This window comes from Cebidichthys violaceus, unplaced genomic scaffold, assembly GCF_023349555.1.
Source record: "Cebidichthys violaceus isolate CVI_PGR_0920_01 unplaced genomic scaffold, fCebVio1.0.p SCAF_13, whole genome shotgun sequence".
NCBI classification, from domain to species: domain Eukaryota; kingdom Metazoa; phylum Chordata; class Actinopteri; order Perciformes; family Stichaeidae; genus Cebidichthys; species Cebidichthys violaceus.
In genome coordinates this window covers 11777947-11839019 of record NW_027176296.1, presented here as the reverse complement: position 1 = coordinate 11839019, position 61073 = coordinate 11777947, and the positions used below count along the sequence as shown (strand labels likewise).

At 41.9% G+C, this 61073-nt stretch overlaps 1 protein-coding gene across 1 annotated transcript; it reads left to right on the top strand.

Annotated features, from left to right (window-relative positions):
- The first annotated feature begins 689 nt into the window (after positions 1-689).
- LOC137870453 (protein ECT2-like) lies at positions 690-35460 on the top strand. Its single transcript, XM_068707746.1, has 22 exons — positions 690-782; positions 2366-2548; positions 3974-4063; positions 5432-5539; positions 6096-6169; positions 7206-7336; positions 7691-7803; positions 8268-8330; positions 9410-9635; positions 11344-11468; positions 14072-14191; positions 14294-14362; positions 14946-15056; positions 17086-17182; positions 17422-17503; positions 18505-18583; positions 20463-20582; positions 22076-22214; positions 23155-23309; positions 24894-25001; positions 26591-26725; positions 34159-35460. The coding sequence occupies exons 1-22, from the start codon at positions 702-704 to the stop codon at positions 34246-34248; spliced, it is 2499 nt and encodes an 832-aa protein (XP_068563847.1). The 5' UTR covers positions 690-701; the 3' UTR covers positions 34249-35460.
- The last annotated feature ends 25613 nt before the right edge of the window (positions 35461-61073 follow it).

Sequence of the window (61073 nt, the reverse complement as noted above, 5' to 3'; positions counted from 1 at the left end):
GATGTTTAAGTGTCTAGCGGTGTGTGTTTTGTGTGCGCTCCAGTAAACAGTGTGGTTGTCTGTCTGTGAGTAGCGCCGTGTGAAGGTGATTTGGAGGCGTGGCGGCAGACTAAGTGCTGTGAGAATGACTTCCTTCCCAGGTCTCCTGAGCCCTGTCACTTGTGAAGGCTTCCTGCTTAAATCATCTATTTCTCGCTGCCAATCTGCAGCGCGGCCACATCCAAAGACATCTGCCAACAGCTCCATCAGAGTTCTCCCGATTGCCTGCCTGACCGCCCGCCGCCATCGCTCATGCAACACACAGAAAAAGAGTCCCCCCCCCCATTTCTTCACGTCCCCTTCCCCTTCTGTCCCTGTCTTTTCCTGCCTCCATCCTCCCCGAGGGCTTTGAACTTTTATATTAATTTTTAAGAGAAATGTGTCCTCCTCCCAGCCTACCCCCTGTGACGCTTGATATTTGTTTGAAGTTACTGTCTTTAGACTTTGCAAGGACACGGACCCCGCCCCATCTCCTCCTCTCCATCCTCTATTTTGTCCTCGTGGGGCATATTTGTATGAATTTGTCTCCAAATATCTTTTTCTTTGTTTCTCATTCTCTCTCGACCCTCTGTCCTTCCCGTCTTTTATGTCCCCTCCTCCTCTCAAATGCCAGTGTTTGACATCTGCTTCCTGCTGGTTGGTTTTTACAGGCCATCAGAGTAATGGAGGTACCGGTGGTAAAGATAAGAGAAGGCGAGGCTGGTGCCGAGGAGAAAATGATGATAAAATCTATAGTCAATATGGTACAGTACAGCGTCTGCCTCTCTGTGTGACTGTGTGACACTCTGATGGGGACTGGGGGAAGTGGCGCATGAGTCTTCATTCACACCGGGTACTCACTCAATCATTGTGCATGGCCAACTCACTGATGGGGAATTGATTTGTGGGTGCATATTTAAATGTATGTGATGTCATACTTGATAACTTGATCACTCTAACAGAGATGGATTGCACTCAAATGTCAATGCAGGTTTCTGGGCTGAGGAGTCTCTTAATAGGCTTTCTATTTAGCTTCATGGCATTTGGAAATGGGCAGCTTCCAGCTGTTAAAAGTTGCAAGCAGTCCCGTGAAAATCTATTTGCGCACAAAAGTGTCCATTAGATAGGTCTTGGACGGTGATCAAAATAATGCACCTGAAGCTTTGAGTTTTGAGTGTCCTCTCCTGTTAAAGAAATGCTTTAGCATTTTGCAGAACATGCCAATTAGCTTTCTCTCTGGAGAGTGAGATGGGAAGGTAACCGCAACGTGTCTTTACACAGCCACAGTCAGGATGTGGCTGGACTTTTATGTAGTGTCTAAGGTGTGTTGCCAGATATGGTGAAGTATTGGTCTGTGCACAGCCATGAAGGTATCAAATCTGACTGCAGCAACCTTACAGATACGCTAGCATGGCTGTGGACTATTAGTCTTATACATTTTGTAGATACATTTTTCTTCATGTGCAGATAACAAGACATAACGTGTTCACTTGTGAGCTGTAGGAGTATTTTTGAACACTGGACAGAGCCAGGCTCGCCGTTTCACCTTCAGGTCTAATGCTAAGCTAGAGTGTAATATTGGTATTAATCTGCTCATCTCAGCTTTTAGAGAGAAAGCTAATAAGTGCCTTTCCTAAAATGTTAAACTACTCACACAGGTGTCTGAACCAATGTGGATCCTAACATTAACAAATGCCATTCTAATTATGTGTGTCTGTATGTCGCTTCACTTTGTCCTGTGTCATTTGTTTTATGGGCTGGTTTACAAGCGGCACGAGTCATTTCACCCCTCCAGCGCTGCCAACTCGGCCCATGAGCCCGACAGTTTGCTCTGTTATTGAGAGAGTAACACATTGTCTCTTCTGAGAGGGCAGCGCTGATTGTTTTCATGCAGCACTGAGCATGCTCTCTGTGTGGAACAGGGAGAGAATGCTGTCTACTGTATGGGTAGAATGATGGGGTGGGCAGCCTTTTCTACTCCTCAATCTGTTTGGCACATTGGCAGGAAAAAAATGTTTCATAACAATGAAAATCTTAATTGAAACCCTTTAAAAAGCTTACTGTCACTACATTTCTCATGGTTTGATTCTTGTGACAGTGTACAGTGTTCCTTACATTTCAGTGAGGAACCAGGTCAGCATTCAAACAATGCAAATGTTTGGTCTCTAAATAGTTTTGAAGGTCATGAACATTTAGTGTTTCCATATTTTTCTTAATCATTAGTAAAACCTGACCAACAGCTCTACTAACGAGGCTAACAAACCTTTCATTGCTGATTAATTGTTCCATTTCCTTTACCGGTCCATGTACTGCTCCGTTACTCCGTCTCGTTGCTCCTCCTCTTCAGGACATCAGCACCCCGTGCATACTGACGGACGACGTCCAGGAGTTGGGAGATGGAGAGAACACTGATTTCGAGACGGTGTTCATCCTCACAGACTTCGATTCTCCCGACTACAACTACCTCTACAAACGCGAAAACCGCATTGTTGGGCCTCCCGTCGTTCTGCACTGTGCTGCCAAGGGGGAAGTAAGTGATTCATCTTTTTCTCTCTGGGGCATGAAATGTGTCACGGACTGGATTCACCGACAGGATGTAATTCAATTAATTTGAATAACTTCCCCACTTTGGTCTCAAGCATGGCTTCTCAAACCTTTTCAACTTGGAATTCAAACCAAGAATTTACAGCTTCTCTCTGAAGTGCTCGCTCAGAGAAATATGTTGCCTGTTTGTCATGTGGGACCCACCGAGAGAGGCCTGAGATGATCCTTGATTTGAAGAATCAGAATGCAAAAAAAATACATCCTGGATGATGAACGGGAGCTGCCTCCGCCTGCTGTGCTGTCTGCCTGACAGAGACTTCACACAGGATGCTAATGTGGAACATGAACAATATGCATGCAGGGTTAGACTGCATTGCAGAGCATCATAGAGATGTGAATCTCTTGATAACAGGAGAACTGGTCTCAGGCCATGTCCAAAGGCATTTATCTGACCTCAAGACTAGTATGTGTTGGAATCAATATTTATGTTGACCTCTGTGGAGCATATAGTTTAAAAAGTCATTTTCCATGACCTTTTTAAGGGAACTAAAATAGGGATTATATATAATATTATTATTATTATTATTTAGACACATAACATGGCCGTGGGTAGGAAGGGTGCCTAAAACCAGGTATTATAAAGACTATCGATTGATAAAGAAGGGTTAATCTTTGTGTAAAAACAGCATTGTTTATCCCTATTTTAGTTAGATATGGGCTACATATGAAATATGCAAGTATTTGTTGTGGCAAAGAGGAATTGCTTTTAAGGGTACTGACTGAATTACGTAGGTACTACAAAGTACCCATTCATGTTTAATCAATCGCTGCCAAAAATGTGTTGCCTAGGTAAAATGAACCCATTGGATGTCGGTCTGCAGATGGAAAGACTTCAGGTGGAGGAGGCCTATATTTTGGGCTTCTGGTAGCCAGTGGATGTTCTGACCAAGACTCCCTTTATTCCTACTCTGTTTGTTGGTTACAGTCCGATTACCAATTTGAGACTAGAGTTGGATTGAGTGACGTCTACCAGCAAATTAAAGTAGCCAGTTTAGAAGTTCATTTTAATCCAATACAAAGCATTGTGAGACTGTAGCTGGTGAGTTCCCAGAATGCATTTCGGCCAATGCGTTCCACCTCTTTTGCTCTCCATACGGACTGTTTACCAGTGTTCAACCAAAGAATGCTTGGATGTGATTGGTCAATACGGACACCAGAACGATGCCAAAATCTTGTCTTGTTGCTGATAGATTTGACATGTGAATGCAGAATTTGTTCAAAGGTGTTACACTGTACAGTCCTTAAAGCTGGTGCTGTAGTCTTTAGTCTTGGTAGTCCTCATATTGTTCAAAGGTGAAATGACACTAACACTGTGTTATTTTGTACTTGGCTTTCTTTTCCCTCCTCGCAGCCTCTCCAGTTTTCATGTCGTCCTCTCTACTGCACCACAATGCTGAACCTGTCGCTGTGTTTCACCGGCTTCAGGAACAAAGAGGAAATGGTGAGTATATTAACTTAACATTATGCAAGTTAAACTAGTCTTATGGAGGGATGATCATTTAGGCCCTTTCTTTGTTCTTGATCCTTCTGTGAAGAAAGAGCCCATCTTTTCTAAGCAACAGACTAGTCCTTTGGGGAACATCATTCCAGATGCATTGCCATGACCTTTCATTTAGTATGCATGTTGTACTGGAACACTTACTAATAGGGGTTTTCCGTGGTGGAGTGGAGGTCGCGCTGAGTCTTGCTGTGAACAGCCTCTTAGAGACAAGCATGATGTGTGTGTTTTTCCACAGCACAGCGGGGAAAAGTTGTTTGCCTTGATGACGGGCTGAAAGTGTGCTGGTTTGCAGTAAATCCAGCAGGATCCGCCAACATCTCACAGTGGCTGTTTCTGCCCGTACTAGAAATGGGACGATATGGGATTATATCATAAAAAAAACACAATAAATTGATAGTGGTGAATTTCCATCATCCGGATGTTCGTAAACATCATCACGAGTGACTTGAATAGTTATACATTGATTCCAGTATGTTTTATTTTATATGATGGATCATCTAATATTAATATTAATTCATATTTATTTTTTCTAATTAAAACAGAACATATTTTGACTGTCAATTCAAGGAAGGGGATGATGTAAGAAGAAGTCTTAAAAATCAGTGTTCATGTCACACTGCTGCTTAGAAAAGTCTCAATCCTTAAATAGATGAGTGCAAGCATTACTTAATGCTATGTTGTTGAGATGCCTCTTTGTCGTATCAGTGCAACACTAAATACAGTACAGTTCAACAGCACTGCAACATACAACCATCAAAATATCTATAAAACACTTAAATATACCAGATTGTTAAAACCTTCATGAAGGTTTAATTAACTTCAGGATTGTTGTATTCCTAGACTGCATTAGTTTTACGTTATCAGGGAGCATTAACACATTAGTATGTTGTTGACCCCCTTCCCCCCAAAAAAACAATGGGCCATCCATATTAAGTTGTGCGTTTATGTAAAAAAAAAAAGATTTAAGGCCAATATTTCATTTTTTACTCCCAAAGATCTATTGAAGTATGTACCTGAAATCGAGTTTCATTTGGACTCGAGTCGTAATGCAAACAATTTGGCTTCATTGTAAGTCATGTTGTCCCTGCTTATTAGTGTACAATGTTACTGTTACACATTTCCACCCAATTCCTCTTCAAATGCAAATCGGATGTTTCAGGTATACAGAGTGACTAATCAACTATGTGGGAAAAAGATGAACAGCAATAGAGAAAGTCATTGGCAGAGCAAACTGTTCAGCATAAACCACCGCGGCATTTAATTGCCTCTTTGTGCTAAACTTGTGCTTGCTGTTTTGTTTCCATGTAGAAGAACTTGGTGAATCTGGTTCATCACATGGGTGGAACCATCCGGAAAGACTTCAGCACCAAGGTTACTCATCTCGTCGCTTACTCCACTCATGGAGAGAAGTACAGGGTTTGTACAGGCTTACTTTTTCAATCTTTTTACTCTGTGTATCTGACATTAATACCACTGTGCAATATTGTTAAACATGTATATCTATGTTTAAACTTGGCAATATACAAACCAGGTTTTAACAAATACCATCATTTACGTAATTTTGAATTGTTAAAATTCCAAGAATGTTAAGCCAAATTAAGAAAATAAGACAAAAAAGTGACCTGTAACCTTGTACCCTTCTCAAATGTTTTACTTTGATTTAATCACATTTTTCGCCTCCTGCTTCAGCGAGACTCTTTTTCTTTTGCCACACTTTATGAATTACACAGTAATAGTAATTACTCTGGTTGTTCCACCATCCATTAGTTCCGCTACCTGAGGATAGCTACCGTGGGAAACAGAAGCGCTATCCTCTTTGCTTGTGCAATAGTTGAGGCGCTTCTTTTGTGTCGTAAATGCAGCTTGTACTGAGAGCACTGACAGTGGAATTACATGGAGTTTTATTTACTTACTCATTTGTGTTTTCTTTTCCTCCTCTCTTCACTATGTCTTCCTGCGTCCCATCTCTCAGCTGGCAGTGTGCATGGGGACGCCCATTCTGACTCCATCATGGATTCATAAGGCCTGGGAGAGAAGAGATGAAGTGTAAGTAGAAGGAAGGAAGGAAGGAAAGAAGCAAGCTTATGTATCATTCAAAGCTGCTCTCCTTTATGACAGTCGAGCTCTACAATGCAAGCTTTTCCCTGCATGTGAGAATGAAAAATCTCTGAGTGTGAAAAGTTATTTTGTCTCACTGTTGTGAGGAAAGCTGCGTCCAGGTTGGCAATGAAATACATGCTTCAGGTTGCAGCTTTTCATTTTTAGCCACTGACTTTATCGTTCACTGGTCAAAATGACACGTGGCGGCTGGTCCCATCTGCTGTTGATGGCAGGCTGAAGTCAAACTGTGTCCTCTCTGCCAGCCGGCATTTCTTCTCAGGGTTGGATTATTTGTGAGGGAAGAAACTCCACTCTCTAATATCAATGTACAACTAAGTAAATTCTGCCTCTCTGTAATCATACTGGCAGTATTGGACTTGGTATCAACAACTTCTAATTAAAGTGGATTTGTTTCGGGTACTTTCAAGGGTAGCTGCAGTGCTGAACAAGTACAGTAACTACCATTTGACTCATTTCTTTTTCCAGCAAAGACAACCGATTCAAAGAGAAAAGGACACATGAAATTGTCAGCCACCCCCTGGCGTGCTCTAGATTCACTGTTGTCTTTTAAACATCTCATGTTCAAGAAAACAAACATCTGCACCACACTAAACATTGTTATCTGTCCCACAGCTGCATACCAAACTCAGCGAGGAAATATACAAAGTGACGGTCATTTCCGCTTTGAAGTGTTTGTGAATAATAGTGGAAACACAAGACAAAGCTAGTACCTAAGCCCCATTCAGGTTCAGGTTGTGTGAAGTTCCTCCAGTGCAGATTTGATCAGAATTCATAAAAACATGGCAAATATTTTCTTTCTAAGTGAATGCATTTTGCTTGCGTAGATCTACACACGGATCATATTCAAATATAACTGGAACAGTCCAAAAAACATGTTTACGGTAAACCGGAACCCAGCCACAGGAATGATGTCATGGTAGTGTTGATGGTAACCTTGTTCCTCTCACCTTCTTGTGTTAAGGCACTTTTACGCAGGAGAAGAGGAGTTTCGAACGGAGTTCAAAGTGCCTCCGTTCCAGGACTGCATCCTCAGTTTTTTGGGTTTTTCAGATGAAGAGAAGGCCAACATGGAGGAGAGGACTCTGAAACACGGTCAGTGCTGCAGCACACGGGGATCTGTCATGGCAGACAGTCACACTAATTTACAGTGCTTAGACTTTTTTTGTACATTTGTTCACTTGTATTTGGGCTTTTTGAAAACTCTTTGGATAATGACTATGTTCTTACTAGAGCCCAATGCAGACTCATCATGTTGGGAAATCCAAAGTGTTAGGCCTGCTGCCCCCAGTTACAATCTTTAAGCTATAATTGGATAACTGCTGTTTGAGAAAAGGGGTTAGTTCTGATTGAAGACGCATATATATATATATATATATATATATATATATATATATATATATATATATATATTCATCATCATCATCCCCCTGGTTTTCTGTGTCTAAGGTGGCAGTTCCCTTGAGGTTGGAGATGAGAGGTGTACACACATGGTGGTGGAGGAAAACTCAGTAAAGGAGCTGCCATTTTCTCCCAAGAAACTCTATGTGGTCAAACAGGAGGTAGGTAGGGTTTCTTTTTTTGAGTTTGTTTCAGTGCTACCAAAGAAAAGAACGCTTGACACCTCTGGTACTGGTCGAGCACCATCTTGTCATAACAGGATAACTGTTTTGCTACAGGAAGATACAGACACAAGGGGGACAAGAGGAAAATAACGAATCCTCCTACACAGAATGCCAAATGATCAATTGCACAGGATTCCTTTTTAGAGGCAACCTCAATGGATACAGTCTCTACTCCCCTCTCTGTCTGTGCTGTCAGAGAGAGGGATCAATAATAGATTTCCCCATTCCAGTGGATGAACAATTTGAGCAAAGGTAGTTTAGGCATAGTTATAACCCTGCAATCAATATGGCCTTTTCTTTACTCCTTCACTTTTATTGGTTTTCAAAGGAAAGTCTGTCATTGTAGTTTCAGAAATCTTTTTTCAGAGACAGTAAAAACGTTTTTCTCTCTTCTGTGGTAGTGGTTCTGGGGCAGCATTCAGATGGACGCTCGGGCCGGAGAGTCCATGTACTTCTACGAGAAGGTGAGTGTATTATGGTTCATGTTAATGTACATGTGTGTAGTAATTCAAGCCAAATTCATGTACACTCACCTAAAGGATACTTCACACACGCAAGACATTTGAATGTAGTAGAGCACCATCCATAGAACAAGGTCACAAAGGGCTTAACTAGAATCAATTATTTTAGAAATTAGACCATCAAATTTGAACAACAGTAAAACAATCCATAAAACAGAATTACAAAAACACTAGACAGCACAAGGTGTCCCACAGGCTAGTTTAAATAAGTGAGTCTTCAGCTCATTTTTAAAGGCGTCAACAGAGACCGTACATCTAATGTCTACAGGAAAAGCATTCCACAGTGTCAAGCTACCACTCCAATGGCACGAGGGACAACCAATGAGGGACCTACTCGCGATATAGGGATGGAGCAGGCCACACATGTACGCAGAGCTCTATATATGAAAACTAAAACCTGAAAGGGATTTCTGAACTGGATGGGAAGCCAGTGTAAAGGAAATAAGATGGGTGTGATGTGTGTCTTCCTACCGGACCTGGTCAACAGCCTTGCAGCAGATGTTCTGGACCGTTTGTAGACAGTTCAGAGACAACGTGCTTAGACAAGTGCAAAGGGAATTCCAGTAGTCAACCTAGGATGATATAAAAGAGTGAACCATCTCTAGTCTCTGGGTTTGGCAACGATTTGAAGATTCAAGAAACATGTACGGGTCAATGATTTGATGTGTACTTCAAAGTCTATAGACTGGTCAAACATAACGCCAAGACTTCTAAGATTACACTATCCAGCTGAAGAAAGAGACCAATGCGAGTTACCCCATCTTTAAAGCAAGAATTCACCATTTGACGTCAAGATCCATTTTAGCTAAAGCGACAGCATTTTACAATCGGGAATCAAGAGTTACGCATAAAAGATAATTTGTCTATGTGGCTACCTCACTGTTCAACAGATAATTGTATTAGTTGCAAAATGTTTTTGCTTCAAGGTGTTTTACAAGACATGCAGCTTGTTTTCATTTTGTTCACTTATCCTGTATTGGTCTTGTCCTTATATATTTGATACCTCTGTCCCACTACTTCAGAACGACAGCCCCGCCATGAAGAAGGCCGTGTCCCTCCTGTCCCTCACCACCCCCAACAGTAACCGCAAGCGACGGCGTCTCAGGGACACGCTGGCTCAGTTCATCAACGAGACGGAGATCTCCCCCTTCCCTCCGCCACGCAAAAGGCCGTCAGCAGAGCATTCCCTGTCCATCGGGTCTCTGCTGGACATCTCTAATACCCCGGAGACATGCAAGGCCTTGGCAGGTAAGAAAGCATGATGGAGGACTGGAAAACAAGTGCTCGATCCAACCCTAAAACCTTTTTTCAGTCCTTTGGACTGTACTTGTATAGTCTTTTCTAGTCTTTCCGACCACTCAAAGTGCTTTCACCCTACTTATCATCATTCACCCATTCATGGATCAGGACTAACTAACATTTATACAACATTCACACACTGTAGGCACAGTTAGGTGTCTTGCCCAAGGACACATTGACATGCGACTAGCGGAACCGAGGATCAAACCGCCGATCCTCTGATTGTAGGACGACCCTGCTCTACTACTTAGCCACATATGTATATATGAAAAAATGCAGTAACTTAGATGATATTCTCCTCTGTTACTATTGTTGGTTCTTCTTTTAAGATTACAATAACCAGACAATTCCCTCTTAATTTCAGAAGACAGAGTAGGGAAGAGTTCAGAGAGCAAAGGAGACAGTACTGTTACCAGGGATAGGATGAGAGGAAGGAGAACCAGGGGAAGGAAGAGGACAGACAGGGAAGACAGGAGGAGGAGGTCCTACCTGGGTACAAGTACTCTTCAACAACCAGAGGAGGAGCAGCCAGGAACTTCTACAGGTCAGGTTCTGCTTCAAGAGTACCACAGTAATTGGGCCAACTCAAGGCCGGTATAAAATAGTATGAGAGAACTCTGCGGTAACGATAAATAAGCCATTGATCAGTTTTGTCAGTTGCCAGCTGACTGTTATGGAGTACAAACCAGAGCATGGACCCCTGAGCTGACACAACAAGTGTTGTACTCAGTGTTCTGAGCATACAGCACCTTCTGAGGAGCTTGCAGACCTTTTTGTTCTCTCATCCAACAGGTGGCGTAGCACCTTTTTACAGGTATAAAACAAAGCATAACAAAAGTCTTCAGTTCCACATTGGAACATTCATTATATTGTTAAATTTCTTCTTGAATTTGACTTTCAAATTGTTTACTTAGTCAAATAAATAGTAGCGCTAGCATGAATTAGTGTTGGTCTATGATGCTGAATGTGAGTTATATTGCTTGGACTGGTTGAGATGACAAACCTTAATTGTCATCAGACTGTAACAGACGTAGCTTATTTATTACTTTATGTAGTAAAGCTTGTATTAGACATGTGGCTGTTGATTGGTTAATGTGCTCTCTGCAAACTGCTCTCTGTACCAGCTGCTGGTATCTGCTTATGGTTTGTGGTTTCTTAATGACTTCATGATGTAACTGATCATGTCAAATAAAAGTCATGTAGTAAAAATAAATGCTCATATCATCAATATATCAAATTCATCATTTTCTTAATGACATATAACTGTAGTTACTTTTAAATGATCAGAGCTTATCCTCATTGGATTCCATGAGGGATACAAAATGATTAGAATCTTGAAGCAGATTTCACACCGGAAACGGATTAGATAGAATCCTATTGATCACTAACCCTACTGCATGGCTGTACTATATATAATATATAAGTTGCAGACATCCCCTCAAACACCGACCATGTCTTGGAGTCAGCGTTCCAGAACAGCAGCAATGCTGTCATCTTTACTCCCCAGGTCGAGAATATTCAGTCAAATGTTCTACTTTGATTCAGCCCTAATTTCATTGGATCAGTGGACTGACACGTGGCGGTGTCTGTGCTTGCTTCAGTGCTCTATTAACAACTGTCTCTCCTCCCTGCCTGTCTTCTGTCTTCTCTCCTCCAGAGAGTTCAAAGCCATCCAAGAGCTCGACTCCGGTTCTGTCCAAGCAGTCAGCCAGGTGGCAGGTCTCCAAGGAGCTCTACCAGACTGAGAGCAACTATGTGGACATTTTGAGCACCATCATACAGGTACTGTCTGTGTGTCTGTGGACAATTAACACTCCCTCACAGGTTGGCCAGCTGGTTGCCCCTGACAACAGTTTTAGGCTAAGCTACAGTCATTTAAGGTGTGTCTTATCAGTTGGTCCCAGCAGAGAGTCGGTCAGCTGACCGGTGAGGGAGAAAATTACCTGCCTGACCATTTCACTTTTTGTCTTCCTCCCGTTCAAAATCTTTTCCTCTTTCTGCTTTTTCCTTTATCTTTTTTCGATTTCCTCCATTTTGACGTCCTTTTCATTCACTCTTTCTCCTTCTGCCTCAAGTTTTGCCATCTCCCTCTTGTAATCTGTCTTCTCTATTGTATACTCCTGGGTTTAACTGTTCTCTGTCCTCACAAAAAGCTTTGAAATAAATATAGGAATAAAAGCTTCTCTTCTGTCTTGAATCTTAAAAACGAACCCCAAGCATGCAGTCGCAGCTTCATTACTGTGCCACAGTTGAATAATCACTGCACCCTCGTCATGAGTCGTAGCGCTGTTGATTACTTCAGTTAAAACAGAAGGCAAAATAAGCATGATGTAACCATCCTCCTAACATCATGATAAATCAGCTTATTTCATCCTGTTTCTATCCGTTCTTCTATATTTGTGATATTATGGAGTCCTTATGATCACTTATTTTATCACAAGAACTTTGAAGCAAATACAGAAGACCAAATGCTCTAAAGAGGTGCATGACTACAGCAGTCTGTTATTCCATGTTTCACAGATTCCAGCTCCAAAACTATCCAATGAATGAGCAGTCTGTCTCTATGGTGTCTTTACCAGTCTGTCTCTATGGTGTCTTTGCCCGTCTGTCTCTATGGTGTCTTTGCCCGTCTGTCTCTATGGTGTCTTTACCCGTCTGTCTCTATGGTGTCTTTACCCGTCTGTCTCTATGGTGTCTTTACCCGTCTGTCTTTATGGTGTCTTTGCCCGTCTGTCTCTGTGGTGTCTTTACTGACCTCACCGTCTCCAACTAGCTAGCTATCATCATGGAGATGGACATCCCCATCCCAGAACCCAAACTCACAGACACCGTCACTCTCCGTAATATCAAGCCTGTCAGCTCCTCATCCTTGTCAGCTTGTCTCACTGACAAATTCTCTACACTCACCTCCTCCTTTAGCTCCTCCCCCTCAGACCTGGTCAACCTCTACAGTAACACACTATCCTCCTGCCTTGATCAGCTTGCCCTTCTCAAAACCAGAACTGTCTCTTCGCCCCACACTGCTCCCTGGTTCACCCCTGAACTCCGCCTCATGAAATCCTGGAAACGCAGACTAGAGCGACTCTCCAACAAAACCGGCCTCACAGTACACACCCTGGCTTACTCTCAAACTCCTCACACCTATGGACAATCTCTCCCACTCTTCCACAGCAGAGAAATGTAACTCCTTGTCATTCTACAAAGCAAAAATTTAAACCATCTACAACCAACTGGCCACTTCCACCCACTCCACCATCACCAACTACCTCACAGATATAAAAACCTGGATGCAAGCCAACTTCCTCAAACTCAACATCGACAAATCTGAAATCCTCATCATCGGCCCCAAATCACTAAACAAATACCACCACAACTTCTCCTTCTGCATTGATGGCACCACTGTTCCTGCTTCCACACATAAGCTTGGTATCATTGTTGATCAAACCCTCTCCTTTGAACGCTACATCAATCTCATCACAAAAAACGCCTTCTTTCATCTCAAAAGCATCGCCCGTCTCTGCCCCTCCCTCTCCTCCACAGCCGCTGAAACACTCATCCTCGCCTTCATCACCTCTCGACTGGACTGCTGCAATAACATCCTGTACGGCTCATCCACCAAAATCATCAACAAACTACAATACATCCAGAACTCAGCTGCCCGTCTGCTCTCCCACTCCTGTTCCAGAGACCACATCACCCCAGCCCTTCAGAACCTCCATTGGCTCCCCTTACAGCAAATAGTCCACTTCAAGATTCTCCACATCAAATACAAAGCCCTTCACAACCCTAAACCACTTCATACCTTTCTGACCTCCTGCATCGACACACTCCCACCCACAACTTCAGACCCGCCGACGCCAACCTCCTTACCCCCCCTACTCTGTCCAAACATCGGACCTGGGGGGACAGGGCCTTCTCCATTGCTGCCCCCCCCTCCCTCTGGAACTCTCTCCCCCAGCCTTTTAGACATTCTTCGTGCCTCAACACTTTCAAAACTGCTCTTAACTCATCTATTCAAATCTGCTTTTAACCTGTGAAGCTAGTTGCGTATGTTTTTGTGTTGTTCCTTACTGTTATGTCATCTCTTTTGTTTCTATTGTAATTGCTTCTATTGTTTCTGTTTTTACCATGTAAAGTGCATTTAAGTACCTTTTTTAAAGCGCTATACAACTAAAATGTATTATTATGTAAACTGAAGGAATCCACATATATGGCTAGTATGTCTTATAAAGACACTGTATAGCATCATCAATATTTTCTTTAGGGACAGTGAAAATACACATCTAACTTGTTTACACACTAATTATTGCTCATTGATGTAATGCGTTTTATGCAATTTTGTGGAACATTTTAATGTTTCTATTTTTTCTTTCTTTTTTTTTAAGCTTTTCAAGCTTCCATTGGAGAAAGAAGGGCAGTTGGGTGGACCCATCCTGGCTCAAGAAGAAATGAAGACAATATTTGGCAGCATCCCAGAAATCTACGATGTTCACACTAGAATAAAGGTAGAGTCCTCTGCTGTTTGACCAAAGGACTGGTGGTGTGGTCTTTGAGGAGGCATTGTCGCCGTGTTCCTGTCGGTGTGTGATGGTTGCTTTGTTCTTCAGGGTCACCTTGAGGAGCTGCTGACGGACTGGTCAGAGGACAGGAGTGTAGGAGATATCATTCTCAAATATGTGAGTACAGACAAATCTCTCCTCGTATGACGGACACATGTTGTCCCATGTTTATAGAACAAAGTACTAAAGATGACCTGATTGCAATTTGCTTGACTGATCTGGGTTTTTTAAAACACCTATTCCATTTTTGATTCTTTCTGAGAACTAAAAGTGACTTATTTATTTAATTGAAATAAAATTGTAGGTTCATAACTACTTTTTAGTTACTTATTAAGAGGCCACAGTTGACAGTGACAGGCAGGTATGGGGTAACTACTGACGAGGGTCTTCTACAAGTCTTAAGGCTCAGGAGGTAGAGCATGTCGTCCTTTAATCACAACATTGGTGTATGAATGTATGTGTCAATAATAATAATAATAATAAAGCGTTTTGTCCAGTAAGGTAGACTGCCATGTGATTGCAGTTCAGTTTCCATTCATTATGGGGTGGCCTTTGACATTATTTCATGGGACTAGATTAAAAACCAGTTTCTGTCTCTCCTCTCTGTGGAACCTCATTGGTGTGTGTGTGTGTGTGTGTGTGTGTGTGTGTGTGTGTGTGTGTTATCGCTCTGACCTGTCCTTCTCTTCTCTCTCTCCAGTCTAACGAGCTGGTGAAGGCCTACCCACCCTTCGTCAACTTCTTTGAAATGAGCAAGGAGACAATTGTTCGTTGTGAGAAACTAAAGCCACGCTTCCATGCTTTTCTCAAGGTATGGCCTTTGTACTTACACCGTGTTTTCATGACCGGTGGATGGGGCGTAAAGGTGGATTTTGCACTAGAGAAGTTGCAAGAAAAAATACGAAACAAGAAACCCAATGTATAAGACACTGCTTCATAGAAACAAAGATTATAAAGTATCGATGTATTGATACATATCAATACTGAACATTTGAAACGGTTTCAATACTCATTTTCCAAAATAGCGATACACAGGTAGGAGCTGAGCATTGTGCTTTCTCTTCTCACAGACGGCGAGTTGACACACGCCATTATCTTTTGATAAAAATTTAAAATGACTCGCTGTCAAATAAATAAAAGACAATTGCAATTTACAGTATTGTCAGTTTTTGCACATTTCACTGGAGGATTATACATAATAAATACCATAACAATAAATAACTGTTCTTTTATCATTTTAAGTAAAATAATAAAGTGTTTCATTTTAGAAAAAGTATCTTTTTTATACTTTTTGTTAGCTTGAGTTCACATTCACAATGTATTATTTATAATACCTCCAGTTCAATGTGAAATCCTGGTAGGACGAGCTCACCTCTCCCTGAACAAGAGGCCGTGGTGCAGTGGGATGGAAGAGAAAAGAAGCTGTTCAGTTGTTAAGATGTGAAAGGGAGTTAACAAAAAGAAACTCGTGCACACTTTTTATTTTATGTTTCTAAGATTAAGCACTTAACTTTAAGATGCCTATTTTTCTTAGTTATGTATTTTATTTTTAAATGAAGTACTCATTTTACTTGGCTTGAGAAAACATTTTTATTATTGGATGATTAATTATTTATAATCCCTCCAGTTCAGTGTGAAAACTGACAGTAAATATTGCAGAAATCGTATTGAATTGTACTTTATTTAATTTCTCTAACTGGATTTAACTGAATAGCCCTGCTCTATATGAATCATTATCTTGGTTCTTCTTGGTGTGCTGCTATTGGAAAGCGCAGTGCCTTTACAGGCACCACAGGGTAAGAGATTTCTTGAATGTTAAGTGAATGAGAAAGCGGGTTTCCATGATCAGGATTGGGTATTAGAGAAACCTCTCTGCTCAGTAGGTAGATTAGGTCCTCCTCACACCACGAGGCGTTCGATCTGTCCTTGTGTTCATGTGTGCTTTAGCGACGCACTGAGCCCCAAGTGGCTCCCGGGCGATTCACAGCATCCCTAATGCTGAGGATGGGTTAAATGCAGATGTCAAATGTCATGTATGCATTTGTTTGCATGTGACGATAGAAATAAAGTTCCTCAGCATATGATCTATCCATATCTTTGGCTACAGATGCCGTCCAGCAGAGAGCACACAGACCTGCCGTCAAGTTACAAGCGGAAATCACCTTAAGTAGAGATTTACGCCACCAACATTTGACATTTCAACCAGTGAAAGCGACAGTAGTAGCACTATTATTAATTCTTAATTTCTTTATTAAAATATCGTCCTCTGGGAAAGAAAGGACTTGGGCCTTGGCACTGTGACAGCAGAACGATGGGATGGAAGGAGAGATCATTACACAGAGCCATAAATCCTCCTCTTTAGAACGTTGCCACTCAATCCACACTAAGAAGGGCTCAGAAGTCTAAATATGTGGATTTCAACCACTGAGTATTTGACAGTTGGACACTTTGCTGGAGAAACTGAAGCAGTATTTTGTATCACTACTACAGTTCAAATATGTTTGTAATGTATAAAATGAAGGTTACTGACCTGCTGCAGGTTTACAGTAATAAATGTATCATGAATCATAGACTGCCTTTTTTTTTTAATGTGTGTTACAGATTTAAAAGTGCACAAAGTAGTATCACTTTTTGTTTTAAAAAAAATACCGATGGATTTGAGCGAATCCACCTTCGTTTTGTTGGTGGTTGACATGCAGTGCAAACCTTTGTGTCCAAATCAGTGTTTGTGTTAGCGACACGCTAACACAAACACACACGCTAACACAAACACACACACACACACACACACACACACACACACACACACACACACACACACTAATGCTTGCATTCTGCAGATCAACCAGAGTAAGCCAGAGTGTGGCAGGCAGACGCTGGTGGAGCTGCTCATCAGACCTGTTCAGAGACTGCCCAGTGTGGCCCTTCTCCTTAACGGTATCTCTCACACACACACACACACACACCTGTGTTAAGAGTTGAGAAAAATAAAGTATGCTAATTACGTGGTTGATTGTCTTTGGCTCCTTATCTTTCCCCTTTCATACCTGTCTCCTTCCTCTATTATCTCCTGTTGATACCCGTCTGTAATTTCTCCTTTCTACTCCTTTCTCCACATCTCATCCTGTCCGTCTACTTTTTTACCAAACATTCCATTTCTTCCACCGTTTCATCAGACATAAAGAAGCATACGTCGGAGGACAACCCAGACAAGATAACGCTGGAGAAAGCAATTGAGTCTCTGAAAGAAGTCATGACGTGAGTTGGCGTGACCTCTTCTTTTGTGATGATGTTTGATCATTTCCAACACCTCATGTGAACTCTCTCCACTCCAGCGTTATGTGGGTTCAATGTGTAATAACTGACTGTTGTTAAGCCAAGATCTAGCGAGAAACAAGTGACTTTGATGGAAGATTCATGACATACCTGACTGCTTGGTATTTCAGTGCAAAATTTGCAATTATAGTCTATAATAAAATAGTTCTACAGTAAATAATTGTATCACCTAAATGATTTACATTTTCCAAATTGAATGCATGGTTCCCTGTATATCAGGGAGGTGATACCTGCTGCTCTACTTTGCATTCACTCTATATAGAAATATATCCTGCTTAGAGAACTAACCCCCCTCCAGCTCCCGACAAAACTCTGTTAGAAAATAGTGTGTTCCATGGAGACAAACGCATCAGTTGGTGGATTTTTGTAATTCAGCGGCAATGTGGTGGTGCTGCTTCCATCATGCTTCCAATATCAATCATAAACATGGAGAGAGGACCTGCCGTTCCATGTTTTAATATAGTTTTTAATCACCAGCTGGCGTTTATGATCATGTGTGCCTGAACGCCACCTTACGCCTCTCTGCGTCTGTTTACTCCAGTGAAATGTTTATCTATTTTAATTTTTGTTCTGTTTTCAATACAAAATTAAAAACAGACATATGTTGAACATGATAAAAATAAATCATTTTAATTAGTAAGCAAATCCAAAATATTAAGTGTGAGGGTGACTTAAAATACAGACAGAGATCAACCTTTGTGTGAATAATATTTTGTCTGTTAATCCCATTGTTTTAATAACCAGAAGTAGAGCTGCATCTAATGATTATTTTCCTTGTCGACAATGTTTAAGTAAACATCCGTGGTGAATTTTGAGTGATTGGCGTTTTTCTGTTGGTCAACTAATGGATTTCTTGGTTCATAGTTTCAGTACCAGATGAGATGAAACATAACATCCTTTGCTTCTCCCTTTGCTCCCACTAGTCACATCAACGAGGACAAGAGGAGGACCGAAGGCCAGAAGCAGATCTTTGATGTTGTTTATGAAGTGGTTGACTGTCCTGTAAGTTTGAGGATTGCTGCTGTTTGAATGTCTGTGGTTGTGTTGACCAACTGCAATAAAATGGATCCAATGGGGACAGTGTACAAGTCAGTCAAACCATAGTAAGATGTGCAAGTGTATTTGACATGCCCAGACAGTGACACTATGATGTTTTGTACCAGATATCAACCATTCATCAATGAACTTGTTGATTTGGGAGACATTACTGGTTTCTTATACAATATGGATGTGTGAGCATTAGAGAAGAGTGAAATATTTCTACCGTTTTGGATATTGTGGTATTTCATAATCTAATAATGATATGTAGAAATGATTTATATTTTATTTATTTTTTTATTTTATTTAGGAAAGACTCAACCTTCGGTTAGGCCTGAAACAAACCAACTATCTTTCTCCTTTTCTCCACAACCTCCCCGTCTACCTTCCAAAGCGTTGCCGTTATCCCGTCTCCTCCTATGTGTGCCTCTTTGTCTTCAGTCTTGGCTGTTAGTTTACAAGGTTGCTAGGTTCATTTATTGTCAATTGTACCCAATTGTATCGGGTTGCACAACAAAGTGACAATGTAGTCCCGTTATGCTAATGAGAAAACCAACATCTTGATGGAGTCTCTGCCTGAGGAGAGACGCTGCTGTGTAGTCTGCTGCTATCCTCTGTGGATCTGTTGGCTCTGTGTGCACACTGGTGAGGGTCCAGGCTGGCTGGGACGTTGTTTTTGAAGAACCAGTTTCTCACAGCACTTCATCAGCATGGGGGTGAGTGCCACAGGGCGGTCCTTCTTTCGATGAGACACACTCTCCTGTGACAGTAAAGATGTCAGTGATGACATCAGTTTGCTGGTGGGTACATCTTCTGAGTACACAGGGATGTGATCAGGCCCAGCAGCTTTACTCATATTCACTCTCATCAGGATTCTTCTCACATCTGTTGTTGTGTACTGACAGTGGCCGGTCCATTGGTGGCGGGGCAGACGCTAGCTGTCTGCCGAAAGGCAGCTGTTTTTGTCACCGTAAAGGGCCCTCACCTCTCTATCATCCAGGCTTACTGGTTGGGGAATGATTTTATTGTCTTTGTGATCACCACACCATCAACACATCTGCTGACGTATGATGTCACTGGTGTATATTCCTAAAGGTTGTTATGGTTTTCTTTGGTGACGGCATGTCTGTGCACTCGGAACAGTCCAGTAAAGCTGCTGTAGCTTCATCTGTTGACACTGGAACACTTTTTGTTCTGATGGCTTGGCCTGTTTAATCAGCTGGGAGTACGTTGGCAAGACAAGCAGAGACATGTGATGTGTTTGTGTAAGCATGGTCCAGTGTATTGTTTCCTCTGGCGGACATGTGGACCTGCTGATGGAATTCAGATGAAACATATCTGAGGTCTCCTGCTACAGTAAAAAATACTGTGCTGATGACCCCACAAAGCTCCTGTAGTACAACAGCTTCATCAAGGATGTTATGATGTAGCTGTAAAGATGTAGCACCAACAGTCTCTGATTCCCCAACCTTATTTCATCCATTTCATTTTCCTGTATCTTGACATTAGCCCAGGAGCAGGCTGGGTAGTGGAGTAGCCTTAGGTCCAAGCTGGGTTAGCTTAGCTCCTGCCTCTCTTCCTGTGGCTGTAGCACAGCTTTTGGTGGCGTTTTGGTGTGGGTGGAAGATGTTTTGCCGGTAATTGTCTCAAAGTCTCCTGCCCTTAATCCAGTCCTCGCGCTTCCTTTTCCCATGTGGATTAGTGTATTTCAGTCATAGATGTAGCTACTGGCTGTCGTCGTCACCATGGTCACAGTTAACGTCTTTCTTTTATCTTATATAACCTCATCTTCTTTCATTCCTCAAACATCTCGTTTACTTTCTGTGCTTTGTCTTCTCTGCAGGCCAACTTGCTGTCGTCCCATCGCACTCTGGTTCACCGGGTAGAAACAATCGCCCTGGGAGACCAGCCTTGTGACCGTGGAGAACATGTCACACTCTTCCTCTTCAACGACTGCCTTGAGGTGAGAATACACACAAAACGCCAAGTTTGACTATCTCACTATCTCAAAAAGTTCACACCTAGTTGACCTGTTTTACCATAGGCCAGGGCTGGAGGTAAAACTTCAGATTAGATTTGGACTATCTTGAACTCTTCAAGTCTATTAACTCCATACTTGAATCTTTATCTGCCTTCAACTGTAATCGTGAAATCTTAATTTTCCTTTTTAAAGACCTCAGTCACACCAACGTTTAAAATGGTCATTCATTTCAAACTACTCAATTATTTCACACTTATCCACAATTCACTTTAATTAACAGAGTAATTTAACTCTAAATCCACCTTTTTGACATAGTAAATTACATGTACTGTCACTTTTATTACACCATCTTTAAGAAATGTAATTGAAAGGAGTAGTTCTCAGTATAAATGCACACCCTCCCCACCATTCATTCATATCCAATATTCTGCTGCATCCTGGATTGTTGGATGCAGAGAGATGGAGGCTAAAAATAATTGAAAGTCATTTTAGCAACAGATTTTGTATTTTTATTAAAACAATGTGAAAGACACAAAGGGGCAGTTATAAATGTGATACAAATTTAATAATTTAGGAAACGTAGTTACAATGCGTAGAGAGTGCTTTCTATTTTCACCACTTTCAACTCTTGATACCATTTGACCAATGATGTAAGCATAAATACCGTTCCTGTGTACCTTGTTCGTTAAGCGAGACGCAGCATGGCTCTCAGCATGTTCTTAAACACATGCTGAGATTCATGTGCACACGCAGCGTTGAATACAAGAAGGGGGGCCTTTTGCAGAGTAGCAACATTGAAAAGGTGATCAATCCCTGTGTGCAGTCTATCATTGCTGCCACCATCAGTTAATTAGCAAAGAAGCAGCGCACGAATGGAAAGAGAGGGTGTGTGTGTGTGTGTGTGTGTGTGTGTGTGTGTGTGTGTGTGTGTGTGTGTGTGTGTGTGTGTGTGTGTGTGTGTGTGTGTGTGTGCGTGTGCATGGATTCCTGCTGTTCCTCCATGTAGTCCTGGATGTATAATGAGTGAATGTGGTGTTTGAGTGGGTGGCCTCACTACTCCTCTCCATCTCACATCATTGATTACTCTTGCATTCATATAACGACTCTCCCCCTCTTCACTCACACTGCCAAAATAACAATGACCTACGGTGTAGTGTCCTATTTCGTCTTCTCCCCTATCTCTCTCTCGCTCTCGCTCCCTACCTCCTCTCTCTCAGCATCTAATTAATGTGGCATTAATGAGTTGCATCGTTTACCTCTATGAAGGCCTCATTGATTTATTGCCAAATAACCGATAGCGGCTTCACCCACACACTGCAAAATGCACACACACTCAATTCTAAATCGCAACCACACACACACACACACACACACACACACACACACACACACACACACAAGTTGCCATTCTCCCCATTCCCCTCCAAAGTGGCTGTCTATTTTGTGCATCTTTTCTGGTGTGTGTGCGTCTGCAGATCGCGAGGAAGCGACACAAGGTGATCAATACATTTAAGAGTCCGCTGGGACAGACGAGACCACCGCCTCCGCTCAAACACATCGCACTGATGCCGCTGTCCCAGATCCGCAGAGTGCTGGACCTGCAGGACACAGAAGGTAACACAGCGACAGCATGCACACACTGTAAACTAATGAGGCTACTGCTTATCACTTCATCTGCATTTCATTTGAGGGTGTTTTATGGCTCCCTCTCTATCTGCACTCCCTTGTGTTGTACCACTCAAATCAGTGTATTTTGGAGTGTCCCTATTATTATAGCGCAATGCTTAAACGAGTGACTCACGTGCACTAAAAGGCCGGCTATGTACAGAGAAGCTCCGATTACAACAATGACACAGAGGGGCAGTGACTTTATTCTCTGCTCAGGTTACTACTACACTATATCTTCATAGTTCGCTGTTCTGGATATCTTTATAGAGAACCTTTAATTATACACGTAATGCTTCCTGTTCTCAAATGTGAGGCAGAGATGACACCATACTCACCGATTCCCATCTCTCTCAGGCCTTCTTCATCAGCAGTGTTGGATATCATTAAAACATTATCTCCACAGTTTTTCCTGCTGAGAGAGGAAAAAAGCTCCAAGATCCCACATTAGTATGACACACTGACAAGTGCAGGGGATCCAACAGCAATTGTTTCTTACATAATTTGGCACTTCCTTTATTTTGTCTACCCCTGTAGTTTCATGTGAGAACACAACGTTCTCTGACAAATGCTATCTTTACACAGGGAACAGTGATGATTGATCTTCATGCAGTTTGGATGGAGCACTGAATTTGTCTTGCATGTTTTTGTTTTTTTCTTCCACTTTTTCCACGTCTGCTCTTATCTTTCCATTTGTTTCTCTTCCTGTTCTTCCCGTCCAATGCTCTTCCTCGACCATCCTCATCCTTTTCTGTCTCATTCTCTTCATTTCAATCTCTTCACTGGACAATTTTCTTCCTCCTTTCATTTTGCCACTGTTCATTATTGTCTCTCTCTCTCTCTCCATCACTGTCTGTCCTTCTCTCGCTCTCTCACTGCCTCCCTTCAGAGTGTGTGAATGCATTCGCCTTGGTGGTTCGCCCTCCAACTGAACAGGAGAACCTGTTGTTCAGCTTCCAACTGGCCGGGGAGGAAACGGTTAAAAGCGCCTGGCTGCGAACTCTGTGCCGCCATGTCGCCAACACCATCTGCAAGGCTGATGCGGTGAGAAGCTGCGCACACACAGACACACAAAGAGAAGATAATGGCTTGTTTGACAGAGTGGCAGCCAGGGAAGGAAGCTGTGATAGCTCTGTAATCTTCAACAGCAGTTTACTCTGAAGAGCCTTTTCCTCTCCAAAAACAAATCGGTCCAGTCTAAAAGCCCTTCCACACCTACCTCGGTCCTGAACTTCAGACTTTTCTGGTGATCCAAACCAAAAAGACCATGGTTCAGTTTGTTTCTAGTGTTGGACCATAACAGGAAGTTCTGGCCGGCTGTTGTCAGAGCCAGATCAAACAAAATGAGTAGCACATGCGTGGAGGAGGAAACTTAATGTTTAATTGACATTTGGGCCTCCGACTTGACAAAGAGTCAATTGGAAAGAACTCCCGAACATTTTTAATTTTAATAATTATTAATAAGAGAAATCAACTGTACACACTGCACTGCTACGTTCACAGCCGCAACGTTACTGCTGACTGCTTACTCATCGTCACACACGGCACTTATTTCTTTATTGGTTTATTGGTTTATTTGATAAGAGACAGTGCACATTAATAAAAACATGGCTATAAATGCGCCAGAGTTAGCCAAGAGGCTATTTTTCATCTGTAGTCCCAAGTCAGATGTTACAAAGTAAACCTAAAAACAGAATATAGGATTGCAATATTATGCTGCATTATTAGACACTAAAAAACATCCATGTCAGAGGCACAAAACATAAAAGCATGAGAGTTTGAGAAATATAGAAATCAGACACAGCTAAACAACAATAAAAGACGTGCATGCAGGTAGATGAGGGTTGACCGGCAATTTCAAGACAGACAGATTTACTCATACAGGAATAGTGCATTTCTTGGGGACTATTTTCAGCTGTGAATTAATACACATCTGGTGCTCTAGCGAGTAATTCCAAAAGCAATTGATGAATTGGATTGAAATTCATTTTTAAATAATCTAGTGTGTGTCCACGGTAATGAACAGTGCAGCAGTGTGGCTCATTGATGTGCTTTTTATAGCATTGAACAACATGAAACACAGAGGAATACAGACAATACTCGTTAGTTCTACCAGTTCCTAGTTGGTTTTATTCTTTTCATGATATTTTTCATGATGAACAAAAACAGAACACCCCCAACTGTAATGGTTAGGGGAGATTTTGGAAAACCAACTTGTTATGAGCTGATTAGGCGTGATGATTATGAGTCCACAGGAAAGTTATGGAGGTGAAGCTGTATGCTCTATTTAGCAGAGCAGGCAGCAGGGGGCGATCTTGCCCTCTGTTCAGCCTGCCACCTCGCAGCTGCATTCTTAATGCTGTTTTCACTGGGTCAGCGCTACGATGTGAATACCAACGAGATAGAGCCCTGCTTGTTAACAAGCTCAGTGCAGGGTGAGGGCGGGAGAGAAATACGGAGTGTGTGTGTGTGTGTGTGTGTGTGTGTGTGTGTGTGTGTGTGTGTGTGTGTGTGTGTGTGTGTGTGTGTGTGTGTCCTACCACAAAACGTAAAGTATCTATCAGCATTGATTGTGTGAATTGCACACTTCAGGTCATGATTTATTCTTTTTTCTCGTCTGGTAACCAGGAAGACCTGATTCAGTGCACAGACCCAGACTCACTACAGGTCAGCACCAAGGATATGGACAGCACCCTGAGCAAAGCTTCCAGGGCCATCAAGAAGACCTCTAAAAAGGTAAGGTTTCCCATCATGAACATGCCCAGCTGCACCTCTTCCAGTGGTGGGTCACGGTAACATACACTTGGAGCAGCCTGGTGTTGTTCAGACTGCTGAATGCAGTGAAGTCAGCGAAACTAGTTTTTAACCAGATGTTGGTGCACTCCTGCCGTCCCGTGTGATTGGCTCCTCAGCTAACAGAGCTGTCAGCAGCCACACAAGAGAGGCACGTGACCTGAAGTCGACCCGGGTGTCCTCATTCAGGTACGGCCCGGTTTCAGACTGACAGGACTACTTAAATTATTTCCTGCTATGTTACACAGAAACATGAATGGAATTAGGCACAAGACATCCGGTGCAGACTCTTCCCTTTGATGTGTTTCTGGGCTGGGATTGAAGTCTGCCTGAGATTTTTCTTAGCTGCTCTTTCCAGCTCATCCAGACAGGGCAGCTGAAGGATTTAAATATTTAACTGAATATAAGCATCATACTGCCTGAAAGAATCTTTGGAACAAGCAGATAAAAGATATGCGACGTTGTCATCGGTGCTTGGAAAAAATAGTTTATCTGACTCTAAAGCAGACGCATTTGAGGGAGCAACTGAGAGCAGTGAAGGTTAGCAGATTAAAGAAGGGCTACGGGGCAGACTGTCAGTCGAGCAATTCTCTCTTTCTTGGTGCTACAAAGTTTCTTTCCTCATTCACAGTTAAACATAGCCACATATGCAGAGGTCAACAGCTTCAAGAAATAGGTTTGCATGTATTCATTATATACGAGACTACTCCTTTAACAGATAACAGCACATTATAGAACTGCTAATGGCAAAATGTTTGGGCGCTTATAAAAAAATATTGCTTGTCAGATGCTGATCCTTCTCACGAGCTGTCACAAAGGCTATTCACTTTTTGGAAGCTAAGATAGCAGCTGAAACTCTTTTTAGATTACAGTGCTCCCTGGCTTTTCTGCCGGTCTCATCTTTTAGCACTTTTCCACTTAAGCGGTCAGTACGAAGTGTCAGGATTTGGTATGACAGCGATTTTCATTCCTGATTTTCATTTTGTCATTATGTTTCCAGCTGGTCTGCTTGAATGTCCATTCGTCTGAACGTATATGCGTCCCATCCTTACATGAACGTTGTATCTGAGTTCTAAGCATTACCAAATGAAGTACCAGCCTGCTGCTGCTAAACTATATAGGAATACGTCTTTTGACATGGGTATCTTTGGATGTTTTTATATTGTAATTATCATTGGGCACATTACCCTTATAATAAATCAAAAGTACGTTGTTAATGAAAGCTGTTACCTTTGTTGTTCAGACCACGTAATGTCTAGTACAGATGGTCCTCTGCCAATAAGCACTGCAGGTGATGTGCATGTGACTGTGTTTGGGACGAATAAAGAACAGGTTGTATAATTATCCTCAGCTGTGACGGATACTAAGATACTCAAAACGAAGTGGCTGATCCCAGTCAATCCATTGCTAAGATTGTGTGTGTGTGTGTGTGTGTGTGTGTGTGTGTGTGTGTGTGTGTGTGTGTGTGTGTGTGTGTGTGTGTGTGTGTGTGTGTGTGTGTGTGTGTGTGTGTGTGTGTGTGTGTGCGCTAGGTTACCAGGGCCTTTTCCTTCACCAAGACCCCGAAGCGTGTGATCCAGAGGGCATTCATGGCCAACAGTACTCCAGATGAGAAAAACCAGAGGCTGAGTTGTGAAAACCGTCTCGGCAGCAGCGCCACGCTGGCTGTAAGTCTTTTTTGTTCATATTTGGTGGGGAAAAGGACATGATGCTCTCTTATATAAGTTTTGGTTTACTTACTTCAGAAAATACATTTCCTGAATTTAAAAATGTGTCTACTCCTGTCTCTTTTATATCAACAGCATAACACAATTAATACTGGGATGTGTCTCTGTCCATCTACCTTTCCATCTGTTCCTCATTTCTTTTCTTCTCTGTCCATCTCTTCCTCCCTTTGAGAACCAGACAATTGATCTCTCCATCAATCCATGATGGAGCAGCTTTCAATCGGTGTCGGTTGTTTTGATCGAGCTTGATTTAAAAAGCAGGAAAAGAGCCTTCTGCTCCTAAAAGTGCAGGAACTTTTTCTGCTCTTTTGCAAGATTGCTATTTCAGTAGTTACATACTTATTTTCCTACACATGTTGTGTTATAGCCAGTGTTAGAATGACTCATTTCATGATACTCTATTTTCATTAAACAAGTGGGTGTGAAGAAGAGGAGAAATGTAGAAGTTAAAGAAAAAGAAATCTAATTCCCACATTATTCCCACCGCTTACACACTTTTGTTAGTCACTTATCTTACTCGTTACCTTGTTTCCAATGACACAAGGATTTCAATTTATAATGATGATCAATATTGATATATATTAATGTATAAACTGGTCCGTGACTCAAACTCATTTCGTAGATTAGCATATAATAGTTTGCTGTGTAGAATGCAAAGGTCTTTAATGTGGCTTCAGGTGATTCCTCGTTAACACTGGCAGCAGAGTGTGCTTTATCCTTTTTCACTGTTGGCACTTCCTTTAATACAAACAGAGCAGGTGAGTCTCAGCAACAACTACTGCATCTAAAGAAAGGGAAAGTTAATGTGGCTGCTGAGACCATTTGGCTAATGAGGACAGAGCTATGAAATATATCTCGACAGCTATAGACATGTCATGGTAAAAGACCTCCTCACCAGTGGATGATCCATGGAGGGGACAACAAGTTTGACTAAGGTTGCTGGAGTATAAACTCAGGATGATCGGATCTCAAAGATGTGTACTGGTCCGTTAAAGGCAATTATAACTTTATCTTTATTGAGCCTGATCTTTTGTTTCATGTCAACTGTCACACAGGTTTTTTTATGCAATGCAGAGCTATTCAATTGTCAAGCATAAACATTGTATTGATTTGAATAACTTTAAATCTACTTGAAGTGTGCACTGTGCTACTGTAGGAAAATAGAATAGAAACATGATCAGGTCACCCCTACTCAAATCCAGTAGAGCAGGACACATTAGCCTACACTCAGATATAGCAGCATCCAGGACTAGCTCCCACACAGTAGATGCTGTGTGCCACACAGTAGATGTTTCACACGCTAGCTGTGCTACACGCTAGCTGTGCTACACAGCTTTCTTTTGAACCTGTGTTTATCAATTTAACAGTGAAGGCTGTTGTGCAATGTATTTTTAAAACTACAGTCTGTCAAGGTATGCAATTTTAAATGTTCCCCTGCAGATGTCTTTCTTGCTCTGCTTAAACTTAACTCCTAACATTTCTAACTTTCTTCATGTGATACACAGCCTTATATAGTCTTTCATCTGTTTCTGTCTTTGGTTTTACCTTCTGAGGTTATGCTCTCTCCTTGAGTTCTGTTTCAGCATCTCTATTCTCTGCCTGTCTCATCTTGTTTTTCAGGTTTGGTTTCATGATATGTAAATGTTCCATGTGTGTCTCCCCTCTGTTATGTGCTCTAGATGTCTCGCTCTGCCTCAACGTTCAGTTTGAGTGATTCTGCCAAGAGCAGTGCTGTGGTGCAGCGCTCTAACTCTCTGGACCATCCTCTAGTCAGAGCCAGGGTCCCCGTCTGTATACGCACCCCCAGCAGCCCACCCCCAAACCCTGCCCCCGAGTTTAACGAAAGCCTCCGCCCCTTCTATTGCCCTAGCACCCAAGACCCCAAGTCCATCCTTCATGCTCCACTATTGTCCCAACCAGCACCAGCTCATTCAGGCCCCGACACCTCTCAACAGTCCACCACTTCAACCCTTTCCACCTCGATTCCAGCTGTCCGAAACTTCATTCAGCTCAACTCAAAAAACTCCCAACCAAAATCTAGCCAGCACGTGTCCAGACACCTACCCTCAGTGGGGTTCCAGCCAAGGTTCCTGGCTACTCAGCCTGTTAATGTCAAAGGCAGGACCTTTTCTGAGTCCTACAGGGATCCCCAAGCCCCCTTGGACCCACGCAAGGCTGCCCTGACCAGTCCTCGCAGGGAGACTCTGCTCTAAACCTCAGTCCTGGAGTCTGATGTGAGCAAACCTATCACTGTGGGCTAGTTTCAACTAGGGGTGCACCAATACCATTTTCAATTTCATATTAATCCTCATTACCTGCTGATTACTCTGTGTTGGCCTTTAACATCCAAATGCCACAGATGCATTTCTATTCCCAAATCAACTCCTTAGAAGCTGAGGCCCTTTGAAAAGATGCATCAGATTAACGAGGCTCCGCTGAACTCTGAACTTCAATGGTTAGATAAGGGGGGGGGGTAATGCTTCTCCCTATTTGAGATTGTATACAGGGCAGAGATTTTAAGGGTTGATTTGGAATTGCTCTGCTCTTATGAATCACCTGGGTTACTAACTGATGGTGGTGGCTGGGCATGTTCACTAGGTGGGTGCCAATAATTGTGGGCTGTATACAAAAGGGTATAAAGGAGCTGAGTTGGTGTAGAGCTGGGACATAAGAGATTTGTCCAGGTGGAAGCCTGCTCTCCTTCAGGAGAAAAAGGCTCCTATAAAGGCATGTTGTCACTTATAGAATAATATTTCACTTTACTGTCAGGTTTTAAACATTCCTGTTTAGTACGGGGAAATTCATATTCATTATAAAGGCTTGATCTGATTATTAATCATTCACATTAAAAAGTGTTACTAAGTTAAAGTCAGAGGTCTTTGTTTTTAATCTAAGTAGCCACTTCAGCAAGAACTTAAGGGACTAATATGGGAGTAGCTCCTGTCATCAGTGTATGAATGATGACATGTAGTGTTAAAGAGCTTCGAGTGGCCAGAAGACTAGAAAAGAGAGACACAAGTACAGTCCATCTACCATTTAATAGAAGTGCCAGTTGGCGATAATATCAACAGTAATCTAAATGTCAAGGCATGCCTTTGATTGTGGATGCTACGCTCTTTGTGTGTTTTGGCTAGTTTACACAAAAACAGCTCCCTAGAATTCCAATGTTAGTGTATCCATGGTCGCCAGGCTGACTTCTCATCTTTCACTTGTGGTGGCAGGTCACGTGTCATCTGTCCCACATTTGAACCCCTTGTGATCTTCACCTCAGCCATTTAACCCGTTCCATGTTAGATGGACAGAGCTCTACCGGTCTGAAAGCTATTCATGCTTGTGACATGGGCTTCCAACAGACACATGAGTGTTATCTGTTTGGAGATCATTAAACCATTTCACAATGAACCATACAAAAGCCTTTTCATTCCAACCAACAGAACAGGGAATCAATTATCCATTTTACTCCTATTTTGAGCATCAATATGATTTCTATTCATATTTGGTCATAAACCAACATATTGAACAAATCATTTTTTTTTATCTGATGATGGCGCTAGACGAGAAGTTAAAGGTTTACCAAAGTTATTAGAATTCATCCTGACGGGACCATGAATGTCTGAACCACATTTCAGGACAATCCACCCAAATACTCATGAAAACTTTTTAGTTTTGACCAAAGAAGAGGACAGACAGACAGACAGACACACCATCCCTAAAGCCAATGTCATGAGCATGGCTAGAGAATTTCTTCAACTGACTTTGGGAACGTTGTAGACATGATTGAGACAATGACAATAGTCCCAAAAATGTCTACCTCCCCATTGTCTACAATGGTTTTGTGTCCATCCTTCTGGATGTTAAACTCAGTCCAGACACTTTGCTGTCCCAGAACCCAGGCCACATCCATCATGTTACTGTAGTATTGGCAGAAGATGAAGTCAGCCGCACTGAGCGGGGGAATTTAATATTACAAATAACAGCACATTCGATTTTAATTGGGTGTGATGTATGTCTTGCATCATTCATTGCTGCATTAGGATTGCTAATGGAAATTAGCACTTAATGGGAGGCCTCCTGACTGATAACAGTACCATAACATTGCATTACTTTAATTATTTAAAATAGAATAAAATGATTGGATTGAGGAGGGTGGCACATTATCATTAGTAATAGTACATTTCATATTCTAAAAAAAGCAACAGCCCCAGCATGTTCAATATGTATAATGTATAAGAAAGAGGTGAAAGTCAGCTACTCTCTCATTTTTGATACAGAGCTCTCTGATGTGTGGTTATTAGAGCCACGAGATGGATGAACCGGGAACAGATAGCAGATCCAGATGACCGCAATATTTTCTCCCCACTCAGGATTTCAAATTAATAGAATTAATAGGAATCTGATCAGATGATTGAACCTTAGACATATGTGCATAAAGATGGACGACATGAGTAAAAACATCTCCATCCCCTCGGTGGTTAGTTGCAGAAGTACTACCCTGAGCCTTCCACTTAGCACTTATTGTATTCATATTAGTTTGTTTTCTGTGCTGTACTTATGCTCTGGTTAGAGCATAAGTACAGCACAGAAAACAAACTAATATGAATACATGAATATGCTCTTAGATGCTTGTTTAAACAAGGAGATGCACTTATGACTTCTGGTGACTAGTAGTTCTCTTGAATACCTATGTTGAATACACTTATTGTAAGTCGCTTTGGATAAAAGCGTCTGCTAAATGACTGTAATCTAATGCAGGATAGGTCATAAACCCCGCCCCCTCCATGGGACAAAATCAAAGTACACGTTTGGCTTTGGCGATTATTAAAATCCCCCCACTGACAATATTGCTTTAAGAAAAACAATATACAAAATAATTGTCAAAAAAAAAGAATCCCTTTAATCCGTCCTTTGGCTCTCCTTCGCATTAAAACCAAAGAATCAACAACACATTTGCGTTCTTTTTGATGACGAGAGCAGACATTTTTGCTGTTGGAGTCATTGCTACCTGGGGCTGTACCCAATAGTTTGAAGCTTTGACGCTTCATTCACTACGTTGACATTTGAATTATTATCATAATTATTATTAACTGACAAACATTGGCCTCAACCCCCCCCCCCCTCCTTTCTTTGAAACACACAGCGAGCAACGCGCTGTGTCCTCGTTTCTGTAATTATCTCATGTAATTATTTTTCAAAGTTCAAACATGTTTTATCTAACAAAATATTCTGCTCTATTTCTTGACGTTTAGCCTTTTTAAAACTATATTTTCACTGAGGGCAAAAATAGTTTTCTCTCCTGCACCCACCTTTTATTAACAGGGCAATCTAACAGCGCCATGAATGACATGTATATAACCACAAGAACACCAAAGTAGACGTATGCTAGTATTTCATTATTAATAAATATACATATACACGAATGGACCATTACTGTGGCCATATCGTCAACTCCCAAGCCAATCGGTTACCTGAAATGAAATCAGCAGTTAACCATCACAGATTGTGGTGCAGAGTGGCTGAACACAGTGAGACTACTGTAGCTTCCTCCTGTTGCTCCCTCAGGTTGGATGTTCAGCCCGTGGAGCTGCTGAAAGGCTGCTGTGACAGTGTTGTGATCAGCCCCTTTTAATCCGCTCTAATAAAAACCACTTCTGGGTAAACTTAAGTGTTAAGAGCGAGAATACCTCTGCATGACGCTGGTAATATATCGGTGGAAGCGTGGACAATCTGTGTGTGTGAAGCCAGAATGGAGACGTTTTCATGCCCGCTCGCACAAATCAAGAGCTCGTTAGCGTCCGAGCTGAGTTCTGGCAGGTGTGTGTGTGGTGAGGGTCCAATATGTTTGCATTGGGACCGGGACTGCCGTCGACATGGTCTCCCCGCCAGTGGAAAGCAGCCGTTAATCTGCTCATTCATTCAGCTCAGTGTTTGTGAAGCACTCTAGCACTTCTCTCTAACATGTAATGTGGGCCGCCATTCACCGGTCATCTGCTCACACAGGGCAGGAGAAACAGTGGCTCTGCCTCAATGCTTGTAGAGGCCACCTGGTGTGTGTGTGTGTGTGTGTGTGTGTGTGTGTGTGTGTGTGTGTGTGTGTGTGTGTGTGTGTGTGTGTGTGTGTGTGTGTGTGTGTTGTGTGTGTGTGTGTGTGTGTGTGTGTGTGTGTGTGTGTGTGTGTGTAAAAGCAGGTGGAAAGCTAATGAAGTGTGTTTGTGTTGGCAAAGGTTGCCCATCTTGTTGAGTTCAGTGCCAAAGTTTGTGTTTGAAGGCAGAGAAGCTAGTAACAGCGTTTGTCTCTGTGCACTCAGTGATTCAAATGAGGCTGGAGCACATTAACCAACCTTAGTCTTCACACACACACACACACACACACACACACACACTCTTATGGCCATATTTAATCCGTTTACAGTTTTTCCAGATAACATTTTATTTATTTTTTCATAATTCTGTGTTATACGATGAAGTCACATTGTGTCATCAGAAAGTGTCTCATCATATGGTGGATGAATAACATTACAACAATTGAGTACGTCAATATTCAAAATGTAATGAATATCATTGGATGGGATTGATTCTTCTGACTGACACTAGTTGCTTGGATGTTGCTCAGGATGTTCAATTGTAAAATTGTCCTCAGTGAAACAGAGCGGGAGGACAGAAGCACTCTGAGACATAGCGTCCTTTTCTTCTCTTCATTCGCTTCAGGCGCTGTGAAAACCTTGATTTCTATACACTGCGTCCACATTACAGTTTTCATTTTCATTCCATCCGTGTGCTCCACATGGTGGAATCGCAGGCCCTACCTGTGGATGATGGTTGCTGGTATGGAACGGAGTTAAATGGCTGAGTGAACACTTAACATTGACACATGCACTGGTGCTTGTTTCAAATAGTAACCCCATGTCCTCCTGCTGTTATTTAAAGGATACTTTATAACATTGGGTTCACTTTCTGAGATCTGGAAACACAGTAGTAACATTGCTACAACAAACATGAGCAGCCAGACGATTGACAGGTTTAAACCAGAAAGTTAAGTCATCTCAACCATTTAATGGGAGCTAGAAGCAAAAGTAAGCACACGCAGGATTTCTGTGTACACACTAGTGCCATCACATTTCATTCAAAATGTAGACAGTCGGTATGTCAGGGTCAGTACTTTCGGTCAAAGTGGGAGTAAGTTTGACTAACCTGTTCTTTGTTTGAACTCTTTCTGGCTGCTCATGCTTTTTAACACGGGGGACCTTGTAGGAGTGATGTCATAGAGTTGACGTGCAATAGAACTTGAATAAGAGCCCAGTTTTAATAAACCGGAGTGATCCTTTAACAATACAACTGGCTATGTTCTCATTTGTTCCTCTGTTTTCTATTTGCAGGCACACCACTCCCCCTCCATGGTCAACCTGCCTTCCATGTTTGAGAGGAAGTACCACACGTTCAGTCGTTCCACCACCCACCTCTTTTGAGACCAGCAGCCACCTCCCATCTCTCCGTCTCCTAAACAGCAAGACCCGACCCAACAGGTGTGCGCGTCCAACGTGGAAGCTACCTGTCAATTAATGGCAAACTGGCATTTGTCCATCCTGGAGCTCCTCACACACTTTTCAATTCCAGAGGAAATGTTGCTAAGACACATTTGGACAAACTGAAGAATTGTCCAGCTACTGTCAGTGCGTCACAGCTGAGACTTGGGCTGATAAGGATTGACACAATTAAGGAGTTGTTTATCAACCTGATGCCCAACATATGATGCATGTAGCTAAAACTGGTCTGTCTGTTGCTGAGAACGCGCATCTGACAAAGCACTTTGGTGTGTCTTTTCCAAACATGCTCACTGCTTGAGTTAAGACTAGGAGCTAGCTGGAGGAGCTAGCTGGAGGAGCTAGCTGGGACGGTACTGCACCATGCTGGGGGCCATGTGTGTGACATCACCTCTGTAATGTAAAGCTTGCTCTGCCCGTAACTAATGAAGGATGCGCTGCTTTTTGTTGGATACTGTTAATGGATCATCTCAACACGATTGATTTTTTTTTTTTTGTACTTTACCACACACACACACACCCACACACACTCTTTGTGCTAATACATTCAGCTTCCTGGTTGGTTACCACTGTTGGCAGACATAACTATAACCGGTCTGTCCTCTGGTCTGAATGGGGACTTTTTGCTGTCCATAGATGCTATTTTTTTTCTCTAGTAAATTAACATTTCATTTTCGATGATTAACTATTTCTATTTAACAAATGCAGGTGGTTCAGTTCTCGTGTTTGATATTCTAGTTAAAGTTACAAGGTTGACCTCTCTTTACTCTTTTATGTTAACTGACATTTAATGTTGTTTTATTGTAGTGGGGTAGACTTCTTTTCACCTGAGATAATATCACTTCAACATTTAAACCTGATAGTTTCCAGCTTTTATAAAGCTTCTATTTGAACTTTTGAGAGATTGAGTTGAATAAAAGCAGCCGTCCACGTTTTTAAAAGAGCTTTTTACAGCGTATCTGTGTGTTTCAGAAGGAACGCTGCATCACTGTTCATATTTATTCTTGAAGAATACTTTTTTCCTCTTGCTTTTTATGTTGTTTTCTACTTTCATGCCTGTTTTTCCTCTCATTCTGTTTCATTGAGCTTCTATTGTCTCCTGTTATTTCATCTCTGTATTAAATGCACTTAAACATGTACCATGTATTTAAGCTGTTTTTATTTTGTACTCGGCTGAATGTCTTCTATCACCAGCACATTATAAAAACTTTAATTGCATTTATTTGTTGGAGATGCTGACTAATTTTACCAAGTCCTTTTGTGTGAAAATAAATTATCGTATTTCCAGAGAGAGAGAGAGAGAGAGAGAGAGAGAGAGAGAGAGAGAGAGAGAGAGAGAGAGAGAGAGAGAGAGAGAGAGAGAGAGAGAGAGAGAGAGAGAGAGAGAGAGGAGAGAGAGAGAGAGAGAGAGAGAGAGAGAGAGAGAGAGAGAGAGAGAGAGAGAGAGAGAGAGAGAGAGAGAGAGAGGAGAGAGAGAAGAGAGAGAGAGAGAATTATCTGATAAAGCTGTTTCATTGGCTCTTGAAATGTTTGACTGGACAAAGTCTTGGAGCTTCCTTGAGTTTGGGCTCTTTGAAGGCCTGTTTGGGATTTGCATACTACTTTGAAGAGATCTCATCATTGCTCCTCAGTTCTCGTCTGTACTTCTTGCTCATTTGATGTAGGAGTTGGTTTAGAAGTTTCTGGATCCCCCTAGACAAAAAAAAAAAAGTGCACTTCCCCAGTTTCCCTCCAACTCATAAATCAGAGCTGCTGTTTTAAATTCACTTTTGAGCCGGCAGAGTCAGTGGGGTCTTTGAAGAAAGTAAACCCAGTGCACAAATACTGACAAGTAGTCAGAACTGATAACCAGCAGGTGTTTAGTTTTAGGTCAGGTTTAAAGTGCTTGTGTAATCTGCAGCAGCACCATGGCTGGCGGTCCTCTAATACTGCAATCACTCATCGATCCCTCCAGGAGAACTTCAGACCCTTTATCAAATGTGACTGGACCAGTGATTATTAGTATCAAATCTCTTAAGCAGTCCCCCCCCCCCCCCCAAGTCTTTACTTGAGCATACTTCAAGTGTCCATATTAAAGTTTATTGGCGTGTGATGTTTAGTTCAGGACTAATTCCAGCGTTTATCTGATGTATTGTTGGTCTGACTTTGTTCAGAGCCAATGAGAATTTGATCATGAAGGTGGTTAAGATGAGTTAGTGCAGGAAAGTGATCTCTGATGTCACACATCTCTCTGTGTGAGTCCTAGGCCCAGTCCCAGTGTCCCACTAAGGTCCTAAACCTTCAACGTAACTCACGTCACCTGGTAGATGTTTGGGCTTGAGATAGTATGAATATGAATGGGACAGCACTTTGTTGCAACACATGACATTACCATGATGTCAACACATGTTATGTGCTTGTGGGTATTTTATATTTTCTACTCCCTGATTTGAACGTCTTCCAGGCTTTTGCCTCATGAAATGTCAAATAATCTACAGACTCGTTTTTGTGTAAACAGCTTTAATAACAAAATAAAAAAAGGTTTATGAATGAACCAGCTGTGTGAGAAAGTCCAGTCTTAAATCCTTCATGTTTCTGTGTAAATGGCTTTTTCAGCTTTTTTTCACGTCTCCGGCTTCCACTGATAACCCCGGGTTTAACGTCACAATGCTATGAATTGTGGGTAATTCCCTCAAGCAAAGTCTGCAGAAATGCAGGCTTAAGGAAAGGGTTCATGAAGGGCTCAAAATGTCTGCGAGAGAGCCCTCAAACACTCGAGGATTTGACAGAGGGACAGCCCTAAACCCTCAGAGTCCGTGAGTGTGGAGAGATTGGACCACACAGAATGGTTGCTTTACCTTTTCAAGATAATGGAATGTGAAGTGAAATGGCAGGAAAGATGGAGAGAAAACGCCTCGAGATGTACAGATCAGGCCTGTTATGAAGTGGGTTGTGATGGTTTGTCATTAAAAAACAGCTGCCATTTAACTACATATCTTAAAGGGAGACTGCAGTGCTGCGTTGTAAGTCATTAATGTTCATAAAGCTGAATTAGTACGAAATCAAATATCACAGAATACAAAAGTGGTTTTCTGAACTTTGACATGACTAAAAGGAGTTAAGATGGAGACTTGTAATTTAAAAAGCACTTAATTTGTGTACTGTGCGTTCACACACCTGCACAGTCAGACCTTCGCCGTGTGTCCTCTTGCCCTCAGCTTAACCATAATCACATTAACTTCCCCACACTGAGTCAAGGTGTGTTTTGAATAGGGAGCCTTTAAATTTAGCCACATTGGTATTTCAGTCACGGCGGCGGGCCGGGAAGAGAGAGGTGCTCCTGTTTTGTCCTCTTCACATGCTACCTCTTCAAAGCATTAGAAGATAATCTGTGTCTCCTGGATAAAGCGCGGGACGTGCCGGGCTGCCAGCTCGCGACTGGGGTGGAGTGCCATTCGGGCCCGAGGCGAGGCGAGACTGGGGAATAGCCACAATGAAAAGGCTCCTCTTCACGGAGGACACTCGCTCTTTTCATATTTGCCTTTGCCTTCACTTCAAAGTGCCTCTGACTGGCTGTTTAGGGGTGAAACGAAAAGGGAGACGGGCTAAAAGGAGGAAGCGGGGGGGCTGGAGTGGTAGGGTTCTGCTGGCTCCAAGGTACCATCATGAAGGACACAGTCCCAGAACAAGTTGAAGACGACACTTAATATCCGGACAGTCTTACTAAATACTGTAACTGAGAAAGATGTCTTCATGCAAATAAAGCTCTTTGCATGAACGTGAGAGAAATAGATTTCCCCTCTACTAACCGATTACACAGAGGAGACACGAGTAGAAAGAGAGAGCCGTTTGACATTGAAATCCCTCAGTGGAAAGTGAGGGTGTGGAGATTGGACCGTTCATGTAAAGGAGTTCTCTACTGTGAGAGAAGTTTTCATTTTCAGTGAAAGTTTCTCTTATTTAACCATGACCCAAAACTTTAAGCAAATCTGGGGGTTTTCCAGAAGAACACTCCCCCTGTAACCTTGAGAGCAGAGGCGTTTTCTCCCCGAAGCCAAGGAAAGACATTCTTTCAGTATTATTCAAGCTATAACGATCATTTTAAAGACATTCCGTGTGTACGTTGACGTGATTACAACATGTTTCAAATGATTCAGATGCTTTTTGTTTTTAGAGTGAATGACGCAGTCCTTGTGAAAATCTATGAGCGAGTAATGTCATTATGTGCCTTCACCATGAGGATATCAGGACGCCCCTTCCATTTGTATTTTTCAAACTACCACCAAAGTGAGACATTTTCAAATCTCACACGTTGTTGCTTCAATTAAAGGAATGAAGTCATTTTATTTTCCATACAACAGAAATGTTATGGCAGCACTGTAACAGCCATCTCTTCCCTATCTCGGGGAGTCAAACAGCACACATCTGGATGTTCGTCAGTTTGTTTGGTGAAAGTGAGTATTGCACTTTTCCGGATGAGGTAACCCTGTGGTGTACTGAAGGAAAGGTGCAGGAAGGTGCATTTGTCAGGCTGGGGTTATGCACAGCGGTGCTTTTAGCTCAAAAATGTCAGGATACAAGGATCATCAACAAAAAGAGCAGCAGCAAAAACAGTTCTCTGGTCAGATAATATGGCCGACATCTTCACATTAAAAACTCAAGATGAGGAAAACATTGTCCATTGACTTTGACTGTGTTTGAGCACCAAGCATCATGATGTAAACACAGAGTCCTCCTCCTCTGGTCCAATGGAGTCCTGCGCTCTGTCCTGGTGTCCACTCGTCAAGTGCAGCTTGATCCTGGACCACGATGGATCCAGGTCTCTGTGAAGATGTGTGCTCAATAGTCACCGACCTCCTGCTAGCACTGGATCAGCTTCAGGTCCTAGCTGGGTTAGCTTAGCTTCCATCTCGGCACTCCTCCCTGGGGCAGTTTGGTGGCGTTTGGTCCAGCAGGTCTGGCTGGTTTGTTGGCTGTGGGCGGTGATCGTCTCAAAGTCCGCTGTACTTAATTCCCACGCTTCCTTTCCAGATGTTGATGAATGTATTCTGTCATAGAAAATAAAATAATTTAGCAAAATTCATGGGAGCTACCTACATGTACATGCGCCGCCATTGCGATGTAAAATACAGATAGTTAGCATGTTCACCATCTTCGTTTAGCATCTAAGCATACTAACATTCGCTAATTAGCACTGAACACAATGTACAGCTGAGGCTGATGGGAAAGTCATTCATTTTGTAGGTATTTGGTTCCAAACCAACCAAAATAATGGACACAATGAAGCCGCATCCGGCCCGCCACGTCATTTTATGTGGCCTGTGAATCCGCCAGCAGAAAAAAAAAAAAAAGTAAAAAAAAGTTATAAATTAGACTTGATAATAAAAATATCCCCATAGTCGGAATTATGAGATAAAAATTCGAAGTTATGAGATAGAAAGTCAAAATTATGAGATAGAAAGTCATAATTATGAAATACTTAAACACAACAGTCATAGAAGCAGCTCTTTGGCAGGTTACCGTACATCTGACATAGAAATGGATTGTGAGTACATTGAAGACTACTTTAAACGTGGCTTTAAAACAGATGAAATATTTCACGTGGGATTGTGCAAACACACCCTTAAAAAGATTTTAAGCTATGAACAAAGTTATTGTAATAACTTGTGTTTGATATTTTCTTTAAAAGTTTGATCTTTGATAGAGTAATGTGGGTTTCTTAACCCTAAATTAAAAGTATTTAAGTTATAGCAGAAATATGCTTAAACATATTTTTACATATATAACTGCATGTACAATATTTTTACACTTGAATAAACAATAATCAAATGCAGAGACAGTTATTTAACAATATGTTAGGAGTTACATTTACACAGTCTTACATTTACAATCGGCCCTTTGAGGGCAACCATAATGCTGATGTGGCCCAGGGTGAAAATAAGTTTGACACCCCTGCCATATAGTGTAGGCCAGGGGTATTCAATTAACATTCCAAAAGGTCCAGATTGAGAAAATCTCCTCGGGCAAAAGTCCGGAACATTACAATAATGTCTAACTTGCGCATTTAGTGCCATATATATATATATATATATATATATATATATATATATATATATATATATATATATATATATCAAGAAGCCTAGTAGTAGTAACAACGTCTCTGTGTAGCCAACAACTGTCAAATCAAATAAAGAAAGTACACATCAATTATATTTTAACAATTATTATTCTCAATTTTCAAATTTGAGTGGATGGATTATAAATAATACATAGAAATACATCAATAAATGTTCTTCTCATTTCAAGTAAAATAAGGGCTGGATTAAAGAATAACTGACATAACAGAAAGCTTTTTAAAAATGTGCATCTTAATAGCAGACCACCTCAAGGTGTCACTCAGAGAGAACCAGGACATTCTGATGTAGCATTTCAAAATTAAAGCCCTTCAAAATCGCATACATGAGCTAACTTCAAATCACATTCATGAGACAATTTTGTCTAATTTCAGATGGGATTTTAGAGGAAATGGTGCATAGTTACAAAATCATTTCACCTCAGGTTAAAATGAAGTAATTCATTTTAGAAAAATGTATTTCACTGAATTGCCCTGCAGCTTTAAATTCAGTTAATTCAGGTGTGAAGTGATGTCAATCAAAAAAGCCACGATATTATATTTTTCTCATCTTCTAACAAGAGAAATGTGTGAGCATGGACTTTATCTGTGGTTAAGCCCGACGGACCCAAATTCGGGTCTGCTGTAGCATTTACCGTCGAAAAAAGTCCATTTATGCATGTGTACAATTTATGAATATGAATATTTTATATCCCAAAAAAAAATAAAAAATCTGGGTAAAACAAACAATATAAGACATTTTTACAAACTCCAAACACCATTCTACACAACTATTGTAGACAAATAAAAGATTTATCACAAAATCACGTATTTCTAGCCATAACTCGCTCTTCTCCGAGTTAGCATAACAAAGCTAACGGTTAGCATAAACAACCGAGATAGCAAAAAGCGAGCGTTCGACACAGATTCCAGAACTACCATCAGATCGTCTTTCCGGTAAACCCTCACAAGGCTGTGAGCAAACAAACACCAGAAACACAATGCGTAATATCCTTCAAAATCATCCAAAGCTCCTTACCTTTTCATTGTTCTGCTGTAAATCTCCGCTTAATTCCATCAACAATATTTCTACGTATTTCCGGTGCGTCTCTGAAATGTCCCCGTGTAGAAACAAGGGTCTGTCTAACAAGGTGCCATGGGGGAAGGGATTTGATTTTCGGTGATCTTTTGCGCACGTTTCAGGCGACGCGCCACGGTTTTACTCCTTACTGGCTAACGCTTCTGTCAATCCAAATCACGATGGGTTTGTTAGATTCTGTGGACTCATACGCTTCTAAGGCGGGTCCATTGACTGAAATCGACCAACCATAGGCTGAGCTAGGAGACATGGACTGGAAGCCAGACGAGAAAATCCCATGGATGACAGACATAAACAGGCTCAGAGAGGATCCAGGCTCTCTAAATGATGCCAAACAGCTGCATATGATAGATTGAACACTATTAGTCATAAAAGAAGTGAAATATATAATTATATACGATATAAAATTACAATGGAACAGCTGGAACAAAATTACATTTTGGTTGACCTTGGCTGAAATCTCTGCACTCAAACCTCTCTAGCTCTTGAATGCTTCACTTTATCAAAGAACAAATTGTGCAGAGAGACTCTCAACCTATTGGGCTGTGATCTGGGAGAGGTTTGAGCTTACAACTACTACAACATTAAAAAATATATATCTTATCAAAATTGGATTAATTTTAAATCAGAGATAAAGAATTTCAATTTGTGCTGTGTTCCATTTTAATGTTCTCTTAACCAGTAACATATATACTGATATTTACAAATCTGAACAAATCTCACAAGTGTCAGCTTTCTAAAATACCAAAACTATTAAAATACACTTTATATTTAGACAAAATACACTCTCTTTACTATGGGTATGCAATAATCGAGGAGAGGCCTACAAATAGGCTTAGGGCTTAATAGGTTCCACTTGTTTCAGCTCTATTACCTCTGTTAACATCATAGTTGGTCAATTAATTAATGTGATAGGATTCTGATCATATTGGGCTCTTAGGTTTATTTTCTGTGTGTTCATTTCAGATGTGAGTGGGTACGTTTGCTCAAAAGAGTTGTGCTTTGGCTTCACATTACCGCTTTTAATAATCGGCACGGTTTCTGAACATAGGAGACATACTGGTTTTAAACTGCCCGTGGGAAGAATTAACCTATGGAAGAGTCTGTTCATTCTTGGTTTAAGACTCTGGTCTCTCTGGTCTCTCTGAACACTTTTCTCTTTTTGGAGAACGTCATGTGAAATAACTTCTCTGACTCGCGTAATTATTCTCCTACTCCTCGTTCTTTTTCCTCGTCTCCCCCGTGTGTCTACATCTCACTCGAGTCAGGAAACTTGTCAGAATACCCATCTTTGATTGGCTGAGCTGCTTCACGTGATGTGATTTACGCCGCTGAACAAGTGCAGTAAAGGCTGGAAAAGCTGCGCCGGTTAAAATAAAAGTACTCCGTCAAAATGTAATAATTCTCAATTATATATCGGTTTTAGGTCCTGGGTCCGGATACAACGGCATCTGGGTCCGGCTACGGACCGCGGTCCGCCTATTAGTGACCCCTGGTGTAGGCCTATATAATCTATATGGATTTGGATGTTTCCCTACTTTAACCAGTGCATTCTTGAATAATCCCCAAACCACTATGACCCGAAAAGGAGAGTAAGTGTGATGCTAATCAATTTCTATTTCAAGAAATTTGTATTTGTTTTTGAAAGTCTTCATTTCATCTTCGGCACGTTTCATTTGCTCGCAGATTGACATTATCTGTTAGCTGCTTGTACCACAGAGTGAGAGTGCATTCACACTGAATGTCCATCTCCCATAAACAGGCGAGCATATTAGGCTTGGTCATTCATATATGCTATTTGTCTTTATATGGTGTCCATGTCCTAAGTGTAGTTATTTGGGAGAAAATCACCCAGTTGCCTGTGTTAGCGACCGTGACGTCAGGAGACTGGATATAATGCTGGATGATGAGGGCGATTAGTGGCCCCATGGGCCAATCAGAAGCAAATTAAATTCTACCATTTTACAGTCCATAAATATAACATACTGTATTTGATAAATAATATTAATTATATGCTTGAGAAAACTAAAACAATTGAATTTTCCAATTTTCCATTGAATATTTTATATGGTAAACTGACAAGTTACGCACCATGGAGGCCTTAAATCTCATAATCTCTTCAATCTCATCCTCCATCTGTGTTTATGTGTGTGAGAAAGAGAGAGAGAGAGAGAGAGAGAGAGAGAGAGAGAGAGAGAGAGAGAGAGAGAGAGAGAGAGAGATCATGTGACTCCCGGTGGACTATAGCTGACCTTCAGAACATCATGCTTTATGGAGAACAGAGCTCAGCTGGATATTGACCTGCACTGATCTGCCTTCCACCAGTTTTTTTCTTCTCCCCTTTCGCAACCAATTATTTCCTAATTGATCAATGAGCCCCTCCTTCAACTACATGCAGTCATCATTGCCCATTTCCAACAGCTGGAGGCCGGATGCACTCCCCACTGGCAGGACTTCTTAACATCAGAGCTGTCAAAAATGCCGTCAAGTGTTTAATGGAACTGATCTCCTATAATAGTTCTGTTGCCAAGGTGAGGTGTTTACAGAGATTCTGCTCAGGCTAGCTTTGTGCTGAAGTAAGCATGTTTGCTGCTGTCTTGATCCTGGTGTACTGCTGGTAAAAACACAAACTTGTGCTTTGCCAACCTCCCACCACAGCTTCAGAGAACTAAAATCTGTTTTTCTGCATTTCCACATCTGCCAAAAGTGCTCAAAAGCTCTGGTAGAAAACACTTTTATCGAAGAGCCAGTAGGACTAGACCCTTTCACCTGGTAAAATGATCAAATCTATGGTGATGTGTGGTGGTCACTGAAGCCAACTGAACTGATACTACTGTGGAGTAACCTGGAGCTGAGACTTTGTGTAATGTAGAGCTTGCCTAATCTGGCTGCACTCACCCTGTTATTGCTGACCCTCACCCATGTGTATTGTCTGGATTGTGGATGTTTGGTTCTCCATGCGTCTAACAGGTCCAGATGTGTGATGACTCTGTTTAGGCTGTGAGAGGAATGTGGATGGGGTTCTTCACCGGTCCTGTCTACAGTAAAGTCCAAAGTGCAATCACCACCAATAACTAAATGTTCTTGATGATGGTTCCCTAGCTCTTTGTCCAGTGTGTTGAAAAAAAACTCTTTCTGTTCCCTGGTTTGGTGCATAAATATTGACAAAGCAGAAGATAGAGCTCTCTATTTCTGCCCTTACAATAAGCAGCCGACCCTTCACCACCTCAGTAGAGAACAAGATGGTTGCATTAGCAGTTTTCCTGAACAGAACCGTTACCCCTGCACTAAGATTAGTGCCATGGTTGAGGGCACACGGCCCATCCCACCATAAGACCCAATCTACCTCATCTGATGGCACTGTGTGTGTCTCCTGCAGAAACAACACATTGACCTTTTTTTGGGTAGAGACTTTAGATATTAAAGCCCTTTTTTGCTGATCTCTCCCACCGTTAATGTTTAACGACCCTAATTTGAGGCTTTGCATTGAGGGGTCAGAGAAGAGAAACAAATACAACAAGCAGAGAACAGTACAGAGAAAAACACACTGTGAGATACATGATCATTTTACGTTTTAGTCTTTTTAACAATTTTACCCTTTGTGCTTTTCAAAGAAGAATGATATGATTTTTTAGGCGGAAACACTTCCTCTCCATAAGGTTGAAGCCGACCCTTTTTTTAAGTATATCAACTTGATTTGATGAATTTAGTTGTGTTACTGAAGTAATTGCTTGACAAAAAAGAAAAGAAAAGAAGAGAAGAGAAGAGAAGAGAAGAGAAGAGAAGAGAAGAGAAGAGAAGAGAATCAGAATCAGAACCGTTTTATTGCCAAAGTATGTTACACATACAAGGGATTTGACTAGGTGGATGGTGCATAACGTTAAACAATCAACACAGTGCAAAATATAGAAATTTACAATAAAATATAAAAATATGGTAAATGAACAAACAGATAATATATTATTAAAGTTCCAAGTGTATATTAATAGGGAAAGGAGTGCAAGGGTGTTTAAAAATAAATTGTCCTGGGGATGTAATGAAATGTTTTTAAATATTTTAATTACATACTATACTACAGAACAATAACAATGACATTTCTTTGACAAACTATAGGCTACTTTGTTTTCCTATATTTTTGTTTCTGACATTTATGGCACACTATAATTTGTTTATGGCATACTATGCTATTCTATACATTCTAAGGTATGACATTTTTAAGGCCTTTTTAAAGACATACTATACTATGATATTCTTACGATTTTTCATGATACGTCTCTGGCTTAGTAAGTGAAGCGGGTCATCCTGTAGTAGGAAGGTTGCAGTTTGGTTGACACTGAACCCCACACTGTTCTTTATAGAAGCTCACTGCTTCTGTTTTGAGTTTTTTTTTTTAGGACATGTTTATAACATACATTTCTATGACATGCTATACTTTTATGTCATACTATGATACTTTTATGGCATTTTATAACATACTGTACTTTCATATGTCTACGTTATAGCATTCTATCCTTTGACTTTTTAAAAATGAAATTGTATGACTGTTCTGATGAGCCTCCCTGTGGCTCTCCAGCTGCTCTTCCAGTGTTTATTGGAGAACAAAGACAGAATATATTGCAGACACACAATCACTAAAATCTAAAAATCATGTCATTTGACTGTTGCGGTTTCCAGTTGTGTAAAGATGGGAATGTTTTTCAGGTCCACCTCTCATCACCTTGATGTCCTTGTCTCCATTCAGTCTGCTGCTCCTCCCCTAACACCTTGTGTCTTAAATTAGCTCTTAAAAAGTAAATTCTGAACATACATTAAAATAGAGTAGCCTGTGGTTAAAGTAGAGTAGCCTGTGGTTAAAGAAGAGTAGCCTGTGGTTAAAGAAGAGTAGCCTGTGGTTAAAGAAGAGTAGCTTGTGGTTAAAGAAGAGTGGCCTGTGGTTAAAGTAGAGTAGCCTGTGGTTAAAGTAGAGTAGCCTGTGGTTGAAGAAGAGTAGCCTGTGGTTAAAGTAGATTAGACTGTAGTTAAAGAAGAGTAGCCTGTGGTTAAAGTAGAGTAGCCTGTGGTTGAAGAAGAGTAGCCTGTGGTTGAAGAAGAGTAGCCTGTGGTTAAAGTAGAGTAGCCTGTGGTTGAAGAAGAGTAGCCTGTGGTTAAAGAAGAGTAGCCTGTGGTTAAATAAGAGTAGCCTGTGGTTAAAGTAGAGTAGCCTGTGGTTGAAGAAGAGTAGCCTGTGGTTAAAGAAGAGTAGCTTGTGGTTAAAGAAGAGTAGCCTGTGGTTAAAGTAGAGTAGCCTGTGGTTAAAGTAGAGTAGCCTGTGGTTGAAGAAGAGTAGCCTGTGGTTGAAGAAGAGTAGCCTGTGGTTAAAGTAGATTAGACTGTAGTTAAAGAAGAGTGGCCTGTGGTTAAAGTAGAGTAGCCTGTGGTTGAAGAAGAGTAGCCTGTGGTTAAAGTAGAGTAGCCTGTGGTTGAAGAAGAGTAGCCTGTGGTTAAAGAAGAGTAGCCTGTGGTTAAAGAAGAGTAGCCTGTGGTTAAAGTAGAGTAGCCTGTGGTTGAAGAAGAGTAGCCTGTGGTTAAAGTAGATTAGACTGTAGTTAAAGAAGAGTAGCCTGTGGTTGAAGAAGAGTAGCCTGTGGTTAAATAAGAGTAGCCTGTGGTTAAAGAAGAGTAGCCTGTGGTTGAAGAAGAGTAGCCTGTGGTTAAAGAAGAGTAGCCTGTGGTTAAATAAGAGTAGCCTGTGGTTAAAGTAGAGTAGCCTGTGGTTGAAGAAGAGTAGCCTGTGGTTAAAGTAGAGTAGCCTGTGGTTGAAGAAGAGTAGCCTGTGGTTCAAGTAGAGTAGCCTGTGGTTGAAGAAGAGTAGCCTGTGGTTAAAGAAGAGTAGCCTGTGGTTAAATAAGAGTAGCCTGTGGTTAAAGTAGAGTAGCCTGTGGTTGAAGAAGAGTAGCCTGTGGTTAAAGTAGATTAGACTGTAGTTAAAGAAGAGTAGCCTGTGGTTAAAGTAGAGTAGCCTGTGGTTGAAGAAGAGTAGCCTGTGGTTAAAGTAGAGTAGCCTGTGGTTGAAGAAGAGTAGCCTGTGGTTAAAGAAGAGTAGCCTGTGGTTAAAGAAGAGTAGCCTGTGGTTAAAGAAGAGTAGCCTGTGGTTGAAGAAGAGTAGCCTGTGGTTAAAGAAGAGTAGCCTGTGGTTAAATAAGAGTAGCCTGTGGTTAAAGTAGAGTAGCCTGTGGTTGAAGAAGAGTAGCCTGTGGTTGAAGAAGAGTAGCCTGTGGTTAAAGTAGATTAGACTGTAGTTAAAGAAGAGTGGCCTGTGGTTAAAGTAGAGTAGCCTGTGGTTGAAGAAGAGTAGCCTGTGGTTAAAGTAGAGTAGCCTGTGGTTGAAGAAGAGTAGCCTGTGGTTCAAGTAGAGTAGCCTGTGGTTGAAGAAGAGTAGCCTGTGGTTAAAGAAGAGTAGCCTGTGGTTAAAGAAGAGTAGCCTGTGGTTAAAGTAGAGTAGCCTGTGGTTAAAGTAGAGTAGCCTGTGGTTGAAGAAGAGTAGCCTGTGGTTGAAGAAGAGTAGCTTGTGGTTGAAGAAGAGTGGCCTGTGGTTGAAGAAGAGTAGCCTGTTGTTGAAGAAGAGTAGCTTGTGGTTGAAGAAGAGTAGCTTGTGGTTGAAGAAGAGTAGCTTGTGGTTGAAGAAGAGTATCCTGTGGTGTCCGGGGGAAATGGAGGGGGGCATGGGATATACACTGTTTTGAGAAATAAATGTCCTCTATGTGTTAATATTACTGCACCAGCACAACAAAGACACAGTCCAGGCAAAGACACTATTTCAATGTACTTATTGAATTTTGAGTTCGTATTAAGAAAAACTTTAAGAAATGTTAACCTACCTAAAGCTGAAATGAGACTAATAAACTTGTGCTCACATGGTACATATTCATATATTTAGGCCCCGATGTTGAAAACATTTTCCATTTTAAATACAAGTGTAACCAGGCGTTACATCTGTTAAATTTGTTTACTTGAATGTGACAGGACATTATATTTTCAATAAATGTAAAACTTTCATTCTGACTGTGGTTGAATGAAAACTGTACAATATTACAATCCACAGTAAGTGCTACAGTATGCAATGAACTCTGTCCCCCAAGATTGAGGAAAGAAAAGGGTAAACATGCGGATAACCGCTTGCTGTTTTGTCAAAGTGTTAGTAAAGTTTATTAATCATGTATATACACTGAATACCATTGTCTCTAAACCATTTTCAAGCCTGTTGAATCGTCAGGCCAATTTGAATCCAACAAATACAGGCAACCCCTGCACACAATAGAAGATAATATCCCGCTTGTGTTGATAACCCTTTTGAGCTCAGTTGTTGCTTCATTACGGGGAAGCACACAATAACTCGTCAACAATCCCGTCACTCTGGGTGGGTGGCATTTTAACAGCAAATTCTCCTCAAACAGTGAAGAATTGTCACAACAAAGCTTCAGCTCCTAAATCAATTAATGGATTTCTTGTGGTAGCAGCTGCCAGGTTTCTCTCAGGACTTGGGGGGGGGGGGGGGGGTATTATCTGTCTGGGTTCCTCTAACGAGGCCCAGATGAATGAACATGGATGAGAACTTAATTAGGACACACTCCCATTTTTCTCTGCCTCTGTCATTCTCTCACAACACTTCATTTTTCCTCCTCTCTATCAACGGGTTTCTCTGTCTTTTACAGTTTCATCATTGCTTTGAATTAATCTTCTGGAACAAGTGATGAGCTGGCAAAGACAGACACTGGACAGTTACCGGACCTTCACAGGAAGACAGAGGAGGAGAAGGGGACGAGGAGAGAGATGTCAGCGAATGACTGGATCAATGTCTTAAATGAAGAAAAATGGCTGCATGGCACCGGGGGCTTCCAGCTACTTATGAGCCCTTAAACAGGTGAGAAACACTATCGACGTCTTGCTAAGCTGAGTGTTTACTCTCTACAGAGGACATCAAAGGCAGAGAGAAGCTAAGGTTATTTACATTTTTTACCATAGTAATGATAGGGCGAGGGCATGAGATCCACCTGCATTTCTCTTTCCTTTTGCATTTTTCTTTTATTCCGTGACTGTGCGGGTGCATATATAAACTGTTGTTCTGGCATGTTCTTCATGATAAGCTCAGTGCTCAGGGGAGATTTCAAAACGTAACACTTCCCTTTCCATTCATCGATAGATCCCTCTTTCAAGTTTGCTGTAAACAGACCTAAATGAATTACCAACAAAATGGAGGTTCCTGTTTTTTCCTCTTGCCCTGGAACACAGGCTGTGTTTAAAAGAATGCTGCGCATGTTACAATTGACGAGGCCGTATCTTCATGTATGTGACATTAGTTTCTACACAAACACAGAGCCAGAATGGGGCTTGACCAGGTCTTGTTACAGGCCAAATAATCGACCATGAATGAATCTTTAGACGACTTGACGAGGGGGGAGGAAATACAATTACAGTTAAGATAAACCCTCAAATGGTATTAGTTGTTCCCAAATATATAGAATATAGTTTACATTTTACTCAAGCCCCTTTTACACAGAGATTCCATAATATTGCCATTAAGATTTTACCTGCTGGATTCTGCTGGATTCTCGTGATGTCACGAGATCCCCCGAGAAGCACGGGATCACTTATCACATTAAAATCCATCATCAGGCTTCAGGAACAGTTGTGTCTTGCAAGCCAGAGCACAGACCAATAAGCGTCCTGCACTGAGTTACCGGCAGCTATGGGTGTGGTTATGGTTTTGTGAGAGGCAACTGTTCGTTCAAAACAACAATGGCGGCTCTCTGAAGAGGTTAGTATAGATGCTGCTTCAGCATCATTTATATCGGAACTAGAAAATATTTCTCCATGAAAAAGTTGTGATTGACCGATGGTTCATCCAATCACCTTCCGAATATTTTTTAAAAGTGCTTGCCCCATTCCATCAGTTTTGAATGATGGCTTCTCAGATGGATCTGTGTAACAAACCAGCTGGCGGGTTAGGTTAATAAAGATCCCCCATTATGCCGGTTTTGCTTTTTTACATTGAACCAAACAACACTAATAATAATAATAATAATGCATTTTATTTGTAACGCACTTTTCATTCATGGAATCTCAGAGTGCCACAGAGCCTGGTATAAAGCTGCCCCCCAGTGTGGTTTTACATGCATGCTGGCACTCCGGAACGGCGTGGCGTGTAATATAACAGCATCGGTGTCTAGTTTGTACATAGTCCCGCTGTTTCAGCTGTCCCTTTTACACAAACATTGAGTTGGCTCTGTTACTACCACCGCTGCCGACTCAAAGGTGGAACAACTCTGTTCCTCCATTGCAGGTTTGTGCCTTTTAAACAGAATGGCAGAATAACACTCCCGCCTTGGACAGGCTGTGTGAAAGGGACTTCAGTCCCTTCTCACTTCCCAGAGGCCCATTTGTTTCCGAGGAACTCTCTGGACTTGCAATTCCAAATCCATCAACCAGACTTTTCCTCCAGCCCCAGTCACTCACTCTAGTCACCTGTTTTCAATTTCGGAGCTATGGGGTATGAAAAATGCATAATGACTGGAGCTGCATGGTGTTCGCTCAGGCGCTCTTTAGGTGCGCTCGGCCTGACAGAACCTTTGGAGTAGAATAGATTGAAGAAATACATTTCTGTCATATGGACTGACTATGTAGTCATTTTATAAAGTTGTTCATTCTCTACACATTCTATTCTATTCTATTGCACTTCTGTCCATTCTGGGAGAGGGATCCCTCCTCTGTTGCTCTGCCTGAGGTTTCTTTCTTTGTTTTCCCCGCTAACATTTTTTTGTGGGGGAGTTTTTCCTCTTCCGATGCAAGGGTCCAAGGACAGAGGATGTCATATGTTGTACAGATTGTTGTACAGAATTCGTGATTTGTGATATTGAGCAATACAAATTGAAATTAATTGAATAACACTAGCCACAGGTATTCTAATAAATACAAAGGCATTAAGTCAACCAATGAGTTACAAGGGTACCTTGGCTGTCTGTAACGCTCTCACAATGAGTGGTAGGGCAGTAATCTAGTACCAGGCTGACAATCTCCAAACCTGGTAACCTTTGCAATCCGTTTCTGAGAGCACATACACACAGAACACAGGGAAATCGGTCTGAAATATCTCCGAAGAAATTGTGACCTGAGTCGGCATAAAAAATAGGAGCGTCATACAGTGCATACCATATACCTCTCTATCGACGAATGACTAGGAACACCACACAGTAGAACCGGGTATGGTTTGAAAAATGACATTGCCAGTACCAACCCTTAAAGTGATACTGATATTAATACCATCATGTGAATGCCGCTAGCCGCTCAGCCATCTTGGTGTTGAGAGCTGTGAGCAAGCAATCCTGGCTGTATGGATTTCAGCTGCTGAGGTAATGGGAAAATGCAAACAAAAACAAACTAGATCTGGGTTAAAAAAGAATCAAATGATCGGAGAGGTTTAGATAGTTAGATATGCTTTCTCTTGGATATGAAACCATTCTACAAGTGGTTAAGAGCACTCTTACCAAGATGAGAAAAAACATGTTTTTTTCAGTCAACAAATTGTTTGTCCAATGCAAAGCTGCTGAAGTTCTTATTTTTGCAGCTTTTTTTGGTAGCATGTCTCCAATCCTTTTGCATGTGCCAGAGTATCTGCACAGCATGGCGTTACCTATGCTGAAAATAAACAATCGGCCACAAACTTCCAATATATGACAAAGTGGGATTCATCATTCAGCACACCTGGTAAGAGCACGTTGGATGGTAAAGAATGTTTGGTGCTTCCGAAGTTATTTTCTCTCTTAACAAGAGAAACAGAGGTTAGTTCTAACCACGATTGTTCATCGGAAACAACAATCCTTTTTGTCTTTTTTGTGGATAAGTTCTGAATATTGCAGGGAGCAATGGAACAAGAAGCAGCAACCAAAGTGACCTGTTAGAAGACTCATAAGTAAGGGAACCATCTTTGCTGTTTCCTGCTGTTGTGTGTAAAATACCTCATGCTGTGTGCAGCGTAGAATCAGATCGCAGGTTGCCGTTATTGTTGACAGACATCTTTATTCTGATGTTCGGCTGTGCTATAAACGGAGACAACAGTTGCTCTTCTTGTTTCTGACAAAATAGCTGCTCAAGGCATGTTTACTGTAGTATCAAACTGCACGTGCTGTTACCATGGTAACCATGTGTGTCTGCACACTTTTAAAATTATTTTATTTTATATAAACAGCTATTTGCTGGGTAGAGAGCAGGAACTCCCACATTAGTAATTTGACTTGCCCACCTTTGTGCACAGAACAAAGCCCAAAACAGTGATTAGGATGTTCAAATGCACTTTCAAGGTTCTCAAGGTTACATCCTTGACGTCCATTCCAGAATGCATCTCACTGCCTGCAGCCCTTCTGTTGTTAGAAGCACAGAGCTGACGCAAGAGGCAGACTGCAGCATCAGAGGACAGGACCGTCAACCTGATCAAGTGCACTGACACATCAGACGGGGTTAAAGGAAGACAAGAGTGTGTGTGTGTGTGTGTGTGTCATATGTGTGTGTACATTTGAGGCGCTCTGTGCTGTCAACCCAGGAGTGATACGATCTCTGGGTCGGGTGTGTGTTTGCTTTCATGATGAGTAATTTTTTTTAGCATTCAGTGCAAGGGCTAACACACACACACACACACACACACACACACACACACACACACACAGGTCACCTTTCTCTGCCTCTATGCACACGTGAGGTGTTTTACTTTTCCACCTGAACCTGTAAACAAACACACACACACACCAAATACTCACATTGTCCCTTCAACACACACTTACAACCGTTCTCTCCGTCTTCCACTTGCTCTCTCTTTCACACACTTTCATGCTCACACACCCACTCGCGTGCTTTTCAGCTCCGGCGGAGAAGTGCGAAAAGGTCAGTGCTCTCAGGAAGCGGCGCTGCTGCTGATGAAAGTGGAAAAGCAGCAGATGAATTGACCTGTTATTGGCTCAGTGTTTCAGCTCCAGATGAGCTCTAAACTGATGGGACGTCTGGTTCTAATTGTGCTGTTTGCCCGTTTGCTGTAAAACACACAACACACACTGTTTCCTCAGTTGCCTCAACTGTTCCTCAACTGTTCTCTTCCATGCTGTGAAAGGATCCCTGTAAAAGTGGATGTTTAGACCAATATAACAGACCAATATTGTGCAGTTATCATCAAGGCTGAAAGTCTTAAACCCAGCTAGTGGTGATGGCAAGATTACGTTTTTGTTTCAGCTTTATCGATAGAGGGCCTAAATGTCAAACTTGTCCTTACGTGGGGCAACAGGAAATAGCCTGAGTTCATCAAGATAAATAAGGTTAATGTCTTTTTCCCAAGGATGGTATTGTCCACACATTCATACCTGCCCAATATGGGGATAACGGCACACATTTTCAGACAGTCTCCCCTGGAAGCCATCCATAGTGCTGCACCTGGTTGTACACAGGAAAAGTGCTGCAAATAGTTATGTAACAAATGAAAAAAGAGAGTTAACAAAATGTTACTTATGGCAGAGCCACAACACTGCTCAAGTATTAAACCATCTTTAAAAACCTCCACTTGTCTTTATTTGCTAATCAGCTCATGAGCGTGCAGCCAGATGTGACCGAGGCTCACCTGAGAGCGTGGAGCTCACCTGTCTGTGGGTCTCTGTGCTGCTCAAAATGCTGCTGCCAGGATTCTCCTGATAAGATGATGCATCACATTCACGAATAAACTACTGTGGAAACCGCTTACAGTGTTCACGTCTGTCGGGGTCAAATTGATCACAATAAGCAGATGTTTATTAGAACTGAATTTTTTTCGATTGTCTGTATTTCTCATGGAGATTACCCTCTAACTGACATTTGTATATATATTACATGAATACAAAGTTATTTCAGTCAGGAACACTCGTCATAGATTGTTTAACCATTTATTGCAACAAATGGAATTACAGTTAAACTTGGCGCTGAAGCTCTCTTGATTTAGCCAAGCAGCTACTAAGCCAAAACAGGGAGCATCATGCATAACCCCCCCCCCCCCCGGGTATACAGGAATGAGCCTGAAGTAAACTTTGAATACATTTCAAACATTTGCTATGCAAGATGAACTCTGAACTAGAAAGGGTGGAGGCTGGGGTGGAGGAGGCAAAACTTTGCCAGCAGTATGGTCAGTAACAGCATTGGTGTAGAAAGGATCAGTGAGGAGGAAGTCATATCTAAATGAACCTCCTTGAAGTGAGAGTGGGATGTGATTGGTGTGTGGCCGATTAGAAGCGATGATTCAATTGGCTGGCTGTCAGCTGGTTACAGCTGGGGGCGGATGACCTCTGTGTCCTGCATGAACTAACGCGATGCGTCATGAAACGACAGTTTCACTATTATCTGGCTCACTGCAAATTGAGGCTTGGCTGGTTTTCGTCCGGCTCTGTGTCACGGCAGTGCGGATGGTGCATGCATATGAAGAGTGTCCTTTGCCGGGGCTCCTCAACCGCTTACCCGCTGAGCGGCATGAAGGGAGGCGGGCACCGTTCACCTGCATGTGCTGCATGTGCTGGATGTGCTGCCTGAACTGCGCTGGTGCAGAGGATTTGAGGATCGGGAGAGTTTCACCATGGGGGGCATCATGTCACCAGGCACTATCAATCCACTTGACGAGGACCGCTTCAACCATAGGCGCTTTCCCCATGTGCATCCGTTTCTCATTGAGAGAAAATGACTTCGTCTTCACGTCATTATTTCAATGAGCACGCAGCACCAGGTAGCCAGCTGGAAACAGACGGGTTACTGCGAGGCAAAGTATCACTGGAGTAAAGTAAAAAACAAAACTAATCAGAAACTGATCAGGAACTGTTTAGCAACAACAATCTCCTCTTACCTGGCTGTTGTCCTGGAGGGCTGTGTATTGGCAAGCACCTCACAATACTTATATATCGCGATATATTGCAATATGACACATATTGCAATACCCTATTTTTTTATGAAAATGTAAAAATAGAGCTGAAAATACAACATACTGTATACCACCTGGATAGTCTCAAACGTACATCACGTATTGATAACTCTGCATACAAATTGCATTAAAACTACTCAAAGGGTATTTGTATTGCACATAGTCACTCAGCAGAGAACACACTGAACTGAAATGCACTTGCCATAAAAAAATAATGGCAAAAACTAAAAAAGAATATTCAGTATCACTGAATAGTTTTTTTACTAAAATACACATGCTCCAACTTCATTTGAAAGTAAAATACATACTGTCTTCTTTTCTTATTGTCACTGACAACTCTTAACTTGCACTATAGCTGGGTCCTTCCCATGTTATGTCCCATTCCTCCAGGTTCAGTTTTCAGAAACTCTGTGATGTTACAGCCTGTACGGCTCTCGTGCTGTGATGTCGTGATGCGGTGTGACTTCATCGTAACATTCGACTCTGCGGTCTAGTAGTCTAACATCGCATGTCAGGGCTACCTTCTCTGCAGGGGGGAGTCATGTTTTGATACGTTTTGTCACCTCTCCGTAAATCCTGGGCACTACACTGCTCCATCATCATGTGTCGGCAGGAATGATTCAGGATCACATAGTATACTCTACAGTAAATGGCCGGTTGCCAGATCATGTTGTGATTTTGTCCGGATCATGTGACAGACCGGGAGGTCACTGGCCGTAGCTTCAAAGGCTGCAACATCTTGCATTACAGGAGAGGAGGAGGAGGTTCTTTGACACACACAGGGATTCTAGGCAATTTAAAGGACATTGTAAATCAGTTTGAAAAATAATTTTGTATTATTATGTAGCAATAGTCGCGGACATGTCGATACACTATCGTTTAAAAAATGATCGCTACATTGATTTGAGTGTTTCAAGGACAGCATCTTTGAACAGTGTTGCTTGTGCCAAGTCCACATCCATCTTCCTATCCAAAACACTTGAACGTGCTGTCTTTAACCAACTGTCTTCCTATCTCCACCAGAACAGCCTTTTGGACCCCCACCAGTCCGGGTTCAAAGTGGGTCACTCAACAGAGACAGCCCTCCTTGCGGTGACAGAGTCGCTTCACGCCGCGAGAGCTAACTCTCTCTCCTCTGTCCTGATTCTCCTGGACCTGTCTGTGGCGTTTGACACTGTGAACCATCAAATCCTCCTCTCATCCCTTGAGGGGATGGGCGTCTCAGGCTCTGCACTCTCCCTGTTTGCATCCTACCTGACAGGTCGATCCTACCAGGTGACCTGGTGGGGGGCCGTGTCGGAACCACGCATGCTGACTACGGGGGTTCCGCAAGGTTCAGTCCTGGGCCCCCTTCTCTTCTCGCTCTACACAACATCTCTGGCTTCTGTTATTCGCTCGCATGACTTCTCCTACCATTGTTATGCAGATGACACCCAGCTGGTTTTGTCATTTCCCCCCGGTGACACCCAAGTGGAGACGCGCATTGCTGCGTGCTTGGCTGACATCTCGAAGTGGATGACGACACATCACCTCAAGCTCAACCTAGACAAAACCGAGCTACTGTTCCTCCCGGGGAAGGGTTGCCCGCACCGGGACCTGTCCATCACCATTGATGATACCGTGGCGACGCCAACTCGTGTGACCCTGGATGACCAACTGTCATTCTCAGCAAACATTTCATCAGTTACACGCTCCTGCAGATTCCTGCTCTACAATATCAGGAGGATTCGTCCCTTCCTCACTGACGAGACGGCGCAGGTTCTCATTCAGGCTCTTGTCATCTCCCGCCTGGACTACTGCAACTCTCTACTCGCCGGAGCCCTGGTGACGGCCATCAGACCTCTGGAGCTTGTCCAGAGGTCTGATGGCCAAGGTGCTTGTCGCCTGGTGTTCAATCGCCCCAAGTTCTCCCACACAACTTCCTTTCTCCGTTCTCTACACTGGCTACCTGTAAGAGCCTGCATCCAGTTTAAGACTCTGGTGCTAGCCTACAGGGCAGTGAAAGGAACAGCTCCTTCCTATCTCCAGGCCATGGTCAAGCCCTACACCCTCGCCCGACCACTTCGCTCTGCTGCCTCGGGGCGATTGGTTGCCCCGTCGCTCAGAGGTCCCTGTGGCTGATCGACCCGGTCACGGCTGTTTTCTGTCCTGGCCCCACAGTGGTGGAATGAACTTCCCACTGACATCAGGACAGCAGAGTCGCTGCCCCTCTTTCGGTGCAGGCTGAAAACCCACCTCTTCAGGAAGTGCTACCCTGAGCCTTCCACTTAGCACTTATTGTATTCATACTAGCTTGTTGCACTTATTGTATTCATATTACTTTCACCTTCAGTCAGCTGTTATATTACCAATCACAGCATTGGCTGAAAGCAGCTGACATGCCCATCGAGTTTTAGACAACTGAACAAGTTTCCTCGCCACTAAGCCCAGGGCTTTCTGCATTTCAGGGAATGCCTGATTATTCACAAGAGACATGGGGAAGAAACAATACACACTCCCCGATGTTTCAGTCCTGCTAGTGTGGCGGAGTGCATGTCCATAGCAATGCGCTGGACCATTCGTAGCTGATGTTCCATCATAGGCTTGAGCCTCGCAGAACATTCAGTCCATTTGATTCTTGCGTGTGATCAATTGCATCTGTGATTGATGGCGCATCAAAACACTTAAAGTAAGCAAGTTCAAGGAAGTGCTGTGTTGTCAGGTCCACACTTAGACAACACAAACAAAGCAAGACATGGCAATCCATTGCCTCATCAGCCATCCCTACATACATTATTAATTATTTCAACTAATTAATAAGGGTTAGCAACTTCACCTGTGCCACACTCAGCCATTTCATTATGTGAGGAAGGAGAAGCATAAGTAGAATGAGAGGGGGTTTTGCCTTTTTGGAGAAATGGGTCAAGACCTCTAACAGGGTGGCCGATCTGCAAGATGAGATCCTCACCCAGCTTTGTTCCAGCGTATAGGTTCCCAGGGCTATATGTCACAGCTGTCCAGGACAAACCATTTGAAAAACGGTTCCCCCCCAGGAATGCAGTCCTTGAACTCCTTTGCTCCTTAGCCATCTATTGCCCCCCTATTGAGTCTGTAACTGTTGTGCTGTGTGTATTTTTACGATCTGCTATTAATGTGGGAATGTGTTTCTGAATGTGAGGAAACTGTGCTGTTACACACTGCACTAGATTCAAAATCTACCAGCTTAGCAGAACACATTTAACTGACAGACGAGCACCACCACTGCAATGAGGAAAAAAACCCCAATCCAAATGATGTGGATTGCTTGGTCAAATGAATCTGCTCTTTTCTTATGATTAACAGATTACGATTTTTCAGGGCAAACATCCAGAAGAATTAAATGTTCAGACGAAGTCTTTGATATGTCTAAATGATATAATACGGGTTTTTTTTAAAAGTTTTTTGAGTGTTATCTATAGTAATAATAATGGTACAGAAGGGAAGTACAATTGCATAGTTGAGAACTTTCAAATGTTCTTTGCCAAGCATCTTTTAATAACTGTAAAATATTCAGAATGTGTCTCTTTATCCTGCTTCATAAATGTACATCCATCCTGACAGTGACAACGGTTGCTAAAACCTGACTGAATAGTTCACACTCTGTTTGGCTGGCTGGTGTTGATTCCAGGCTGCAGGGATCCTATAATATATTATACTGCTACTGAGAGTTTACCACACTCAATACGTAAGAATGATTATAGCTGTATTTTAATTGCACAACTCTTCTTTAGTTGCTGACAGAATTCCTGGCAGGGTAGATATTTTACCATCTTTTTCCGTCACTGCAGCTCAGAATAATAAGAGGAGACTTTGTGATGAAAAGTAAAAAATAAACACTAGACCCTCTGTTGTCTTTTTATGAGTAAAATAATCCACACACTCTTAATTAGCTCCCATGTAAGATAGACCTCATCGGGCCTTACTATTACTTTTCGATTTTTGATGTGCACCACAGTTTGTTCATCATCAAACAAAAAAAAGCCCAAAATGATCACTCTATTAAAGACATAATAATTCCAATGCTTCCTTCTAGACTTAATTCAAATATTATAACTTAAATATGAAGTATTATATTATATTTTAATTTTGCTTATTCTTTAAGTTATGTGATTATATTGTACACATTTCACCTTGCTACTTTTTGCTGTCACTATAACTGAATTGTGGCTGGATATCATTTAAACAGTTACGATGCCAGTATCAATACCAGTACCCTTAAAGTAATACCATTACCATTAGAGTACTTCAGTTGATACCCATCATGTGAAAGCAACCTGTGTGTGTCCCAAATAGGGTGACCATATACTCGAAACCGGGCCCCTTATGTGTTACGCACGCCCATGCATGCGCCATAGGCATGCTATTGTATATTGCTGTCTAGCTGTCTGAATATGATGTTTTATATCAGCATTTCCACTGTGCACAACCTGAAATGTACTCTTGCAGTGTGTACAGAGTGCAGCATTTTCATTGGCAGGTTCTTTACAAAGGAAGGAGTGATAACGCCTAGACCAGGGGTCGGCAACCCGCGGCTCCGGAGCCGCATGCGGCTCTTCAGCCCCTCTGTTGCGGCTCCCTGAGTCTACATCCACATTGACGAAAACGATCTCTGTCCACATGGCATTTCAGCATCGTTTTCGAAATTATTTCCGTCCAGACTAATGTCTAAAAATGAATATCACGTGACTATTCACGTACACTGGGCATGCGGGTGGGTGCCGGTGTAAACAGGAAGTCCGTTCCGTAGGGCTGGTAACGCCGCTGGACACGCAGCCAAAATAAAAAATGTTGTCAACTAAAATGTGCATCACATCCTACTGTCAAGCTAATTATGATTTGCAGACCTCTGCCCTCGGTAAACTATTGTAAGCTATTATGTTGAGCACGTTAAGAGCTCTCCAGGAAGCAGTGTTCCTCTGTATGTGTTTGGTGCTTTTATTGTGGCGGATGAGACGGAAGAAGAAAAAGAGGTTCTGGTGAAGCGTGGGAGAAGTGAATAAAGTTGCTGCTGTCTTAACGCAGATTACGGAGCCCCTTGTTTATTATTTTATCATTATCATAAAGTATTGGCGCAACATTAAGGCTCGGCTACACTATCAATGGATAAATCCCCAAAAAAGAAAAGTTTAAATTCTGCGTGGACGTATTCATTTGCTTTCACTGCCAACGATGCTGGCTCACCTGTATGCTTGATATGTTGTGAGAAATTAGCAAACAACAAAAAATGTAATGTTGAAAGACACTTCCAGAACAATCACACATTTGCGGAACAGTATCACGCTGGAGATGAGCGAAAAAGAGCGATTTCTCAACTGCTGCAGCAAACTGAGCAAGTTTTTTCTCTTCTTCATAAGAGTTTGATATTGTTATAACAGGTGAAATAGCAATAAAATGTCAAGAATTGTCTTTATTCTTGTTCTCTAATTTCATAAATACAACAAACTATAGTTTTTGTATAAAAATATAATATATATATATATATAATATAACTATATATAAAACTTTATAAGCTGTAATATCAAATAGCTTTTGCGGCTCCAGACGAAATTTATTTGGTGAAAAATAGGGCAAAATGGCTCTTTGGATAG

Excerpts from the sequence above, each read along its gene's own strand:
- LOC137870453 (XM_068707746.1), top strand. The coding sequence starts at position 702 with ATGGAGGTACCGGTGGTAAAGATAAGAGAAGGCGAGGCTGGTGCCGAG. Across the intron at positions 9,636-11,343 it reads GACATGCAAGGCCTTGGCAG|AGAGTTCAAAGCCATCCAAG; the intron begins GTAAGAAAGCAT and ends TCTCTCCTCCAG. Across the intron at positions 11,469-14,071 it reads TTTTGAGCACCATCATACAG|CTTTTCAAGCTTCCATTGGA; the intron begins GTACTGTCTGTG and ends TTTTTTTTTAAG.